This window comes from Vicia villosa, linkage group LG5 (genome assembly GCF_029867415.1).
Source record: "Vicia villosa cultivar HV-30 ecotype Madison, WI linkage group LG5, Vvil1.0, whole genome shotgun sequence".
NCBI classification, from domain to species: domain Eukaryota; kingdom Viridiplantae; phylum Streptophyta; class Magnoliopsida; order Fabales; family Fabaceae; genus Vicia; species Vicia villosa.
The window spans coordinates 51,858,209-51,930,297 of NC_081184.1; the positions used below are offsets into that span (position 1 = coordinate 51,858,209).

Here is a 72,089-nt window from a genome sequence, read left to right on the forward strand (position 1 = left end):
ATTTGAGCTGTGTTGAAGATACAATGATGCTTGAATTGATAAGTTTGGTTTTATGAATTTTATGGATGAAGCTGGATCGAAGAAATATACGGGTAGAGTAGATCAGAATAGTGATTAAGCTTTGGAGGAGAATCTCTGAATTTATTTTGACAGCATAACATTGTAATTTTTCTCCTCCTCCTTTTCTGTGTGGTCATGAGCTGTATTAACAGAAAGAAATTGGTGAAATTTGAGAGGGAGTTTTCTGAGTTTTGGAAGCAATGAGGTGGCAATCCGTGTAACATTGTGAGGTGAATTTCGCCATTGATAATTTTGAATGAAGGGTGAGATCTGATTGTAATGGAAATGTAATTTGAGTTTGAAATTTTGATGGAATGTTTTGGCTGGAAACGTGAGTAGCTGAGATACTGATGTATGAAGAACAGTATGAGAAGCATTGGCTTTGTTGTGAGTTCAAGCGTGAACCGTGTGAAATTTTTGAGTGGGTCCCCTAAGAATTTCATCTTCTATCTATTAAATAGACCTAGAACAAAAATACTAATTATACTAACAACAATAATGGTCAATAATAACCATTAAAACAAGCCAAATGTCGGCGAACCCTCTCTTAGGGTTTGTGGAAACTCATGCAGAACCAGGAAAAAGTATAGCGGAGAGAGATCTTCAGGAGAGGAGTACGAAAAAAGTTAAAGTGATGGAGATAGGGCAAGGAGCTGGTGATATCGGAGGGGTGGAGGGACGAGTTTTGTCGTTCAAAGAAGTCATAACTGGTAGAGGAGAGGTTAGCATGGAAGATGATAGTAGCTCTGATGAGGTGGATGAAGAGATCTTGGAGGATGCTGGTGGTGGAATAACAGTTGCAGAGGAGATAGTTGAAGGCTATGAATGCCCTACCTTTATTTTCTCTGAAATAGAGGAGAAGCGAATTCAGAGGCCTTGGCGCAGAGGAGTGATTGTGAAACTGCTGGGTAGAAGGATTGGATACAAAGCGCTAGAGAATAGACTTAATCAGATGTGGGTTCGGAAAGGTGTTATCAGCATTATAGATTTAAGCAATGACTACTATCTTGTAGCCTTCTCTCATGAAGACGATAAGAAGGCGGCTATGGAGAATGGGCCATGGTTTATATATGATCATTACCTGACAGTGAAGGATTGGAGACCAAACTTTCAGCCGAATTGCGATACTATCGATGAAGTGGCAGTATGGGTGAGAATATCGGGGTTACCTATTGAGTATTATGATCAACGAGCTTTGTCAAACTTTGGTGATCGTATTGGGCGTACCATCAAAGTAGATAAAACTACTATAAAGCAAGAAAGAGGTAAATATGCTCGGTTGTGTGTGGAGGTGAATTTGTCTAAACCACTTTTGGCTCAATTCAGAATCAAGGGAAGAAGTTATAAGATTGAGTATGAAGGGTTGCATTTGTTGTGTCTAGTCTGTGGTAGGTATGGTCATGTTAAAGAAGGGTGTCCTCACAAGGGGCAAAGGAAAGAAGGATTAGTAGAAGGTGGAAATACTAGTGATAATGGTCCTTGTAAGATGGGAAGTATGCTGAATTTGCAGGATGAGAGTGATGGGCCGTGGAGAGTTGTCCAAAAACCAAGGAGGAACCGGAAAGTTACTGATGGCCGGAAAAACATGGGGCCGGTGAGAGTTAATGAGAGACACCAGATTGGTGGATCTAGATTTCTAATTTTGGAAAAAGAAGGTGTGGAGTTAAAGGATAATGATGGTGTTGAGACAAACACTATTAATGCAGAATCCTTAGTAGACCATAATAAGGATATGGAGGAAAATATTAAAGGAAAGTTCATGAATAATATGAAAGGAAATATTAATGGTACTGATTTGATGTGTCAGGTGGCAGACGTGGGAACAGAAAGAAATGATTGGAATTTATCCCAATCCTTGAATGTCCTGGAAATTAATGGAGACAACAGGAGGGGTAACAATACCGGTAAGAAGGTGTCATTTAATGCAAGCAGTGGTAGTAGAAGGCAGAATCAGGAAGTCAAAAATAAAAGCATTTCCTTGGCAACACGTGGAGGTATACAAGTGAATGAGAAAGGCAGTGGGATTAGTAAGAAGGGTATAGAAGGAATGTTTGGGAAAGTGGACCTTAGTAACCCTGAAGTGACAGACAAGTGGGAACTTTGTAACGTTAAGAGGAGAGAGAATGTAGTGGAAGTGGGAGACATAACATGGACTACTGTTGATAATATAGCTACAGATGGTGGTAGTGGAGTGGGGAGCTCCCATGCAAATATGAACACACTAATTGATTTAGATAAACCACCTGATAAATTTTCATTCGAAATGGAAACAACATTAAAGACACAAGAAGCTATAATCTTGGAGCCATTCACTGAAGGAGGAGGTGATGACTTACAAGATGAGAATGAGGTGGAAGAAACAGTAGAAGCAGTTAGTGAAACCCCACTATCTGTTTGAGTTCCGTATCTTATAGCTATTTTATGATGTGTACAAACCAAAAATTTATGGTGTGGAATTGTAGAGGTGCGGCTAGCCTTTCTTTCCATAAATATTGTAAACATTATGTAGATTCTTACAAGCCATCAGTTCTGGTTATTGTTGAAACGAGGTGTGAGCCAGGGAGACTTAAGAGCTCCTTCGAGAGGTTGGGGTTTGATGCTATGGAGAGTATTGAGAATAGGGGGTTTGCAGGCGGAATAGTTGTTGGGTGGAAGGAGTGTGAGATAAAGTTGCAAGCTTGGAGGAAGCATGATCAGTATATTCATTTTAAAGTCAAAATAGGAGACTCTATGGATTGGTGGTTTACTGCAGTTTATGCTAATCCGAATGAGATGTTAAGGAAGGTTATGTGGGAGGAGTTGCAGTCGCTACAATCTAGTATTAGTGGGCCATGGCTAATGGCTGGAGATTTTAATGAAATAGCTCATATTGATGAAAAGAAAGGGGGTGTCCCTGCCTCCTTGACTAGGTGTGGCAGATTTCGAGATAGGATGAGGATGTGTCGAATGAATGATATTGAAGCGCGTGGCCCTAATTTTACTTGGAGGGGTCCGATATACCATGGAGGCCAGCGTATATACGAGAAGCTGGATAGAGCCATGAGTAACGATGAATGGAAGGTTCAATTCCCAGACGCCTACGTTAAAGTTCTGATGCGTGTGGAGTTTTCAGATCATCACCCAATCCTTATTAATCTGAGCGAGAATTTTTGTGTAAGGCAACAACGTCCCTTCAGATTTGAAAATGCTTGGCATTTAAATCACTCTTACCAGGAGATGCTGCTAGATTCATGGACAGAAGACCAATCTATAACTATTAATCTGAAGAAAGTCGTAGAAGGGATTGAGAAATGGAAGTTTGAGTCTTTTGACAGGGTTAAGAGAATGAAGCAGAAGATTCTTAGAAGACTGGAAGGTACTCAAAAGAGGCTTCAGATTCAAGATAACTATGGTGGTATGAGGAGACTTGAGGCTAAGTTGCAGAAGGAATTGAGTGGTATTTTGAACCAAGAAGAATTAATGTGGCACCAGAGATCTCGTTCCTTATGGCTTTCGGATGGCGATCGTAATACTAGATATTATCATATGAAGACGATTGCGAGAAGAAAGCGTAATAAGATTTTGATGTTAAAGGACACGAATGGCGCTTGGCTTGAAGATCCAGATATCTTGCAAGAGCATGTTACGTCCTTTTATAAGAAGCTTTTTGCGTGTCCTGAGAGGTGGTGTACGTGGATTCAAACTGATGTGACGTTCCCAAAGTTGTCTGCCGAAGCCTTGGTTGGGATGAAGAACGATATTAATACGGAAGAAGTGAAGGCTGCTCTTTTTTCCATGAAGCCTTGGAAGGCACCTGGGCCAGACGGATTCCCTGCAGGGTTTTACCAGAAAGATTGGAATATTGTTGGGGGGAGTGTTTGTAAGTTTGCTAAAGATGCTTGGAGTAAGCCTGGTATGGTTGCGGATATTAATAATACGGACATCTGTCTTATTCCTAAAATTAACCAGCCCCAATTGGTTACTCAATTCAGACCCATATCGCTTTGCAATACGATTTATAAAATCATAAGTAAAGTTATAGTGGGGAGATTAAAGCCGTATATGTCGTTTCTGGTCTCTCCTTACCAAACTGGCTTTGTTCCAGGGAGGTCCATACAGGAAAATATTATCATTGCCAAGGAGGTGCTGCATAGTATGAATAACAAAAAAGGGAAGCGGGGTTACTTTGCCATCAAGATAGATCTATCGAAAGCATACGATAAATTGAATTGGGAGTTTATCTGGAGGATTTTACAGGAGATTGGGCTGCCAGAGAAAATGATAAATCTTATAATGCACGGAGTGTCGAGTGTTCAAACAAATGTTAATTGGAATGGAAATAGAGGAGAATTTTTTAGACCTTATAGAGGCATACGCCAGGGTGACCCTATTTCTCCGTATCTCTTCGTTTTATGCATAGATAAGCTTTCACATTTAATTGAGCATGCAGTTCAGACGAAGAAGTGGAAGCCAGTTCAAGTTGGAAGGAATGGTGCTAGTATCTCGCATTTGATGTTCGCAGATGATCTGCTCTTGTTTGGAGAAGCAACTGAGAAGCAAATTCTGTGCGTGAAAAGTACTCTTGAAACCTTCTGCAGTATGTCTGGGCAAGAAGTGAGTTGTGAAAAGTCTAGCATTTTGTTCTCCTCAAATGTTTCGCGAAGTGTTAGAACCAAGCTAGCTATTATGTCAGGATTTCGAGAGACTAACAGTTTTGGTAAATATTTGGGTGTCCCGCTATCTGGAAAGAATTTGAAGAAGGCTGATTTTAGCTATATCACAGACCAGATTGCGCAGAAGCTGACGAGCTGGAAAGCTAGGCAGCTCTCGTTTGCTGGGCGCGTAACGCTAACGAAGAGCGTTTTAGAGGCTATTCCGGTATATCCTATGATGACTAACCTCCTTCCTAAGGCGTGTATTAATGAGATTCAGAAGCTTCAACGGAATTTTATATGGGGTGACTCTGAAAATAAAAAGAACTATCATGCAGTGAGTTGGGAAACTATTATAAAGGATAAGAGTGAAGGCGGTTTAGGCTTACGGGATTTGCATGTTATGAACCAAGCATGCATAATGAAGCTGGGATGCAAGATTATGAATAGGGAAGAGGATTTCTGGTGTAATGTGTTGAATCGTAAGTATAATTGCAACACGACAGATGGAATTCTTACAGCTAGACAACAGGATTCTAGCATGTGGAAGGCAATTGTTAAAACACATCAGGACTTATTGGATATAGGTGTTTGGCGTATCGGTGATGGCAAAAGCACGTCTGCTTGGGATGATAGATGGGTGGAGAAGGAGAAAAGTATTAGGGACCTTAATATCCAAGTGCCTCATGATTTAGACAACATTAAAGTGTATGAATTATTGAGGGATGACGCTGATTGGAACTGGAGCAAAATAGATTGGCTCCCGACGCAGGTCAAATGGAAAATTGCTGCTATTTTACCGCCTGATGCGAGTAACGGAAATGATATGTTTATGGTTGCGAACAATGACGATGGCTCTTTTTCGATTAGCAGAATGTACAAGTATTTGACCCAGGATGATGAGAAGAGTTCGTGTAGCTCTTGGGGGCAAATCTGGTCGCTGCAAGTTCCTGAGAGAGTTAAGTGCTTCATTTGGATGTTAAAGCATGACAGACTTCTTACTAATTATAGGAAGAATTCCTTTGGTTGGGGGGATGCTGGTTGTAATATATGTGGCGGTGCGAATGAAACTACGCTGCATGCTTTACGAGATTGCAAAATGGTTAAAGAAGTCTGGGAGAAGAGGGTGCCGGTTAACATTATGCAGCAGTTCTTTCAAGTTGATCTAACTGCATGGATAGAGTTAAATATTGCTGGAAACACTTGGGTTACTGCTGACTGGAGGAACTTTTGGGCTATTGGTTGTCACACTTTTTGGGCTTGGAGAAACCGTGAAATGCATGATCAAAGCTTTCGAAGACCGACTCAGGAAAGGGAGATCATGGAGAGTAAGGTGAAAGAGTACGGGGAGGCCATTAAAGTGAGGAAAGTTGTTGCAGATAGGAGAGAGGAGGTTATAGATATCTGCTGGAGACGTCCAAAAGCGGGCTTTATTAAATTAAATGTGGACGGTTCGCATGAAGCAAATGGTAAGTCTGGCTGTGGAGGGATCTTTAGAGACGCAAATGGAGGTTGGCTGGGAGGTTTCTCGAAGTTTGTTGGCAATTGTAGCGTGGTTGTTGCGGAGTTGTGGGGTATTCTGGAAGGTTTGAAGATGGCGATTGATAAAGGCTTCAAGAAGGTAGAGGTTAATTCAGACTCGATGCTTGCAGTGGATATCATCCTGAACAGGGTGAAGGAGCAGGTTGTTTTTGTTAATCTGGTGGATAAAATTCGCTTGCTTATTACTAACTTGGAGGAGGTGAAGTTGGTGCATTCCTTTAGAGAAATCAATGGGTGTGCTCACTTACTAGCTGCTGCTGGTAAAGATTTACAAGGTGGTTTGGTGAAGTATCAAGAAATGCCCTTGTTCTTGGCTTCTGTCTTTGCAAAGGACCTTAATGGTTCTTGCTCCTCTAGATATATCTCTTTGTAGTTCTCTCTTTTTGGGCTTAGGCCCTCCTTTTTACCAAAAAAAAAAAATAATGGTCAATAATATTGGTTAGTAACTTCAAAAAATTTAAAATTTGAACTAAGAATTAAAATTGGAAAATACAACTAATATTGAATTAAAACTAAAGGGTGCTCGGATAGAATGGTATCATAACAATAAGGGTACCTCACATAAGTTTAAAGAAAAGACTGCTCGTGCCACTATTAATAATAGAGAAAAAGGATGAATCGAGATCTTAAGGAAGTTAGTTAAGTGTGATCATAAGGAGATGCTACTAAGGAAAGGATTAACAACAAATGTGAACGGCATAAACCTTCGAGGTGATCAAATGAGGAATATGAGCTTCCAAAAACCCAGAGGTGTTGTCGTCAACAAGGGTAAATAAGCTCTTATAAAGAAGATCTTTAACACCCTTTTAAACCCCGCGGCAATTAAATAAATAAATCAGAGTAACATGCACAAGGGCGTCACAATTCATAATTAAATAAACATTATCCGTCACTGTCATGCATTCACCAAGAAACATCTTAACATATCTCATAATTCAAAATCTCATGTTTACACAGCGGAATAAATCATAAACTAGCATCACATCATCAATGCTTTAATCCTCAAAATAAATTAACAAAACAGAATTATTATCATAAACTTAAAACATTGTGTTCCCCAGTGTTACATCTATCAGAGCATGACACCCGACGCTAACTAACATATTGACTCATGAGCTAATCCTCACCAAGTCGAAGCCGCTATCCTCAATCTGAAAAATATAGTATAAGGGTGAGTCTCATTCGCAATTAACAAATATTATTGCATTATAAATAACAATACTTCAATAGTTATATTATTCACCTGATTCATATATACTCAGATAATCCATCATCACATAAAATACTTATCACATAAAACATAATAATGAAATACATTCAGTCATGTTATCAAATTAATGCATATGAATGCAACTGACTCTATGCATGTGGTACCAAACATCATCAATGAGAATAACCCACCGACCGATCCAACATCGTCCAGATACAGCCCTGCCAGCACAAATTCCACACAATGGGAATTAAGCCCTTCACTTAATTCTCTCATCATTAGGATTCAGCCCTCATCAAATGACTATGAAATGAATGCAACATACACAACATACTTATATCATCATCATCATCATCATCATCATCAACATCATCATCATCATCATTATCATTAAGCATGATCATAGCTATATTAGCAATCATTCAATATAATTCAAATCATCATTAAAAACACAAGATCATATCACAAGGTTCATCATCCTCAAAACGGCACTCAAAACAGGCCTACAGATCAAAAGTTACGCATCATTGAACTTTCGAAGGAAATCACAAAACAGAATTTAACACACAGTAGCCATACGCGTATGCCCTAGTCCATACGTGTATCGCCTTTCCTCATACGCGTATCATACGCATTTCATCAGGACCAAAATGGCCCAGAAGGATCTTCCATACGCGTATCAGCCTCTTCATACGCGTATCAGCAGAACCAAAATCCTTCTTAAAATTTCCCATACGCTTATGACCACTCCATACGCTCCTCATACGCAATCTACCAGAACATGGTTTTTGGGACAGAGCAGCTGCATATCATACACGTATTGCCCTTGGGGATTGTCCCTCATACGCGTATAGCCTCATCCCATACGCATATGACACTGTTTCATACGCGAAACACTAGTAAATTTTTCTAGAACCTGCAATTTCGTACCAGTCCAATTCTCACTCGTTTCTACTCCTATCAGTCCACGATTTTGAGTCTAAAACAGTCCATTTTCACACTTTCGTTCATAGAATTCATTCATACTTATTAGACTATCATTCTATATCAAATTATACACCAAAACACCAATTTCTAACCAATTCTTTGAACTCCAAAAACCTAACTCTGACATATAATCAAATCGACCCAAACAACACAACCAATCATGCACTATCATTCATAATTACAATAAGAGATGATAATTGGAAAAGTCCCCCCTTACCTTAGCCAAATTCTTGATTTTGGTCTCTTCCTCTTTGTTCCTCTTTACGTTCCTCGGCTTTTCTCTTCAACTTCTCTTTTTTCACGTTCTCCACTCTTTTTTCTTATTCCCTTTATTTTATGAAAACATAAAATAATTAGTAATGGGTTTACTTACTTAGCACCCCCACATTACTAATCTCACCATCCGGCCCAATGGCCCTTAAACCATACTTCTCCAATAATCCCAATTTAAAATACTGATGTTAATTAATTAATCTAAAAATTCAATTAAGTTAATAAATCAGAATTTATGGGGTGTTATAGATCTCACTTGAGGAAGACATTAGGGGTTTGCAAAATCTCAAGATTGATAAAAATAATATGTATGAAGAGGAAAACCAAACAATATGTCATAACATATGGTCTAAAATCTATCTTAGGATTCTGAATCATCTCTTAAGAATGATTTTAGACTTAAGCAAGAAGGTGTCATTGTAGGGAAGGTTGATGGTTAGGATGGAGGTCATCTCAACTTTGAACAACCTAATTTGGTATAGTTGATGGTGTTAAGGATGTAGCAGACATCCTATACGACATGTTGATATAGCTGATGGTGTTACAGATATGGAAACTCTAGGTGAAGGTGTGAATGAAATATATTTTACTACAAATGGCAAGGAGTATAGATTGTTTTTAGAGAACATACAATATATAAATGTATGAATGAAAGGGTTGATTTCATTAGGTTGATGGATGAGAAAAGTGCATGTCTCAATAGGTACTTGAATATGGAAACTAAAGACCTTCTTAGTGCCAACATAATGAAGAGAACTCATGAAAAGGATCATGTAGTGAAGGTGAGTGACCTCATTGATAATCATGTATATTCTCGTGAGTAATCTATCTCTGTGAACAATAGAGTTCATGTTGGGTTTGTACAAGCTATTGAAGATGTTATCGAAGATGTTGATCACCGCAAAAAATTGCTGAGGAGAATGGATTTAAAGTGGATAGTTACTGAAAGGAAGACTCCAAGAGAAGTTTTGTCAATTAAAGAAAGTAATCAAGGGCTGGAAGATAACATTTGTGTCAGTATGGATGTCAACAACTTGAAGAGTGGTCATATGGAAGACAATGAAAATGTGATAATTCTAATTCTTGGAGAAGACATTATGCAATGTAGAGTGTTAGTCGAGATGCTAAAGCATGTTGTCCATCAAATGTAGTTTCAGTCTAAAGTGAGCACGTTGTCCATTAAATAAAAAATAATATAAAGATACAATAACAAAGAAATTAAAATACATAAATATATTATATTGATGTTTAAGAAAACTACAAATTTCACTCGAAACACAATAATGAAAAAAAATTGAAGTACCACAAATACGGTGTGTGTGTGTGTGTGTGTGTGTGTATCCTATACGAGTGTGTATCCATAATTGGTACTTCATTATTTTAGAAGTACCCATACTTCCGAGTTAATTGAGGGTGCGTGAGTAATTGAGAGAATTAAATGTAAAAATGAAATTTATAAGATGAAATGGAGAGATCCAGAATAAAGGAGATGTTGGGAAGAGACTGAAAATGAAATTTGTAAGATAAAATTAGGGTGAAATGATAAAGATAAACAGTGCATTGACTAATATTGAAATAAATTTTTCTAAATTGTATTTCGGGATTCCTGAAATATATTTTTAGAATTTTTTTTATAAAATGAATGTGTGATTCATTTACGCATGTATTTGATGTATTTTGAGTGCGTCTGAAAATGCATTTCTAAAATTTGAAAGAAATTTTTGAATTTTCACAGTGATTTTCCACCACTTAGAGTGAGATTAATTATCCCCCTTTAAAATCCAAGGCTCTAACGAAGGAAAAGCAACAATTCTATAGATATAGAATAGATTTTGGAGGGATTTTAAGGTGTTTGATTTTTCTAAACTAAAATTGATTTTGCCTCAAAAATTGATTCTACTTGAAATTAAAATTTATATCTTTTAAGTTTAAACGTGATTTTTACATTAAAATTTAATTGCTCAACTCAGTTTTACATAAATATATTTAAACATATATCAGTTCTATCAAATTCAACTCTATTAAAATCAATTATATCAACTCAATTCTGTCAAAATTAATTTATCCACCGCCAATCCAAACCAACATTAACTCACCCAGTTCGAAAAAAGAAAACTAGTTCACAAGCTGAATAACTAAACTCAGTCACATATGGATAATAACTAGACAGGCAAACACAGACTTTTGATCAGATAAAGTACATTCCTTCTCTTAAGCTTGCCTGAACTGAATAAAAGAGTTCAACATATAAATATCAAGACATCTTTGTTGGAGTGATTTTGTATTAATCCAATACCTATAGACACAACCAACTAAATATTCAAAATATCATTAAAATAGCTCGTGCAATTATTACGTCTTTTCAAATATTATTTTAATATATCTTGAACTTTAGATTGGTCTATCTATAGACCGTGCTCATTGATAACACGTAAATGTATCGTATATTTGATTCGATTTACATAAATTATATCTTTATTTTCATTTAATTTCGTTGCTTTATATTAGTATTATGCCGGTATTCTATTGTATTTTCAGGATTTAATGTTTACAAGCTCATGTGAGAAAAGGAAGAAAAAGAGGTAGAAATGGAGTAAAAATATAACAAAATATAAAAGAAAAGGGAGGAGGTGAAGGAATGAAGAGGAAAAGGAACAAGGCCCAAAGCGTGACCAAGGCCCAAAGCGCATGAATGATCAGTTGTAGGGTCTGCCGGTCGGTACTCTCCAGCCCCTGCCGGTCGGCACACACCATGCCACGCCGGTCGGCGCCCTCCCCTCCTGCCGGTCGGCATGTTCCTTTATTTAGTGTGCGACATGAGTCACACACTCACGCCCAGAAAGAAACGTTCGTCAAGCCCTAGTTTCTCTCCACCTATTTCTCCTCCGAAAAGTCTGCTACTGAGACGGAAGCAGCTAAATCTCCTCCTATATTTTCTCAACCCAGCTGAACCCGAGCAATATAAATACTCAACATTAATCAGAAAAGGAAGGAGGCTCCTCTTCTCTTTTCGGTAGAGCTTTTTCTTTTAGTTCTTAGGCAGTTTTTCTACCATGTAAAAGTGGTAGTTTCTCACATCGAGGAACTACCACACCATTAGATTTAGGTTCTGTTTCCTTTCATTACGCGAAGATTATTTCAAAAGTTAATTCTAGTACCTTTTATTTCATCATTTACAGGTTTTATTTTATGTTTTCTTATTTATTCTTATTTACCGTCGTTAATTTAATTGTCATGTTCTTCTTAATTTCCATCCTCCTGTTTAATTTGTTTACGCTTAATTCCATGTCCGGCTAAATTGTTTTGAGTCCGGTATGTGAGGACGGTCGTTTCCGACGGGACTCGGTAATTATTGTGTTGGTTTAAATTATTATTATTAAATTCTGTTTTGCCTTTAGTTTTTATTCTTAATTTAGGTAACCTTGTCACGAGAGTGAGAGGTTACTTACCACGATTTCGTCACGAGAGTGAGAAATCTATTAAGGTTCGAACCGGTACTGCGAGAGCGTGGGGGTCGAACCAGATAGTAAAAACTAGGCATTAATCTTAAACACAGCGAGAGCACTTTAGGATTAATTAGGACTTGTTTAGTTTTCAAAACGCGTTCTTTGATTTAAGTGGGCGAGCGAGAGCAGAATCCTACGGTTAAGGAGCGTGACTTTATTCAAAACCACGAGAGTGTGAGGTTTAGTCTTTAAGCTAATATTTTCCACTAAATATGTTTTTAACATTTTTAATAAGCCAATGAATTACAGAGTTCCCGAAGTACGCGGAATCACATTCCGGTCTCTCTTCTCTTATATTTATCTTAATCTTAGTTTTATTTCAGTTTTAGTTCTTAGGTTCCCTTTAATCAAACATTCATTAGCCTTAGCTTTACAAAGCAACAATAGATTACAGTAGGTTGACATTGGTCTCTGTGGTTCGACAATCTTTTATATTACTTCGATATATCCGTGCACTTGCGGACGCATCAAGTTTTGCAACAAATTATTGTGAAAATCAGTTTCTCAATTAAAGAACAAGAAATGCAAAACAGGAAATGCAGAATGAAGGAGAAAGAAGTTTTCAGGGAAAAGAAAATAATAGCTTGTTATTGACTTACACATGTGATAACCATGTCCATATATAGTATATGGTTATCTCTTAACTACCAATAAAAAAACTCTTATCCACATAACTCTATTAAGACTATAAACTATATTATATTCTCAACAGCCCCTCTCAAGCTAAGCATGGTGAATATTGATCATGCAAAGTTTTGAAATGAATTTATTGAAGGTTGAAGTGGATAAAGCTTTGGTTAGGAAATCGGCTAGTTGTTCATGAGTTGAAATTGGTAGAAGCCGTAGTAAGCCTTGCTGCAATTTTTCACGAACTAAATGGCAGTCAATTTCAAGGTGTTTTGTTCGCTCGTGGAAAACTGGATTGAGTGCAATGTGCATTGCACTTTGGCTGTCACAGTACAAGACAGGGAGTTTGGTACATGTAATGTGCAATTCCTTCATGAGAGCTATCAACCAAAGAAATTCACATGTAGCAAACGATAATGCCCGATACTCTGCTTCTGAAGATGACCTGGAAATGGTATTTTGCTTCTTCGCACGCCATGATATAAGAGAAGTCCTAAGAAAGAAACAATAGCCTGAAATGGATTTTCTTGAATCAATACATCCTGCCCAATCAGAGTCAGAGAAGCCAAGCAGTTGCAATTCAACATCTCTTCGAAACAAAATTCCTCTACCAGGACTGTTTTTCAGATATCGTATGACTCTGCAAGCAGCATGGTAATGTGCCATTGTTGGATTGTGAAGAAATTGACTGAGTTGTTAAGTGGCATACGTAATGTCAGGACATGTTGTGTTGAGGTATAGTAATCAACTTATCAAGCGCCTATAAGTTCCAATGTCATCAAAAGCTTTGCCATTATCAACGTGTAGTTTGACAGATGGATCGAGAGGTGTGGGAGCTGGTTTAGATCCAAGCATACCAGATTCTTGCAAGAGGTCAAGGATATATTTTCGTTGAGATAAAGAGATACCTGTCTTCGAGTGAGCAACTTCGAGGCCAAGAAAGTACTTCAATGTTCCCAAGTCTTTGATACTGAATGTTTCATCAAGGATGTGCTTGATGCGATCAAATTCAGACATAGAATTGCCGGCTAAGATTATGTCATCGACATAAACTAAAATGGTTGTGAAATGTATGTCAGTTTTCAAAGTAAACAGGGAATAATCAGAAGCAGATTGAGTGTACCCTTGATGCAACAGAAGAGCAGTCAGTTTTTCATACCATTTGCGACTTGCTTGCTTCAGACCATATAAGCTCTTTTGAAGTTTACATACTTGATTAGGTTTGTGGCATGTAACACCTTCAGGTATTGTCATGTACCCATCTTCTTTCAATTCCCCGTGTAAGAATGCGTTGTTGACATCAAGTTGGTGTAAGAACCAATTATTGATAGCTGCAGTCGCAAGGAGGGTTCTAACAGTTGTAAGCTTCGCTACTAGTGAAAACGTGTCAAAAAATCCAGTCCCTCGATTTGATTGTAACCTTTGGCCACAAGCCGCGCTTTATACCTCTCTATCGTGCCATCTGCTCTATGTTTCACTTTGAACACCCACCTGTTACCAATTGGCTTGACATGTGGTGGCAAATTAACTATGTTCCAAGTCTTATTCTTGTCTAATGCATCTAATTCAGACTTCATCGCTTTAATCCAATGTTCAGATAAGCATGCTTCTTTGTAATTCTTTGGTTCATGAATGAGAGAGATATTTGATGCAAAGACACGATGGGATGCAGATAAAAAATTCAATGAATCATTATTTGAAATTGGATAAATAACTTTGGATGTACCTGATGATGACTTGACTGCTGAAGCTTCAGATATATTGCACACATAATCTGAGAGATAATGAGGTGTCTGTTTGGTTCTAACAGGTCTTGAATGAGTGTTGCAATTCTCAGGGTCGTGTGTATCAAGTATATGTTGGGTGTCATGGTTCTCATCAGTGTTTTCTACAGTTTCAGGGTCAAAATTAGAATGGTGTAATGTGTCATTAGCTATGGTATTTTGGTTATCATGTTCATCATCAGTTGGTTCAATGTTCTGTGATGGAACATGTATGACAGGGTCATGTTGAAAATGTTCAGTAGAATCTTTGTGAAGGTGGTAATCCCAATTAATGGAATTAGAATTAAAATAAGGAAATATATGTTCATGGTGTATGACATTTCTAGAGACAAGAATGGAGTGACTGTGAATATCATAGAGTACCACACCCTTCATACCATTCTTGTATCCCAAGAAAACACATTTTCGAGCTCTTGACTCAAGTTTAGTTCGATGCACATTTAATGTGGATGAAAAAGCTAAAGATCCAAACACTTTAAGACTATGCATATCAGGATGTTCATTATGCAATATGAAATGAGGAGAAAGGTTATTTAAAACTTGAGTAGGGAGTTTATTAATGATGAATGTGGCATGTAAAACAGCATATGACCAAAATGGGGAGTTTTGACTGAAAGAGGAGAGCTCTTCCAACATTTAACAAATGTTGGTGTTTTCTCTCCACTCTACCATTTTGTTGTGGTGATTCTACACAGTTGGTTTGATGAATGATTCCCTTAGATGAATAAAATTCAGGGATGTTAAACTCAACACCATTATCAGTTCTAATGGTTTTGACAGAAAGTTTATGTTGATTTTCTATGAGATTGACAAAGTTTATGACATGCTGTCTAGCTTCAGATTTAGTTTTCTTTAAAGCGATCCATGTGAATCTGCTACAATCATCGACATCAGTCAAAAAATATGAGTGACCATGCAAGGATTGGACAGCTAGAGGTCCCCAAAAATCAAAATGAATCAAATCATAAGGATGATCAGCACGATTATTGCTAACATTATAGGAAAGTTTTCTTTGTCTAGCATAGCTACAAACATCACAAACATCTTTATGGTTAACTGTGATAAAGGGAAATTGAGAATGTAAGTACAGAAGTCTATTATTGGATAAGTGTCCTAATCTAAAGTGCCATAAAGCTTTTTCTGGTAAGGTTACTGTGGTTGCTATAGCAGATGTGAGTAGGGATGTCAACTTGCCTCCATTAGCAGGGATCCCCGTGGGGATTCCCCATTTGGGGCCCCAAAGACGGAGATTTTTTTCCCGCGGGGACGGGGATGGGGAACAAAGTCTCCCCGAAGGCACTTCGGGGACGGGGGTGGCGTAAATATCCCCCGCCCCGTGGAATCCCCGCCCCGCCTAAAGTAACATAATGTCCTTAAGTTTTATATAATTTTAAATTATTATGGAAGTCTATTTGTTATTTCATATAATTAATCTTATACACAAATTTAAAATATATATGTATTGTTAGTAAAAGAGTGAGATATAAATGATTATTTCAATTTTTTAGTTTGAAATTTTGGTGGTCATGACACTCAATATTATAGATTAAATATTGTTAAAACAATATATTTATCATAAAAGAATAATTTCTAAATTTCTTGTGGTTAGTTTTTTAAGCTTTTACTATTAATTTGATTTAAAATAATAAATAAAAATATCATGTTTATGGATCTCTGCATGAACCATGGGAATCCGTGGGGATCCGCGGGGATGGGGATGGGGGACAAAATCCCCCCGTGGCGGGGACCCGAAGTGGGATGGGGAATAGATTCGAGGGCGGGGATTGTGATGAGAATGTATCCCCCGCCCCCGCCCGACCCCATTGACATCCCTAGATGTGAGATCAGGTGATTGTGTAAGAAGTGAAGCATTATCTCTTAGTGTTAAGTAGTACAATCCATCCTTATGATCAGCATAACCAGTCATCTTCATAGTGACTTTGTCCTGTATAACACATTGTGAATTGATAAAGGTAACATTGCAATTAGAAGATTCACATAATTTGGAAACAAATAAAAGGTTTAATGAAAATTTAGGAATCAAAAGGACATTATGCACAATGAACTCTGGAGAAAAATGTATTGTACCACAATAGCTAGCAGTAAGACATTGTCCATTTGGCAGTCTAACATTGACTAGAATAATTTGCTTATAAGAATGAAACCATTTTATAGAACTACATATATGGTCAGAAGCTCCTGAATCAATGATCCAAGAACTATGGCTACTACTATGCATGCAATGAGATGTGTTACCTGTTGATAGATGACCAACAACAACTTGATTAGAAGAAGCATGCCCTGAAGATTGACCAATGCCAGACTTCTGAATTAGCTCCATTAGAATATTGAATTGGCCTTGAGTCATAGGTGAATTGTCACTTTTAGTGTCAGCACCATTAGAAAGAGATCCATCATCATTGCCATCTGATGCAACATTGTTAGCTGAATTTTGAAATTGCTTCTGCATATGTGGTGGAACACCATGTTTCTTAAAGCAATTTTCAACAGTATGAATGGTTTTGCCACAGAAAGTACAAACACGAGCTCCATGCTTGAATGAATTGTTTCTTGCAACAAACTTCTTGGAATCAACAGCATTAATCAGAGTATGGGACTCATCATTGGGAATGGTAAGCTGAAGTTGTCTTTCATGCTGAATGACCATGGAAAATATCTTATTCATGTTAGGCAAAGGATCCATTAACAAGATTTGGGATTTAACAACAGAAAATTGATCATTCAAACCGGTTAAGAATCTAATAACTTGCATCAGTTGATGGTTGGATCTTGCACTACGCATAGCTTCACAAGAACATTTGATGCGACATGTGCAAGTGGGTAAAGGCAAATACAAATCTAACTCCTCCCAAAGAATTTTAAGTTTAGAAAAGAAATCAGTTACCGATTTGGTTTCTTGCTTTAGATTGTATATTTCTTGCTGTAACTCAGATATGCGTATGAGATCACCCTGAGAGAATCTTTCCTTCAAATCGTTCCATACATCAAGCGCATTCTCCATGAAGACGATGGACTGAGAAATGGAATCTGAAACTGAATTCATGATCCAAGAATGGACTAACATGTTGCAGCGATTCCAAGCACGCAAGGATGGATCGAAGGAATCAACTGGAGCAGGAAGAGAGCCATCAATGAACTCAATCTTCATCTTTCCACCGAGAGCTCTGTTCATGCTTCGAGCCCATGAATGATAGTTAGAACCAATAAGCTTGGGAAGAACTGTAACTGAACCAGGACCATCGCTGGGATGAACAAAGTATGGGGAAGTTTGATCCAAAGCTGGATCAAGAGGTGAATTTCGTGGAGGAGCCATGGAAGCAAAGAAAAGAATGAACAAGCTAAAAATTCAATTGGAAGAGCAGCGGAAGAAGGATCGAAATGGCGAATGATACCATATTGTGAAAATCAGTTTCTCCATTAAAGAACAAGAAATGCAAAACAGGAAATGCAGAATGAAGGAGAAAGAAATTTTCAGGGAAAAGAAAATAATAGCTTGTTATTGACTTACACATGTGATAACCATGTCCATATATAGTATATGGTCATCTCTTAACTACCAATCAAAAAACTCTTATCCACACAACTCTATTAAGACTATAAACTATATTATATTCTCAACACAAATACTCATTTTAAGGGACTGTAGATTTCAGGGAGGTGGATATGAAACAGCACAAAGATACTCAGATTTACATTCAGCAATTGTGAAATCATCTGCCAAACCCATGAGATTAGGATTCTAAGACTGCTGACCAAGAAGAGATGGCCGGTAAAACACATGGCTCTGTGCAATCTTAATACGGTCCCGAGGATCGTTCATGGTCTCATCTCGCAATGCTTGAAGAATTGCCTGTACTGGAGATTCCCTGAAGATTAGAAGTAAGCAAAACCACAGAAAAAGTTAGTTTCATAACTGGATTCAGTTGTTTTTTGTTTTGCAGTGGAAAACTCTATACAGGACCTCTATTAATAATAACCCTGAATATGTAACATGATTACAATTTTGCAATGTAATTTTGTTACATGATGCTGGAAGAATTAACAATTGACTTAAAAATATTTCCGTTGAAGGGCCATATGCATTAATTTTGTTCCGACCTCAAGTCATAAGCACCGTTTTATCAGAGGGATTGTCCGCTTTGGGTCTTCCATAAGTTCTCATGGTTTTGTCCGTAGTTAAAGCATACTATATGAACAGCAGTTCAGTGGATTTAAGGTTGAAACAAAGTTTAAGAAAGGATTCCTCGAAGGTGTAAATTAATCACTTGAGCTACTAAAGCTCAGGGTCCATCTACTTTTTCATTCAAAGAGAGGAACGCACGACAGAACTGTAGAGAAGCGAAATTTATTACCTTTTTATCAGTATTTTATGTAACATCTTCAAGATAGGGCAAAGCTCCACAGGGGCGACGTGCTTGTTTTCATCAGGATCTAGAACATTTAAGCTGGACTGACTCAGTAGCTCATAGAATGCTTTAACAGCAGAGACTCCCTAAAACAAATAGGGCAAAATATACATTACTAATAAGCAGCAAAGAAGAAACATGAATGAAATCTACCATCTGAATTGACCAAAATCTTTACCTGAATCATTCCCTTGCCTTTGATGCTATCACCCATTTCAAGGCTCAATTCTCCTTTGGCCAACTTTTGTCCGTACCATGCATTACGACCTTTCAACAAGGTTACATAAGTATCAGCCAAGAGAGGGCCTGCAAGTTTCTCTGGTTCTTCTGCCAATAGATGAGTGATAAAAATCATCTCAGATGTGCAGTGAGCAAAGTACACTGATTTGCTGGTGGCACTTTCGTTTGTCAAAGCAGCTACCATCCCTGTTAAATTGTTCAACATGAATAAAAAAGTTACAAGATTTGAAAATATTAAGAGTACATTTTACTGTACTATAACATCGAGAAGCACAATTTAAAGGAAAGATATTAAACCCATTCTATCTCGTCATGATGCAAAGATATTATTGAAAAGTAAAAGTATTCAAAAAAGTTTGGTATCAGAATCAGGCAAAGTCAACTCAGTACGAGTCAATCGTTGAAGCTATGAAAGTAGAACCAATATAACTGAGTGTTGCTAAGAAAAACTTGCCAGAAATAATCCTAATTTTTTATAATACAGTTTTTAAATGACGAAATTTGGAACCATTTGAACCATGGGTTGTAGAGATCCATTCAAACAATTAGTATTGAGATTAAGTTGTAACAAATGAAAAAACGATTTTATTGTAAAGCTAGAGTTCAATATTTTCTTTTAAAAAAAGTCTGCAAAAAAGAAGGTAGTGTGAGTGACAGGGAATTTCTTACTGAGGGCTAATAAATCATTCTTGATCTCTAAGAGATCTCAGTTATGTTTGCCAGAAGAAAATAAAATGAACAAGCTTCTTCAGTGGGAATCAACAAACTAGTTAAAACACAAACCAAAAACAACAATAATTCTTATCCTGGTAGGTGGAGTTGACTACTTGGACCAAACGACACCATAATGCTCTGTCATAAATCATATTTTTATCCAAATAATTGACCTTTAAGTCTTTCCTATATAGTTCTCCTATAGCTTTTCTTAGTGTTCCTCTATTTCTAGCAAATGACTACAATCCATTTGATTAACTGTTCTTAATACGTCATCTACAAGTGTACTCCACAGTCCACACATACCCAAACTACCTAAATAGAGAGACTCAACCATCTTTTCTATAACAAGTGTTTCCCCAACTATCTCTCTAATGCTATAATTTCAAGTCATACTCCTATGTCGTCTAGTTCTTCAACACATTTGTTAACTCCAAAAAAGCAAATTGACTAAAAAATAGGGATTCACTCAACCAATAAGTGCCTACACCATACGTTGTAGATTATTGTTGTAGATAAGTCATCGCTAATCTCTAACAGCCCAGAATTATAAGTCTTAAAAGGGAAAAACATGAGATTACAATAGAATGGAGCTAGGCAAGTGGAAATTCTCTAATTAGTTCATCCCTCTAATCTTTTAGGCTTCAAAAATATTATTTAGCAAAAAAAAAAGTAGAATAAGCTAGATTTGTAAATTTATTTAAAAATAAAACAAACAGCGGTATACTTGTATGTTTATAATCAAGGCCGGAATAGAGGTATCCCCTTAAGTGATAATTCCACAAAGATAACTAATAAGAAGGATGTCTTAGAGTTAATTATTTATCAAGAACAATGCAAAAATACATTCTTTTTCATTCTTTCCTAAAACAGTGTGTTCTTATGGGTTTCTAAGATGTTATCTACAATGTAACAACGTAAACTATATTTTACCTGCCCCAATAGCGTATACATTCTTTAATCCACCCATAACTTCATGTGTAACAAGGTCACCATTATCCCACACTATAAAATGGGGTTGTCTCAAAAACTTTGCCAATGGTTTCCTCCATTTTTCTGCTCCACATATTCTAGCGTTTGCATATTCTTTGTTGTAAATCTCAGAGGCAATGTTTGGACCTCCAAGGTAGAGGATATTTTCAATGGAGACTCCAGCTGCAAAGCATATTAACAAAAAACAATGAGAATCAGAAACTAAAATCATATTTAATTAGCAAAAAGATTCCGAGAAATTAACATCAAGTACTGAAATGAATATAAATGTATCTTACTTGCTCGACTGATCATTAAAGTAGGTGTTATGATCCGCGGCTCAGGATCCAATTCAGCCTCAACACCCTTTGCCAAGGAAATAATGACAGGAACTGTGATTCTCTCTTTCCAGTAGTTTCTAATTTGTTCAAACACCTCACGGGTTTCCGTTGACGGCAAGCCATTAATCACAATGTCAGCATCCCATACAGCCTCCTGCAAGTTGGTGACAACCTTGAGAGGGCAAAGTGGCGTATCAACCATATTCAAACAAAACCCATCTTTCAAAATCTCATCTGCATGAAGCACCCTATCACCCAATCTTCCCTCAACATATTTTAAATAAGCACAGCGCCTAATCAGCCTCCTCAACACATCCTCCCTCGAATTGATCACCTCAAAGAGATGAGTAGCCGTGGCCCTATCAACGGTTCTTCCCGGTCTTCTCCATATCCTAATCAGAGCTTTATCTCTAAAACTACCATAAGCATCCTGTAACATAGCTGTAAAGACACTGCCCCAAGCACCAGCTCCGACGCCAACTATTCTCAATGGATCACCATCCTGTTTCCCTATTAGGTTACGAAGCTCATCAAGCTTCTCTTCAAAATTACTGTTTACACTATGAACAACAGAGCCATTTGAGTATCCATTTTCACTAGTTCCATTCATCTTTGATCCCAACGACACCATTCAACTAAAGATCTTTAATACTCAGAAATAGTTTTAAAATAAAACCTTCTATAAGAACAATTCCACACCACAAAAAGCGCAATCCTCTAAAACAAATCAAATTCTAACAGAAAACAACCAACCTCGGAACCAATTCAAACTAGCAAGGAAAGGGAAATCAAGAAGTTTACGATTACCAATTGGTTTTGTAATTGGAACCATTCAACAATCAATAAAGGAAGAAAAAAAAAGTCATAAATCTAGTGTACTAGAAGTTGAGCAACCTAATAAAATGTCAACAAACCGTTAACCGACAGAGGAAAGAGGAACAAGAAACATGCGTAAGCGTGTTTTCCAATGCGTGAAGTTGAACTTGTTGGTAGCTGTAATCGGTTTCTTCTATAAATGTTATGGTGTCAAAAACAATGTGAAGCCGGTAGGAAGGAGTGTGGCGTCGTTTGTTGTACAAGCGCACATTTACTGATGTTGAAGTCGCGATTTGATGACGCTGCTGCTTACTGGGCCGGCAATCCCATATTATCATGTTTAATATTAGACTAAATACATTTTTTTCCAATTAAACTAGATGTTCATAATAAAAAATTACTCATACCTATCAAATTTACTAATTAATTTAAACTCAAATATATAATATAAGAAAGTTAATGGTTGTGGAAAAGTCTACAATATCCTTATTTGATTTTTTGTCATTACAAAGTTAATGGTTGTGAAAAAGTCTACAATACCCTTATTTAATTTTTTGCCACCACATTAAAATTGTCTTTATTTGGTATTTTCACAATAAAGTTCTTAATATATTATCAATCTATTAAAAGTGAAGTACTTGAAAAGTTCCAAACCTAACATTTTAATTAAATGTTATAACTTTTGTTATTCCAAGGGTATAATAGACTAATAACGCTATCCTATTACCATATTCATTTGACATTTAATTTTGCTGACGTGTTAATCCATCACAATTTTATACATTATTTTTATTTATTTGATTTATTTGATTTATATTTGATTTATTTGATTTGGTTATAAAATCATTCACGGGTTGATGCATGAAAAAGGAATTGGAATAGACACTTTCATGGTCAAACTAATTTGGTATATTATTGAATGCATAATTTGAAAATACCCACACTTATTGCCCCCACTACACTACAAGATTAAATGCATATCATTGGAATTGGAATAGACTATTTTGATATTCACAATATCACCACTTTTCATATTCATTCTCCACAATATATAAAACCATTCTAAACCCTTCCTCTTTCATTCCTCAATCTTCATTCTTCAATTTTTTGAAAAGGTTGCGTATTTAGCTTCAAGTCTTCTTCATCCCCACATTTTGATTCTCCGTGTCCATTTTAATAAAGATTTGGTAACAGGTCTAAATAGTAACATCAATGGCGCGACCGAGTCTGTTATGCTTTTGCGTGAGGATCATTGTTGGATGTTAGATGTACGAGGATCGTTGTGTACATTGTTGAGGAATCGACCGTGATGGAGATGATTCGGTTTTGGCGATAAAAGCTTGAGGCTGAGTTATTGCTTGGCTGAAGGTGGAGATCACAAGTCGTTGTGGGACCAGTGATGTGCGATTTATAGGTTTGTGAATTGATGAGGTCAGAACTGTTGCAGATGATTGTGCGAACGATGCTGATGAAGATGTGATGTTGTGCTGATGAAGATTGTTGTTGCAGAATTGTTACGCGTCTGTTAAGTTCAATTGCAGAATTTGAAAATTTATTACGGTGTGTTGTTACCGATTGCACAGTTTGCGATGCAGTGTGTTCAAATGTATTATGTGTTGGTTTATGTTTACAGGGATTGGAGATGATGATTGTATGAAGTGCCGAAGGATTTGCTGTGATATTATGATTGGGTGAAGGGACATTGGATGAAGGTTTTTATATTAATTGGAGGAAACTTTAAAATTAATATGGCAGCATAACTCTGCAATTTGTCCTCCCCTTTCTTAGCACTGATGTAGTTACTTATATTGGGATATTCATTTAGATGCTGCACCAAAATTTGTTGAAGTTTTCTGAGTTTTCAAAAGTTATCCCCATGAAGTTTTTGATAACATTTGTGACCATTGATCAAATTTTTTGAATTATTGGGATTGAATTGTGTATGATGCTTATGTAATGTGAAATTGCATTTTGAATTGGTTTAGTGTTAATTTTGGTTTAGGGTTCTTTTAGGAAGATTAAAATTTTTATAACAATGACATTAATACCTCAACCTCTCCGACGATACTCTCTCCTCCGTTCGTCCCTTCTCTCGTGCCACCGTGAACCTCCTCTCTTTTCTTAATCGTCTCGATCTCATCTCTCACATTCCGGCGGTTCTGCGAGTATGACGAAGGTGATAAGAGAATCAGAGAGGATATTCTTCAAGAACCGGTGAGGTCTCTTGCTTTTTCCTCTCAATCTTCTCTTCTAAGTTGTGATGTTATGTGATCCGTGATGTTGTTGTGATCGGGACGTGATGATGATTGATTTGTGTTGTTGTTGTTGGTGTTTTTGCAGAGTTCAGATTGATGAAGAAGATTAGAGGATGAACGTGATGGCTGAGGAGATTGAAGGATTGCAGAGTTGATTATGAGTGAATTGAATTGATGCGTTGAAGCCGAGGCAGCAATGACGAAGGTGCGATGAAGTTCTTGGAGCTGCGATGATTTTTTTTTGTTGAAACTCTTCTTACTGTGTATGAATTTGATTCTGTTTGTGAACTTTTCTGCAGAGTTTGGTTGAATTACGGTATGGAGAAGGTTGAGGAAGAAGATGAAGTAGAGGAGGTTGAAGATGATGGTGAGATTGAAGTGGTTAAAGAAGATTCTGGTGATTTGAGGTGTGAAGAAGATCAAGAGGGATTGTTCTGAGAATTGAAGGATGGAGAGAGCATTGGTGTGTGAGTGGAAGTGTGAATCTGAAAATGAATGGTGAAGATGATGGAGTGCAGTGTGTGAAATGGTGTAAAAAGTGGAGAATGAATATGAGAGAGGCTTCCCAATTGAAGGGGATTCTGATTTATAGAGGTTGAAGGTTAGTTCCCTTTCTCTTTTTTCTGTTGAATTTGTTATAGGTTAGTAACTGAATCGGTTTGAGTTCTGTTAGGTTAGTTATAAGATGGTTGAGGTCAGTTAGGTGGTTAGAAATCTGTTATGTTAGTTGTAGGTGGTTAGAATGTTATAAACTGATTTTTCTGTTAGTGAAAATTGTTAGCTTAGTTGAATGAGAACTGAAGTTGGTTGAGGGTTAAGAAAAGTTGGTTATATGGTTTGTTGAATGCTACTGTTAGTTTGTTACACTCTGTTTTTTTTCTGTTACATGTAGTTATCCATTCTGTTAGTAGTTGTAACATTGTTATAGAATTGTGAATGGATGTTGGTTTGTTTTAGTAGAATTCTTTTATTGTGGTAGGTTTGAGTATGATATTTGTTGACTCTGACTTCGCAAACGTGAATCGAGCTCTTGAACTGGTGTAATGCCATTGAACTGGTTTAAGATGTGAAGATGTTTGACCGCCTTGTGACAGGTTTTGGTTTACATCTTTGTATGTGAATTATGTCGGTAACTGTTGCGACCGCTTGTCAATTTTGGTCTGAACCGAAGCACATATAGGACTGTCATGGATTGAATTCCTTTGTATTTTTAGTGTTTGTATGAAACTGATATGTGCCGGTTGATTTGCATGTTAGCTCGGAATTGGCTTATTCACTTGGCTTGTGTATGGCTTGTTTGGAATACTCTTTGATTAATCTGTTGTAAACTCAGACTCAGCAGCAACCACATTTGAGTCAACAATATAATCAATTTTGGGAGATTTATTCAATTTGTTTACAACAAGGTTTTGTTTGTAAAACAAGATTATGTTTGTAATAACTTCTTTTTTTTAGCGTGATGTAATAAATGGACCTTGTGGAGATTTGGAACTGTAATGATTCTTGGATCTTTGTAATGAAATTTGACTTTTAACAATGTAATTCGACCTTGAATATACCTTTGACTTTTATTTGACTTTTCATGTGACTTGTCTTTCAAGTAATCAACTCAAATCCTTTCCAATCCTTGTAATCTTGAATAAATGAATCCAAATGACAACCTTGATCAATATGTAGTAATTGGTCCAAAAAAAAGAGAATCCATAAGACTTAGTCAACATTTGACCAAAAGTTCACAGTGACCAAAATGACTTCCCAAAGCTTTTATCCATGATGTGTAACAAAGATCCTGACCAATTGACTTATAGTATGAAACTCACAGCTAAATCTTGAATTGTAAACAAATGAGCACTCCAATCTTCATGCATAGATGAGCTAAATCTAGAATTGCAAACAAATGAGAACTCCAATCTTCATGCATAGATGAAATCCTGACTTTTAAATCCAATTAATGCCATCAATCCATCACCAATGATTTAATGAACCAAGATTATTTTTAATGAATGAATGAATGATGTGTTAGATGACCTAATGGAGATATGCAGATGAAATACAAATCATAAGCCAATTAGGAATAAATAGGTGGGCAAATTTTGGGGTGCAACAATCACATGCAATGACTCGACCAAATATTGAAAACAAATAAAATCCTAAAAACATGCAATAAACTAGAAAATAAGTCAATCAAACTAAAAAGTGATAGATAAGTCAATCTTCTTGGACCTGAATGTACGAACGACACAAGTTCGAGACATTTGAGGTGTAAGTGGATTGAATACCCCGAAAGTAACATCAAAATTTGCATTCTATGGTACAGCAAAGAGTGTTGAGTATTAACAAAGGATACCAGCCGAAGGTGGATCCTAAACAGATTGCTAACCTTAGTTAGACTTTGAACAAAAGAGACGTAGCCGTGGGACGACTCTTAAAGGAAGAAACCAGCCGTAGGGGAATCTACCAAACTGCTAACCTTAGTTAGACTTCAAAGAGAGACACAACCGTAGGGTGACTCAACAAGGATGAAACAGTCGTAGGGGAATCCGATCCTGATTGCTAACCTTAGTTAGACTTGAAAAAAAATAAAAGACGTAGCCGTGGGACGACTCCAAAAGGAAGAAACCAGCCGTAGGGGAATCTACCACACTGCTAACCTTAGTTAGACTTCAAAAAGAGACACAGCCGTAGGGTGACTCAACAAGGATGAAACCAGCCATAGGGGAATCCGATCCTGATTGCTAACCTTAGTTAGACTTGAAAAAGAGACGTAGCCGTGGGACGACTCCAAAAGGAAGAAACCAGCCGTAGGGGAATCTACCAAACTACTAACCTTAGTTAGACTTCAAAGAGAGACACAGTCGTAGGGTGACTCAACAAGGATGAAACCAGCCGTAGGGGAATCTGATCCTGATTGCTAACCTTAATTAGACTTGAAAAAGAGACGTAGCCATGGGACGACCCCAAAAGGAAGAAACCAGCCGTAGGGGAATCTACCAAACTGCTAACCTTAGTTAGACTTCAAAAAGAGACACAGCCGTAGGGTGACTTGTAACACCCCTTTTTATACCCAAAATATTTAACATATAATTAGAGAATAACATGCATATAATTCAAAAGGGCGTCACATTGATGATTTTAGAAGAACTAAAAACCTTAAAAAAAACTGACAACATTTATCTACACAGCACAATACTCCTGGTCATTTTAATAACACTCAATATCAAATCACAATTTAACCTGGATATGCATTCACAGCGGAAATATATGATACTCATGTGATTTATAATGATTCATGTCCCATACCATGATCATACATCGACTAGTAGTCTCAATTCAACATAAAACATAATCAAAAGGTTTGGCTTGTAAGCCTCTCAAAAGACATGTAACCGATAAACAAGTTCACCAGTCGTAGCATAATACATACACAAACATAACATGAGTTCAATACACCTAGTCTACCCAGTGTTACATAACCAGAGCATCGACTCACTACCTAGTCTCCAATAACCAAGGAAGAACCTCCGGCTAAGTCACACGCGGCTACTAAACTCCAAAACTTGCATGTCGCCAAACGAGGGCAACATTAAAACAGAAGGGTGAGAATACGAACCATTATGAAGAAAGTATAACAGAATACAATGGTTAAATCAATACTTCAAGTAATTAGTCATAGTATGTAAAACGGAATATATAATAGTAATGAACACATAATTCACATGTTATCGAGTATACAACAAGCTTAAATAGTATAATATTTCAATTCTACTATTATATTCCCAAAATAAGTACACAATCATAATTCTCACATATTCGCACATCTAATCAAATATGTATTCAAACTTCACTCGTTTCAATTATCAAGCTCATACACATATCACAACTACATCAACTTCACATACTCAATTATCGTATAATTTTAATGTGACTCAATGCAAGATATGTGACGCTATGCATGTGGTACCGAATTGTGAACCCAAAGTTTCACCGCTTTCCGATTCAATATCTAGAATCCAAGTCACGCTTCCGATCCGGACAAGACCAAAGCCCACCAAACGTAAACATATAGTTTACCGCTTCCGATTCACTTTAGAATCTAAGCCTCGCTTATGTTTCAAAGCAAACCACCTTTGTTTCAAGGCATCCATGATATGAATGTATGTACAATGTTAATCAAACACATGCAATTAAGATCATCTCTACCATCTTAATATTTAGCATATCACAATAATTCACTCAAAGAATTATTCCACAATATTGTACACAACATTCTCATCACATAAGCATTATTCACATATAATAGTCAACACACAAAATCCAATCCACCATTTTTAATTAATACTAGTCATTAATATTATTATAAGCTAACTCACCATTTATCAATTTTATGTAATTTACTCACTTCCTATTAAACTAACATATCATTAGGATTTCTTTTGCCATTTAGTTATTCATGAGATTTATTTATTTTTTTTTACCAAAATATAAGCACATTCCTATATTATATCTATTATAAATATACTGTGTTAACAATGAACCAATTTCATCTAAATATTATGGTATCGCTACAGTGTACCTCACACACATTGTTTCTAAAAAAAATAAGGCGCTATAGCATGTAGCATCATGGACTTGTTTTCTAATAAGACCAAAATGTGACATTAAGGAAGGTACTAGCCAAGTAAGTAGTATTAGCATGTTCATCAAAGCAAGTGGTGTTATTTTTCGGTTTCTTCAATTAGGCCAAAAGCAATGAACAGTGGCCATTTCTATTTCCTAAGTAACTTTCCACGTTTATGGTTTGTCCACTAGCAGTGAATTCATGTTTTATGGATGCTCCATGGTACATCATAGCAGCCTAAACATCTAATAAATTGTTGGTTCAAGTTGGCATGTGAGTGAAGCTAGCAATAAATGATCTTTCCAATCACCAAGTGTACTACTACTAGTTGCTACTACCAATGAAGTATGAAAAAGTATTTTACATATGGTCTTTTAGTAGGCTAACATTTACTAGCTAAGTAGCAAAATAAAAGAAAACAATAAAAAGAATTAGGACACATTTCTATTGGCTAAGAAAATGGCTATTGTGCAGTTTCTACTATCTTATAGAAGTGAATTCACACCTCATGCTTCTAATTAATCACGGTAGCCACAGGTAATGTTTCCAGCATCCAAATTTAATAGGGAATCATGTCTTAGTACATACTAGCAACCAATTAACTAATGAAATAAAAGAAATAATTAAATGGATACTAGGGTGATATGAACCCCATTTCTAAATCCAATAAGCAACAGTAGCGGCAATTTCTAATGATGATGTCTCACAGTTACCTAACCATGTGCCACACGGTCCCTCACAATTTAATTGTGGTGATACTTCATGTTAAAGTCGACTACACAAACATCCAGCAACCAAGTAGTATCATTAATGAACAATTAAAACAAAATACGTAAAGTGAAACAATTACATTATGGATGGCACCCTTCTTGTTCAGCCAGCTCACATTTTATTTATCATTAGCAGTCACGTTTTTCATTGACCCAATGCTAACAAACAGTAGCAATAAGGAATGGAACGGACATGTTCCAGCTTAACATGATAACAATGTCGCTTTTCAAGCAACAGCATGCCATTGTCACCTTATTGTGTAATGACATCACTCGGCATTTTTTCCAATCAATAATTTCTTTCTAGTTTCATTTTCATACTTATATGGGTACAGAAATACATCGTTCCTACAATAATCTATGGTTTCAAAATTCCAATTCCTCAACAGTCTTTAATATAGGAAAACAGAAATCAAAACATATTTTATAAGATTTAACCATGAATAGATATAAATAGGTTAATCTAACCATTACCCCATTATACTAGCCCACAATGATTAGGGATTCTCCCCCTTACCTATTGTTTTCTCCTCCAAAACCCTAGTTCCTCTTCTTGTTCCTCTCCTCCACTTCTATTCTTCAAAAACCAGCAAATTGATAAAATGATTTCTCTACCCCTTGTTTCTCTCTTACTATCTTTATTTAATATCTTGGGCTTTAAAATAATAGCACCCCCCAATTGCTTATAGCTCAAATAAATAGGCCCAATTAATCTAACTCTCTATTGTAGCAACCTGCCTAAAAATTTATAGCTTAGAGAGTCGCCACCTATTCTAAAGGGCGAATAGGAAACCCTACGCAGTATAGAGATCAGGGTAAGATACTATATTCAGGTCGAGGGAAGGTGTTAGGCACCCTCAACCCTTTCCTATGGCTTTGAATCTAAGGTAACAGTTTATGGCTGAAAATTAAGGTTTTATAGCTAAAGAATTGAATAAGGGGAAAATTGAGATTTTAGGGAAGGGGGACTCGCCTTGTTGCCAAGTGCCTACGTATCTCCTTATGGAGAATCAGAGTCAACGTAGTTCGGACACAGGGTTGTACGCCTTAGAATTAGAATTGAATGGTTTGAAGTTGTTTTGAGGCTTTTTGAATGGCCTATCGTAGTTTTGAATTAGGATGAAAATCCATAGTTTGATTTGAAGTGTTTTGAATGTTTTAAGTTTTGGGCGTACAACCCTGATTTAGTTTTGCACTATTAACCGCAACGATCAATAGATTTGATCGCCATAGCTAACAGATTTGAAGTCGTATCGTTACCAATTCTAATCAATTGATTTGACTATCACTAATAACGAATTAAGGTATTTTTTAATAATTTTTAATAATTAGTTTGTATCGTTATCCCTCGTAATCGATTATTTCGATTAAAAATGATAATGAATTAGAATGAGGGAAATAGGCTAATCATCGCAACCAATAAAGATGGTTGAAACCTTTTAGCCAAATAAAATTATTTATAATTTATATTTAATTATTTAAAGGATTGATTATTACCCATCGCGACCAATAGATTTAGTCGAAACGAGTAACAAATTAAATTCTATTATTTTGGCTAGAAAACTACTGGGATCGAACAAACCCTAATGCCTTGATAACAATTTTCTAGAGTTTTGTGATTTACAATAATTAAAATTAATTAAATTAATTAAATCGAATAATCGAGTAATTAAAATAATCGGGAAGACATAATTCTAAACCCTAGTCCTAATTTATTATCCTAATTATATTTCTAATCTTGATTAAATAAATAGATCAAATTAAATGTAATTACTTGACTTTAATCTAAATAACTAAACAAATAAGAAAATATGTAGAAAAACCTGGGCGTGTTATCCTGTGTGTGCGACCCTTGAAGCTCCATGGTGGGCCTTACTATTCTGATACGTTAGATTGGATTGTAGGAGATCCAAAGGCTGAGCCCTGAAGGTGCATCGTGGGCGCGTGTAGGGCTGTATACATGATCCTGAATAACTTGCAGTTACTAAAAATATAAATGGCTTCTGGGAGGTTCGAACCCCCTCCCTCTGGGTAACGCATGCGCCCTTTTAACCACCAGGCCAACTCTTGTTTGCTGCTTATTACATAACCTACAAATTAGAAATATAAAATAAACGCTGCAGGTGGAAAGTCAAACCAACCAATCGTGTGGGCCCGCTACTGACTGGGAGGACGAATGAGGAGAGGAGAGATATTTGTTGAATGTTGACCCTCCAATCGCGCTAAGAGAGATGGTGTGGAGGTGTTGACGAACCAACCACAGCTGGGCACGCGTCTTGTCTTCTTCCTCTAACCTACAAGCCAAAAGCTGCAATTTATTTGCTACGAATTTCATGCAGATTAGCTGCGGAAACTGCATCACTTTTCGTAGCAAAATTTCCAGACTCATATATCTGCAAAAACGCGCAAAACAGAGCGTAACAAAGACCCATATGGACCAATTAGAACATTGCGAACTCGATGGCACAGTTTGTTTGGTCTGAAACGGTGCATAGGGAAGGATCCGAAGCTTTGTAGCTTTGATGCCCTAGTAATGGCATGTCATGGTCTGGACATTCTAAGCTTCATGCGATGGATCAAACCTGCCACTATGATGTCCATGGAGCTTATGTTGGACGTAATTTAGCGTGTGTTGGCCATGGATATGATCCACCCTTACCCTATTGGTCTCCAGTAACGAGAATGGATGGCTGAGACGGCTTGGGAATGCTTGAAATTCGGTTCTTAATGGTGTAAGTTTCCTTCACAGTTTTTACGTAAAACCCTAGCCACTCCCCCTCTTTTTTCCCCCCTCTCCCTTGTAAATATTTTAGAATATATATGCCTCCCTTTAGGGTTTCTTTTTGGGCTTGGTCTCTTATTTTAAACCCTTAAAATCTTAGAGAAAGTTATCACACCAAAGTTGCTATTTTTGAAGTATCTCCTCATGCCCTAGCCTTGCACATTTTTGTGGACCCTCATGGTGTTAATTGGGCTGCAAATATGATCCAATACCAAAGCATAGATTTTATCCATCTATTTTATATTTTTATTTAATTTATTTGCATTTTAATTTGACTAAAATTCAAACAAATATAAATAAAAATGATGAAAATATGGGGATGAATTTAGAGGTCTTTATTTGGATCATGAATAGGTTTGAAATGGAAATCTTAGGCCCATTAGTTCAAAAACCAAGTTTTGGGCAATTAGGGTCTCGTGCATATCTTGAAAATTGCCTAACTTCAACCATGTGTATCTCTTTCAATTTTAATCATATGAATGCATTCTAGGACTTTTTAGAAATCTAAAAGAGTCCTCTAAATGATGCCTTTGGTTTCATATTAATTGAGGCTTCCATGCTCACATTATGAGTCTTGACCTGAAAGGTGTTTTTCGTTGACTTTTTGGAGGACCTGTAATGTATTGGACCATATCTCTTAAATGAAGCATTTCTGGCCTTAGCATGTGAGAGACAAAGTTGTAGAGAATCAAATTTCCTTCAGAATAGGCTTTGAGTGAGGAATTTCTGATAAAGTATGAGGGAGTTATGCCCAGTCAAAGTTGGGTTGACTTTCTCCTAAGGAACCCTAATTTGAACCTTTTTGTATTTGTTCATCTCCGAGTTTCTATTAATGGATCATGATCAACCTTTGATCAAATGGTGGATATAACCTCACATACTCGATGTTGACCAAAAATCTTGAAGTTTGACTGTATTTATACTATAGTTGACTTTTAGGTCAACACAGTCGATTATTGGTCATCTGAACCATTGAGTGGGAAATCCTTGGGATTAAAGCTTAATAATTGTCATGGAGATACATTGAGACATATGATACATCTTGAGATCCATTTGAGGCCTTAGAAATTCAAAATCCTTTGATAAAGTGCAAACCCTAGCTTTGAGAGACCCTTGATTAGGAGAGTGTTGTTTTGAACAGTCCCTTGAACTTTGAGCCATTGAAGATGCATAGAGGGACCTTTGATTGAATATAGGAGGGCAAATTTTGGGGTATGACAACTGCCCCTGTTCAATCTTCTTAAACCTGAAGAGTCGGATGGGCACGTCTGCCTATCGTGATCTAAAGGTGGAAGATGATTGGACACTGAGAATGCCCCGAAATTTGCACTTGTTGGGAAGGATGTTCTGCGGGAGATGGGCTTAAAGATGTCATCCAGGGTAAATACCCCTTTCTTTTTCTTTGAATGTGAAGCAAACGCTTTTGAAAGGGACCATTGTGTGTTGGTTGTAACACGGCCTGAAAAGGCAACCTGAATTTTATGCAATGTTACGATGCATGTGATGTATGATGCAGTGAGCTTCTCAAAATAAATGAGAGCGATGTATGTATATGCATTATGTATGAATGAGATATGTTAGTCGAATGATGCATGATTATTAGCTATGTTAGTTGAAGTTAGTAACTTCGGAAAAGAAAAATAGAACCTTCCTTGTTATTGTTGAAATTTTGAAGAAGATCACTGCCGAGGGACTAATGTGATAAACCCAATTGAAGAACTGTTTGATAAACCTTGTGATCAGGGAAAATAAATCCCTACTTGCAAAGAGACGTAGCTTTGTATCACTGCCAGGGGACTAACGTGATAAGACATAATCTTACTGCTGCTCAAGGACTAACGCAATAAGTCATGGTTGGGGTTGCATTTGAAATTGAAATTGAAATGAGTCTTGGTTACTAACGTACCAAAGAACTCGGTGCCATATCACTGCCGTGATAAGACGTAACGCAAAGGTCACGATTTAGATTGAAATTGAAATTGGAGGTGCCATTATCACTGCCAAGGGACGAACGTGATAAGACGTAACGCGATAGGTTACGATTTAAAATTGAAATTGAAGGTGCAATTATCACTGCCAAGGGACTAACGTGATAAGACGTAACGCGATAGGTTATGATTTGGATTGAAATTGAAGGTGCCATTATCACTGCCAAGGGACTAACGTGATAAGACGTAACGCGAGGGCTATGATTTGGATTGAAACTGCCGTGATAAGACGTAACGCGAGGGTTACGATTTGGTTGGAAATTGCCGTTATCACTGCCGTGATAAGACGTAACGCGAGGGTCACGATTTTGGTTTGAAATTGCCGTTACCACTGCCGTGGTAAGACGTAACGCGGGGGTCACGATTTTGGTTTGAAATTGCCGTTATCACTGCCGTGATAAGACGTAACGCGAGGGTTACGATTTGGTTGGAAATTGCCGTTATCACTGCCGTGATAAGACGTAACGCGAGGGTCACGATTTTGGTTTGAAATTGCCGTTACCACTGCCGTGATAAGACGTAACGCGAGGGTTACGATTTGGTTTGAAATTGCCGTTATCACTGCCGTGATAAGACGTAACGCGAGGGTTACGATTTGGTTTGAAATTGCCGTTATCACTGCCGTGATAAGACGTAACGCGAGGGTTACGATTTGGTTTGAAATTACCGTTATCACTGCCGTGATAAGACGTAACGCGAGGGTTACGATTTGGTTTGAAATTGCCGTTATCACTGCCGTGATAAGACGTAACGCGAGGGTTACGATTTGGTTTGAAATTGCCGTTATCACTGCCGTGATAAGACGTAATGCGAGGGTTACAATTTGGTTTGAAATTGCCGTTATCACTGCCGTGATAAGACGTAACGCGAGGGTTACGATTTGGTTTGAAATTGTCGTTATCACTGCCGTGATAAGACGTAACGCGAGGGTTACGATTTGGTTTGAAATTGCCGTTATCACTGCCGTGATAAGACGTAACGCGAGGGTTACGATTTGGTTTGAAATTGTCATTGAAATTGGAATAGGATTTGAAATTGGAATTGAAATGGGATTTGAAATCTGGGGTTTGGAATTGGAAATTGGGAATAGGAATTGAAATAGGATTTAGAAATAGGATTTGAAATAGGATTCGAAAGATGGGAGTTGGGAATAGGATGGGGAATCAGTTTGGAATAGGAATTGGAATAGGAATTGAAATAGGATTGGAGGTAGGAATTGGACTAGGAACTTGAATAGGATTTGAAATAGGATTTGGATTTGTACATGAAAATTGGACCTCTGTGATATGCAGTATGTGAATATGTTAGATGATATGTATATGCTAATGCGTATGTATATGTTTTATGAAATGTTCAGCAGGGTTGCTATCATCGGTAAGGTTACCGGGAAGCAGGTGGACAATGTGGCTTAGCACCAGAGTTTTGAATTGGATGTTTCGATGCATGGGATAATGCTTATGCTTATGCATATGTTGATTGATGTAACGAGTGGAACGAAATAATGTCTTCTATAAGACTACCTGAAAAGGTTGGAAGAAATGTCTTAAAAGACTACCTAAAAAGGTTCTTGGAAAGGATAATGGATGTCTTTAGAAAAGACTACTTAGGAAGGTTCGTAGAATGTCTTAAAGAAGACTACCTGTAGAAAGAGAATGTCTTAAAGAAGACTGCCTAAAAAGGGTTCTTGGAATGTCTTAAAGAAGACTACCTGAAGAGGTTCTTAGGAAAGAATGTCTTAAAGAAGACTACCTAAAAAGGTTATCGGAAATGATCATAGGATTTGTCTTAAAGAAGACTACCTAAAAAGGTGTGGTGTAATGCAACATCCATTGTATGTAATGCATGAGTTATATGTACTTGCATGGTACTCGAATGATATGTTGTTGATAACCAAAGCGTATGCGAAATGTTGTGAGGTTGTTGGATAAGGTAGGGTGTGATGCTAGCACGATTTCCCAATACCTGTTTTGTTCGAATTTTGAAGATTGTAGTTAGGAGGAAGATTTGTTCGAAGCTGCAGAATATGAAAGTGTCTTTTGTTGTGCGCTTTATGGATTTAGTATCCATTGCCCCATTATTTTAGTGGAAGAAGATGCTTATGAGGGAAATGCCCCAGGAAATAACCTTGTCATATGCTTCGACGTTTAGATTGAAGGGTATGCCCTTGACTTCCCAGAGATGGAGGGTTACCCATAGTGTTATATCCTTTTGAATTTGAATTCTTCCCATGTTTGACATGCCCCTGATTGAGATTGCTTTGAGATGTAACCCAAGTCAATTGAACCTTAGGAAGAATGCCCCTAGTTAATAGGATGTTTGGTTGTATGCCTCTGTTTAGGAAAACCCTCTGGACGTGGTTTCCCCATTCAAGAGTCTTTATCAGAAATGATCACCTTTATGCTAAGTGTATATTCGTAGACGGTGTTGTACCTTTTGAGAAGTAACTTCAATGTAATGCAAATGCAAGTTTTGAAATCGAGGTTCGTTATGAATTAAGGTTGAATGATTAGAAATGAATGCTTGAAGAAGCGTAGTGATTAGAAATAGTGTTAACAAACATAGGAGTCAGTATAACAAATCCTGCTTAATATGCTTTTGTAGTTAACCTTGCCTCAATTAGGACTTTTGAATGTTGTATCTTGGCTTGGTTCGTGGTTTAAGAAACAATGGATATAAGGCTCAAAATTTATTTAGCCCACCCTTTTCTCCTTGATGTTCTCCAAGTCCTAAAATTCGCCCAATCCAATGGATGTGATTTGTTTGCAAGAGGATCGTTTTTTGTTTCGTTGTTGAGCAGAAGCCTTAGTAGAGATCCAAGCGTTGATGAAAATGTTGTAAAGATCCAAGCATTTATGAGAAGCTTCGATGATTTAGCAGTCACAAGATTATCCTTGATATTTTGCTTTTGTTGTTTTTTTTTTGTATCCCTTATTTTTGCATGAACCAATTCCTTTGAATTTGATCCATCGGGATACCCTCAATTTTGCCTAAGTCATTTGGTTTGTCTTTATGGAAGTTTCCATTTTGACTTAGCGAGCGCTTTTCTTTTGAAATATTGATTCTTGGATATTGAATGTTGTGACTGCCATGTTGACTTTGATTTGCAAGCTTCGACTTTGATACTTCCTCGATCTTGAATGATGTATTGAGGAAGGAGATGTTGAATGTTATCTCCATTGCTCCCTCAATCTTGGATGAACGTGAGGAAGAAAATATGCTTGGACCTTTGCTTTGCTTGATCCTTATGCTTGAACCTTTGCTTGAATTGATTGATTCTCTTGACAACCAAAATACACCATTGAATTAATCGAAATCTACCCTGCCCCTGGTTAAAATCAAGGTTTATTTGAAAAGTAGAAACAAGCTCCAATCTTGGCTCGAGGGGGTAACGAGGGATTAACATCCTTATGTCTCCACTGTTTGGGAATTGAAACAATGCTTGTACATCGTCGGTTCGGTCTTACCTTGAAAGCATATATTTAGCTGGACTTTGTTATTTGTATTCGTCATTCTCCCTCAAGTTTGTTAATAATTGAAATTCGAAATTGAAATAGAATAGAAGGGTGCGAGTGGAAAGTCGTAGTAGTGAGCGAATGAAGCGAATGAATTGATTTCAAAACATGCATGATTGTTTTATTGAATTACTATTCGAAAGATACAACGTTTTACATTAGATAACACTTTGCTATCGTAGGGGTTACAACTTGAAATGATAAAACTATTGATCCTAGGGGCAATCTTCTTTGTGAGTTTGTTGACCTTTTTCACTCCTTAGTTCGTGGACTTGTAGAAATGAAGGGTGATCTCGAATTCTCCTTGGGCACGTCGAACCTGTTGGGAATGAATTGTTAGCGGTGGGTTTTCGTCGTATCAGAACTTCATGAGTTTCCTTTGACTGAACCTCTTTTGCTTTTCCTAAGGATGGTGTCACACCGTTCGTAAACTTCAGAGTTTGTAGATTGATAGAGAAAACCTATGACTCTTTTGCCCCTTGGTGGGGAGTTAACATATGTCTCCTTTACTCCATCGTAGTGATGCATTTTTGTTCAGGGTATTGCCCCAGTTGGACTGACCCTTGCCCCCAGGTTATCGTAGAGCATCCTTGTAAGTTTGATATGTTCTAAGATGGACCCCTTTATCACTAGATACATCTTGAGTGTATCTATGAGGGAACTCTTTAATGAACTAATCCTTGCTCGATGACAACCTTTATTGTATTTATAATCCTGTTATGACAAGGCATGGACATGCGGCTGGCATGGCGAAAGGCATCCCTTTTTTGTTTCTTAGTAAGACTAAGATCCTTCTTAATAATTTATCCTCCTTTCTCCATAGTCTACGATCCTTTGATTTTCTTCGGGAATTTTGGGAAACCGGCTAGCATGATAAGTGTGGGTGCGGGCGAAGATGCAAATGTAAATGCATGAATGCATGAAAATGCAAATGTACGTGTATGCGAGAGACTCCTTGTATTATAAATCCTTGTACGCAATGCAGACGTGTGACGTGTAATCCTAGAGATAGCCTTAGAGGCGACATTAGACCCTCTTGGAATCTTTGCAGGATAAATGTTATGACACGCTAAGGGAAATCCCTTGGATTCGAGAGTATGCAGAAGATAGCGGCTAGTGACCGTTCAAGACAGTCACTAAATCTCATGACCATCGGGAGGTCAATCAACGTGTACCAATGAATTTGTTCCTCGTGGGAAGGTTCTCTATGCGGAACACAACCTATCTAAGGACGATATTTAACGCAGTGAAATCCCTATAGGCTAGGGACGAAATATGCACATATGGAAATCCAAAACCCTACCAGTTAGAGGGCACGCGGGAATAAATACGGGGTGACCGTTCAAGACAGTCATTAGATCTCATGGCCATCGAGAGGCCAATTGACATGCGTAAATGGAAATGTCCTTTGTGGGAAGGACACGTAGTTGTAAGATATAAGAAGGAACATCCCTACAGGCTAGGGATTACTTAGATGTAATCACGGGGTAACCGTTCAAGACAGTCACTCGGTCTCATGGTCATCGAGAGGCCGTTCGACGTGCGTTAATAGAAATGTCCTTCGTGGGAAGGACACGTAGTTACAGAAATTCAAGAATATAAAAGTAAAATCCCTACAAGCTAGGGAATGCATAGGCGGTGATATCCTTCGTGGGAAGGACGTGGTCTTTAGAAATTAGAGTCCCTACAGGCTAGGGAGTGCATAGATGATGACGTCCTTCGTGGGAAAGACGTTGTCTTAGAAGTTAGAATCCCTACAGGCTAGGGAACACGTAGGGATACCTGCAAAATTGAAACGTATAGACATTCAAAGTATATAAATTGCAAACAAATAAGAAGCACATAAGCACAAAAGTCCTAGGTTCATAGGTCCGACGTAGCGGCTCTTGGGAGCCAACCTTTTAATAGAGGGTGTTCTAGAAGGTCTCATGGGGTCGTTCATAGCCGCCGAGACTTTTTTGTCTCTTTGAATTTTAGAACAACTCATTTATCCATGAGGTTCGAGTTTTAGGGGTAGGTTCCCAGAGAGATCAGCCAAGTATTCAGTCCAGCCCTCAACAAAGTCAAGCCTCGTTTTGGACCTTTCCGAATACTCAACCCACTCCGAGTGGAGTTATCAATGAGATTCGTAGGAGATTCGTACTCCCCTATTGATCTCAAAAATAACTCCCACACTTAGGGTTTAACAACAATGTATAATAATCCAGCAGATATAATAGAAAAATAGCAAAAAATATTCATTTAAATAAATATTTAATTAAACTGCAGTAATGAAATTGCAAAGGAAGATAAATAAATAAATAAAATTTAAATATTTAAAACTAACCTCGAACTCCAGCCGCTTGCAATTTAAAATGCGATACACAGCAAATATTTAAATAAATAGATATTATTTAAATGAACATGTATTTATTAAATTGACGTAAAAGGATGAAATTATAAATAAATAAATAAAATAAAAATTTTAAATATCTAGAATCCAAGTCACGCTTCCGATCCGGACAAGACCAAAGCCCACCAAACGTAAACATATAGTTTACCGCTTCCGATTCACTTTAGAATCTAAGCCTCGCTTATGTTTCAAAGCAAACCACCTTTGTTTCAAGGCATCCATGATATGAATGTATGTACAATGTTAATCAAACACATGCAATTAAGATCATCTCTACCATCTTAATATTTAGCATATCACAATAATTCACTCAAAGAATTATTCCACAATATTGTACACAACATTCTCATCACATAAGCATTATTCACATATAATAGTCAACACACAAAACCCAATCCACCATTTTTAATTAATACTAGTCATTAATATTATTATAAGCTAACTCACCATTTATCAATTTTATGTAATTTACTCACTTCCTATTAAACTAACATATCATTAGGATTTCTTTTGCCATTTAGTTATTCATGAGATTTATTTATTTTTTTTTTACCAAAATATAAGCACATTCCTATATTATATCTATTATAAATATACTGTGTTAACAATGAACCAATTTCATCTAACTATTATGGTATCGCTACAGTGTACCTCACACACATTGTTTCTAAAAAAAATAAGGCGCTATAGTGTCGCTACCGCGAAAATTAACAGAGTCGCCACTAACATATTTATCCTGAAAAGGAAGGGAATGCCAACAAACCACAAAGCAAAACAACGGTCTCACGACCAGAGAAAAAGGGTAAGGGAGTCGGTTACGCGAGGGGAAGGTGTTAGCACCCCTCGCGCCCATCGTACTCGATGGTATCCACGCATGTGTCTAAATCTATGGGTGTGTAACAAATCTATGCTAATCTGGACTAAAATGAATGCAGAATGTAGGGAAAAGAAAGGATTGCTCGCACGGGCCCTACCCCGCTGCCTACGTATCTGTTTTGCAGAATCAGAGCTATCGTAGCTCGGCTAACTAATTTTTGTTTGTTTTGTGTTTTTTAGGTGAACAAGTTACATCACACTCCGCTGCTCGACCTTTGGAGACTTATGCTGGGAATGGAGCGGAAATAACAAGCTCTTAAGAAAAGAAAATCAAAGAGTGTGGTTTGTGTTTTAAAAGAATGCATGAGGAAGACCTAAGCTAAGGGGGAAAGCTTGCTACCTAATGTTATCATACAAAGGGTACCAGTCTAAACTAAACTAACAACCTAAGCGAAAAGGGGGAAGCAAACAAATATACACACAAACGAGAATCCACTCGTGAAGCAAACAAACCAAAGGCACTGGCCAAGTGGTAGAAAGACGGTCCCGCCATAGCCAAGGGGAGCAGCTCAACCCAAGTCAACCAAGCATCAGACCTCGCGAAAATGATCGGGCCATAGACAAGAAGGCGGACCCTTCTCAGCAACCAAGCCGTCACGGATCGTAAAGGAAAATGGTGCGTGCGTACACCGAGCGTCAACGTCGAGCGACATGAGCTATAGGAAAGGCGGGGGTCCGGCTACATAAACCCTTTACCAGACATACTCGATAACAAGATCTTTTGCAAGTTCGGAAGCGAGCAACGCGTAGCGTGCGCATACCAAACGGACTCGATGAGACTAGGCGGGGGTTGATTACGAACCCTTGACCGCATGCCTTCCATGAGGACTTAACGGAGTGCCATATAGGACTTATTACACCGTGACTCCCTGCCGCAAAGCACAAATATAAACACACCAACAAAAACAGAGCCTCTTTCGAGGGCTTGGCCAGATGCATGTCTAAGTCCTACTTCTCATGTTAAAGGATGATGCGAGAAAGCGATAAAGTGCGAGAGAAATAAAATGAAACGGGATCAATACCAAACGGATGATGATCCGTAAACTAAGTGAAGCAAAGCGAAGAAAGTAGAATCCCGCAAGCGAGCTAGCAAAGCAAAAGCAAATGGTCAGCACACCGATTAGCCATAAAGCACACAAAGGTTGACTTGCGCGTCGAGCATAATCACGATACACCTGCAAGAGTAACAAGCAAACCAAACAAGCAGATATAAAGCAATAAGATCGTGTCCCCAAGTCGAGAGCACGATACGAGTCAATGAGATATAATCGTATTCCGTAAGTGAAGCGGAACACTCAAGCAATGAGTATCAATCGATGACCGTCCAAAAGCCTTGCACACTAACACACAAGTTAGAGATAACAAACATCGCAATCGGAATTGCGTTCTTATTATAAACCAAAAGCAACGGGTAAGTAATGTAGACATGAAATGGACAATGAAACATCAAAGAGAAATCAAACATGAATGATCTACAAATTAATGAAAACAAAGTATCTAGCTAGATAGTACATCTCATAAGCTTTCCGACGATATAAAGAACGTGCGAATCGGAGTTACGAGCGAAAAGTTATGCAAGATTGAAGTTAGCAAAGAAAAACACAAAAATTGCACTCAGGAACCGGTTCCCACCTAGGGACAACCCGGTTCCTGGTACAAAAACACAGAGAATGGCCAAATTAGCAAGCTGAGAACCGGTTCCCACCTAGGGACAACCCGGTTCCCCATACAAAAACCAGAGAGGCAACATTTTTGAAAGCTGGGAACCGGTTCCCACCTAGGGACAACCCGGTTCCTGGTACAAAAACACAGAGAGACAACATTTTGGATTGAGTGGGAACCGGTTCCCGCCTGGGACAACCCGGTTCCTGGCGTAGAAAAACAGAATTTTATGCATTTTTAAGGCTCCGGAGCCATTCGCACTCAATCCAAAACGAACCAATTAAGCACAAACAAACATCAACATCATAATATACATGCATCCACACATCAAATGATCCTCATGTCAACAATTATGCTAAGTGCGACGCGTCAAATAAGGCGAATATCGAGCAAAAGTGCATCACATGCATTTATACAAACACGTTGAGTACATCGCAAGCAACACACATTATCAACAACAATTATACACACAAATTCACCAACAAATCACGAATCCGAACACGAACAACACAATTCAACATCCACGGATATCAATTACACACCAATGAACATCAAATCCAACCACAATTCACATGAACACGATCAATACGAGCAAAAATACGCAAATTCACCGATCAATCATTATCAATCATCCATTAATCAAGAACAAAGAGTATTGAATTCACATGATAAACAACAATTAAGCACTTAATTCAAGGTTCAAGGCTTACCGGATGAAGATCTAACCGAAGCACGAACGCGAACACACGAACACGACACGAGCGCGATACGAACTCGAAAGCGAATCCGGTGGGAGAAGGAGAGGGGGGCGCGCAAGATCAAGGAGAGGAAGGAGGAGAATTCGAACTTCGGATCTTGATTTCTTCAATCCATGTTCTTGATCTTGATCGAAATTGATGAATCTTGATGAAAGTTTTATGTAATTTGTGGTTTTGATCTATGAGAATTGAGAGAGAATTGAGAGAAGATGTTTGTGAAGAATTGGTGAATTGAAATTATGAGAGTCCCCCCTTATTTGTGAAGAGCAAAATGTTTATATATTGTCAACGCGAAATGTCCAAATTGCCCTCGGTGCGTCTCATTTTGGCTCGTTTTCAAGGAAACTCGGTTCGGCTCGGAATTCCGGAACAAAACCAATGCCACTGTGAAGATGACCAAATTTGTGACCCGTCGCCGCGAGAATCACTTCAATCCGATAAGCGATGAAGAAAATACGCCTGTTTGAATGACGAGAAACGTCAATTCATCTGGCGCGACTATACGAAATTTTGTGCGTACCGCTAAAAGAATTCGATAAAACACCAACTTCGGCTCAGAATCTGAACAGGCATGTGTGACGAAGAATCGAAGCTAACGAAATTTCTGAGAGAATGCCGCCGGAATGGACTTCATACGATAAAAATCGAAGAAGTTATGAATTTTCGAACTTGGCGCGACATACCCGAAAACACACTTTTTACCGAAACAATGCGACGATCCTTAAAATTCTGAGAATTTCCTATGCATATTCGGACTTCGGTCCGAACATATGAAATCTTGGTAATGATGCCACGGAGCTTCAGTTAAATTTTCAAGCGAATCCGGCGAGCGGATTAGGAGATATGAATTTTCCGAGGCACAAAACCCTACATTCAGCACTATTTTTCACTATGAAACCTCAAGTAATTTGCAAATTTGACGACCTTCCTCAAAGAATTGGCTCCCGAGCCGAACACGAAAGTTGTAGATATCGTCGAAACAGTGGGGACAGCGCGGGAACTTAGCTCATATCACCTTCCAAATAGTATTTGTGAATTTTCTCGTACTTCCACTGTTTTAAACCATTTTTCGCACCTTACCCTCCTAAACTCATGAAAACTCTTTATTATTTTTCTTCCATTTTTGGATGACGAAATAAACGTCATTATTAACTTATAGCTCAAATAAAGAGGGCAAATTTTGGGGTGCAACAGCTGCCCCTATTCAAACTTCTTGAACCTGACGAGCGAGAAACGAAAGTTTCGAACCGTTGAGGTGGAAGGAGATTGAATACCAGAATGAACTCGAAAATTTGCGCTCTTGATCAATAGAAGATTCCATCTCGTAATAAGAAGGAATGTACCACCTCGCGAGCGGGGGAAAAAACTTCAACTGATCTAGATAATAAATATGCTCCAACTTGTGAAAAAGGAGGAACGGGCACCCACAGGCAGGGGAAAACACTTCAAATGATCTGGGCATCAAGAGAAGGAACATCTCGACTGATCTGAGTATCAGGCGTAGCAAATGTCTCCGAACTTGCATCGGGATAGATGTCTTAGGTCGATCTGGGAATCGAAGGAGATACGCTGGTTGATCTGGACATCAACGGGTAAAAGTATCTCTGATCTGGGAATCTGGGCAGACATCTCTTCTGATGCAATTAAATCATCAGGTAGATATTCCTACTAATCTGGGAATTAGTGGCTAGCTCCTTCGTAAGACCACGCGGATCCGAAGGCGGTTCCTTCAACTGAACTGGAAATCAGGATAGGAACAATATCTCTTCCGAACTGTGTACGCCGGGGAAAGAATGCCTTTAAACTGATCTGGACATGATGCCAGAAAATAAGTAGGACAATCTTCATCTGAAAGACAAAGTCGATCAGGCAAACATCTCCATCTGATCTGATGATATCAGTGGCTTGCTCCTTAGTAAGATCACGGGAGATCCGGAGGCGGTTCCTTCAACTAATCTGAAACTGGATATTAGGATAGGAACGGATGTTTCTTCCGAACTGTGTACGCCGGGTAAAGAAAACGTCCTCAACTGATAGTAAGGTATCAGGACTGGGCAAACGAGTTTCTTCTTCTGAACGAACTAAATCGTCAGGGAGTAGATATTTCCAACTGATCTGATATATTAGAGGGCTTGCTCCTTCGGAAGATCTTGGGAGATCCGGAGGCGGTTCCTTCAACTGAAAGTGTGATTTATCAGGAATGGGAACAAATATCTTCCACCGATCTGGGGGCATCGGAAATAGGAATGTCTTTGAACTGATCTGAGCTGTGCCAGAAAATAAGTAGAACAATCCTCTTCTGATTCGAAATATCAGGATAAGCGCCTGTAATGACTAGGTGAATATTGCTCTCTATGGAGCATTTGAATCTGGGTAACTTTCCTGCAGAAAGAGACAACATATATGATATGGTTTATGCGTGATGTATGTATGAATGTGTATGGAATAACGTTTCCGAGAAGGAAGACACTATACGCTTTTGAGAATGCAATGCAAATGATGCATGATTCGAACGTTGCTTGGGGAGACAACGGAGGAGCACTGAATTGCTGAAGAAAGTCCTGGAGAGGTTGTGGAACTCTGCGGAGAGGACAAGAAGAGTGACCACAAGTCACAACTACGAGCTGGCAAAGATGGATCAGAAATCTGCTGGAGACAATCAAATTTGGATGCGAGCTCTGGTTGGTGAATAAATCTTGCTTGAAGATATGAACATCCCACTTAACTGCTTGGGGAAAACCCATGCAACTTCATATGGGGAAGCAAATTCTCGACACCCGGGGGATGTGAAGATAAAGACAAGTTATGGAGACAACTCTGATGAAGAGTAACCAACTTGCTTGTATAGGACGCATTCCGCTGGGGATGTCCTAGATGAGAACAGATCCTGCTGAGGATGCATGTGAATCTCTGCTGAGGGAAGAAATTCAATGGGGAAGATAAATACTTCTGCAAAGCGAGCTGTTGAGGATATGAGAGATCCGCTGGGGATAGGGGACTTTGCATAAGAACCTTCTGTTAAGGCAACTCCACTGGGGAATAAGATGACTCTCTTGGGGAAAACAGGTCAATCTGTTGGGAAGAGAAACACTCTACTGGGGAAAGTGAGGAACTCGGGCAAGGATCCTCATTAAGAGCTAGTTGGGGAATCAAACACCATTCCATCATGATTCAACTGGGGAGAAAGCATTCTGCCGGGGAATAAGACTTCCGGAGCATGGAGAATGCATCGAGGATGTTCTTTACTGGGGATGTGAGAATCCTGGAGCAAAGAAAGTCTCATCTGAAAGTACTCAGCTGGGGAGTGAGAATCTTTCATTAGGATGCACTCGGCTGGGGATTGAGAATCTCTCATGATTAAGTCCGCCGATATGCTGATACGAAGCGCTTGCAAGCGTGTACCTGCGAGACAAACAAATGAAAGTGCCCCAGGGTATAGCATGGTATCTTAGCCTGCCATCCTGGTTACACAAAAAAAACTTCGAAGTAGATTCAAAGGTTTCATCATTTCTAATCATGTATTGTAAAAGCAATGCAGTTTTCAAATGCAAAGTTTAACACAAACTCAGGACGTTTTATGCAAACAAAACAGTGAAAGAAAACAGCTTTTGAGATGAAAAGAAACTTATTTAAAAACATGCCCGAAAGAGGGCGAATATATTTCAGAAGTAGTTCCTAGTAAGAGGTAACCACACATCTATTGAGTACAAGATAAATGGCAATGTGAAACGGATATCCATTGGTTTCGATCCCGCTATCACTTTTATAACCTCGACGTTCTCATCTCCTTGCTTTGGAAGACCGTACTCATTAGGATTGATCACTGCCCGATTTACAACTGATTGGTGACATCACCGAACTTGTGGACCCGACAGGGTTTGTGAGTGCCTTTAGGGATTTGAGTTGCCAGGCGCAAACTCAAGAACACGGAGTCTTGCTTATCCCTCGGTCGGGAGCCCTAAACAAAGTGATTGGATGTTGTGCATGCTTTAGGGATTTGAGCTGCCAGGTGCAAACTCAAGAACACGGAGTCTTGCTTATCCCTCGGTCGGGAGCCCTAAGCATGTATGAAGAGTGATTGCCAAGGTGGCATGCAAAATGTAATCCTTCGCTTTTGTCCCTTTTTTGCCTAAGCCGCCCTTTCGGGTTTTCAACTTAGCGGGTATATTTGTTTCTTTTTCATTCTTTTGCCTGATTCATTTTCTTTTTTTTTCTTTCTTCTTTTTTTTCCTTTTCTCTTTTTTTTCTTTTTTTTCTTTTTTTTTATCAGGTCTATGCGAAGTATTTTTTGACTACATCTGCGTTCACAGGGTGCGGAAAGTTCTCGCCATCCATCGTTGCAAGCATCATGGCACCGCCAGAGAACACTTTTTGCACAACAAAGGGGCCTTCATACGTCGGAGTCCACTTGCCTCGAGGATCGCCTTGAGGGAGAATGATTCTTTTGAGTACCAGGTCGCCTGGTTTGTAGCTTTGGGGTCGCACCCGCTTGTCAAAAGCTTTTCTCATCTTCTTTTGGTACACTTGACCATGACCAATAGCCGCTAAACGCTTTTCATCAATGAGATTCAACTGATCCAATCGATTTTGTACCCATTCTGACTCGTCAAGCTCGACGTCTTTCATGATCCTCAGGGAAGGAATCTCAACTTCAACAGGCAATACCGCTTCCATACCATAAACAAGTGAGAAAGGAGTTGCCCCAGTCGAGGTACGCACAGAGGTGCGATAACCATGCAAGGCGAAAGGGAGCATCTCATGCCAATCTCGGTAGGACACTACCATCTTTTGCACAATCTTCTTAATGTTTTTGTTGGCCGCTTCAACAGCGCCATTCATCTTTGGACGATACGGAGAAGAGTTGTGATGCTTGATCTTGAAGGACTCACAAAGCTCCTTCATCAACTTGTTATTAAGATTCGATCCATTATCAGTAATGATCTTCTCAGGAATCCCATAACGACAGATTATGTTGTGCTTGATAAAGCGAGTAATCACTTGTTTGGTGACATTCGCATAAGACGCGGCTTCAACCCACTTGGCGAAGTAATCGATGGCAACCAAAATGAAGCGATGTCCATTAGAAGCAGTAGGCTTAATCTCTCCAATCATATCAATGCCCCACATTGCAAAAGGCCACGGAGAAGTCAAGACATTCAGAGGCACAGGCGGCACGTGCACTTTGTCAGCATAAATCTGGCACTTGTGACAAATTCTGACATGGTTATGACAATCAGTTTCCATAGTGGACCAATAGTAACCAGCCCTCAAGATTTTCTTAGCCATCGTATGCCCACTAGAGTGGGTATCAAACTCGCCTTCGTGCATTTCCTCTATGATTTTCGAAGCTTCTTCCTTCACAACACATCGAAGCAACACACTGTCATGATGCCTCTTGTACAACACCCCACCGTTGAGGTAAAACTTAGCTGCAAACCTTCTCAGAAACTTCTTATCAGTCACCGACGCTTCGGGAGGATACTCTTGAGTTTCGAGGAACTTTTTGACATCATGATACCATGGATTACCATCCAATTCAACATCAGCTTCAAAACAAAACGCCGGCTCATCCAACCGGTTGATGGTGATGTTAGGCGCTTCATTGGCCCACTTCACTTTGAACATGGAAGCCAAAGTAGCGAGAGCATCAGCAAGATTGTTCTCTTCTCTAGAAATATGCTCGAATGTGATCTCATCAAAGTACGGAATGAGTCTCATAACATGCTCCCTGTAGGGAATCAGATTCTGATGGCGAGTTTCCCAATCTCCATTGATCTGGCTAATGACAAGATTGGAATCCCCATAAACTTTCAAGTACTTGATTCGCAAATCAATCGCAGCTTCGATGCCGTAGATACAAGCTTCATACTCAGCCATATTATTGGTGCAATCAAAACAGATTCGGGCTGTAAACGGAATATGAAAACCTGATGGAGAAGTAATTACAGCTCCAACACCATTCCCGAGTGCATTAGAGGCACCATCGAACACGAGCGTCCATCGCGATCCTGGTTCGGGTCCTTCCTCTGGGCCAGGAATGTTACAATCTCTGATGTACAGAACATCCTCATCGGGGAATTCAAACTTCATCGGTTCATAATCTTCAACAGGCTGATGCGCAAGATAATCTGCCAACACACTACCTTTGATGGCTTTCTGGGTAGTATACTGGATATCATATTCAGTCAAGATCATTTGCCACCTGGCTACTCTTCCGGAAAGAACAGGCTTCTCAAAAACATACTTGATAGGATCCATCTTGGAAATCAATAAGGTGGTGTGAACCAACATATACTGCCTCAGCCGGCGAGCAGCCCATACCAAAGCACAGCAAGTTTTCTCGAGCAGTGAGTATCGGGATTCACAGTCGGTAAACTTTTTGCTAAGATAGTATATTGCATGCTCTTTTCGGCCAGACTCGTCATGTTGACCCAACACACATCCCATTGAATTTTCAAGAACTGTGAGGTACATAATCAAAAGCCTTCCTGGAACTGGAGGCATTAGTATCGGAGGTTCCTGCAGATACTCTTTCACTTTTTCAAATGCTTTTTGACAATCATTATTCCACCTGGCCGTCTGATCTTTTCTTAGCAACTTGAATATTGGTTCACAAGTGGCCGTAAGATGAGAGATGAATCTAGCAATGTAGTTCAACCTCCCTAAGAAACCACGAACCTCTTTTTCTGTTCTCGGCTCAGGCATCTCTTGTATAGCTTTTATTTTTGCTGGATCGACCTCAATACCTTTTCCACTAACAACAAAGCCCAACAACCTTCCGGATCGCACTCCGAAAGTGCATTTGTTTGGATTCAACCTCAGTCTGAATTCCCGAAGCCTTTCAAACAACTTCTGCAAATGAACCAAGTGCTCTTCTTCAGTATGAGATTTTGCAATCATGTCGTCGACATACACTTCAATCTCTTTGTGAATCATGTCGTGAAAAAGAGTCACCATGGCACGCTGATACGTTGCCCCTGCGTTTTTCAACCCAAAAGGCATGACTTTGTAGTAGAAAGTTCCCCACGGTGTGATAAACGTTGTTTTCTCCATGTCTTCTGGTGCCATCTTGATCTGATTGTACCCAGAGAAGTCATCCATGAAGGAAAACACTTTGAAAGGAGCAGTATTATCGACCGACACATCAATGTGAGGAAGAGGAAAATCATCTTTCGGACTCGCCCTATTCAGATCTCTGTAATCAACACACATCCTGACCTTTCCGTCCTTCTTAGGTACAGGAACAATATTCGCAACCCACGGAGGGTAATTCACAACTTGCAGAAAGCCAGCATCAAACTGTTTCTCAACCTCTTTCTTAATCTTCTCAGACATATCTGGGCGAGTCCTTCGAAGCTTCTGCTTGACAGGAGGACTGTCTTTCTTGAGAGGTAGATGGTGTACCACAATATCTGTATCAAGACCAGGCATATCCTCGTAAGACCAAGCAAAGATGTCCGCATACTCTTTCAACATAGCAATAAGCCTCTGCTTCACACTATTCTCAAGCGCAGCCCCTATCTTGACTTCTCGACCTTGCTCTTTAGTGCCAACATTTACCACCTCAATTACCTCCTGATGCGGCTGAATCGCTTTCTTTTCTTGTTTCAATAATCTGGCCAACTCATCGGGGAGATCACAATCTTCATAAGCTTCCTCCTCGGCTTGGTAGATCGGATTGTCAAAATCATAATAAGCAATAGCGGAACTGTTACCAATGGAATCCGTGGTAGTGGAACATCTGCATGATTGATGTTTTTATTTTAGTTTTATTTTTTATTAAGCTATGTGCAAGTGTGTGCGAAAACATTGCCATTTAAAGGAAAAAGTTAAAAAGAAAGACAAAGAGCAAAACATTTGAATGCAAAAACGTCCTTATTTTATGACTAATCTTTGAAAATGCGAACTGCATGGCCCTACAAATGATTCACTACGCCTTGGGCAGAGCGCAAGAATTATGTCATGATAAGAAAAGTAAAAACAAGGAATTTACTCCTGAGCTTGTGTAACTTGGATGACATCTTCAATTGTCCAGTGGCGAGGTATCTCCCCAGGAATACTTGGGCGGATCCAGCTATCAAAGTCACAATCACTATCCACCTCTTCACCATTACCAATGGCGTTAACCTGGCCGTCTTGAATGACACCCCCACTCACAAACTTGATCGGGCTGAGTACACCAGACTTGGGCGGTGCATTCTGCTTTCCAGGATTGAAACCGAGACCATTCTTGTCAAATTTGGGACGCACGTCAATTACTTGCCCCCAGCCTTCCACTCTTCCAGTCTCAACAACAACCTGAGCATCTTTCAAAGAGGACATAATCGTTTCTGGCTTCGTTATCTCATAAGGAGGAGTTCTCACAGCATTCACAGCCTCAAACGCTTGAAATAGCGTCTCATGTATTTCACCTTCGATCTCTACATATCGGAAAGAGGACAAGTGACTCACGATATAATCTTCCTCACCACAAACCGTCACCACTTTACCGTCAACAGGGTATTTCAACTTCTAATGAAGAGTGGATGTCACAGCACCAGCCTTGTGAATCCACGGTCGTCCCAACAAACAACAGTAAGCGGGTTGAATATCCATCACATAAAAGGTTGCAGTGAAGATCTGAGGGCCCACTTGGATGGGTAGGTCTACCTCCCCGAACACAGACCTCCTTGAACCGTCAAAGGCGCGCACTACCAACTCACTAGGCCTTAACTCAACACCAGCATAGTCAATTCGCATGAGAGCTGATTTGGGCAGCACATTTAAAGAAGACCCAGTATCAACCAGAACGCGGGACAAGGTCGTCCCCTTACACTCAATCGAAATATGCAGAGCCTTGTTATGGTTTCTCCCTTCTGGCGGAAGATCACAATCTGTAAATCCCAAACCGTTCCTAGCAGAGATGTTATTGGCTACCGCCTCTAACTGATTCACAGATATTTCATGTGGGACGTAAGCACCATTCAGAATTCTCAAGAGAGCATCTCTATGACCTTCTGAACACAATAACAGTTGCAAGATGGAGATCTTTGACTGGGTCTGACCCAACTGCTCAACAACCTTGTAATCAGACTTCCTGATAATCCTCAACAGTTCTTCCACATCCTTGGTAGGCACAGCACCATCAGGTGCCCCATTCTGAATCGGAGAATTATGGACATCAGTCACTACTTGTTTTCCTTTGGCCTTAGCGAAAGCATCAGCATTACTTTGAACAAGCTGAGGAGAGAACACCCTACCACTGCGAGTAATTCTACCAGTACCGGCAAAATTATCAGTGTTTGCAACTGAGGCTTCCACAAAACTCTCTTTAGATGGCTCTCTTTCTTCCTTCGTGCCATAGTAATATACATCTGAACCATAATGCCAAGGGATGGCCTTCTCACTCTCATATGGAATAGGCCCTGGTACAGTAATCATCAAAGCTGCTGGTTGTTCCTCATACGGGATACTGACAGGCATCTGAATAGGCACTTGGATACATATTGGAGCAACCGGCTCATAAGGAATTGAGATCACAGACACTTCACCATCATTTCTCTTCGCATTTCTCAATCTTCGATAGAACTGAAGAGGACCCTCATCAATCAGCTTTTGTACCATACCTTTCAAGTCATCACAACCTTCAGGTTGACTTTTGCACTTCCCACAATCAACACCACAGCCCGGGAAAATACCGCTATTAATCAGATGTTGCTTCACAGACACAAGAGGGAAAGTCAAACAGCCCACGTCGGATACAACACTTATCTCTTCACTCTCAATGGCATTCACACCCGAACCTGCGTGAGGCGGCATCGGATTATTGACAATATTGGGTGTAGGAGTAAACTGAATTATCTTTTGATCCAACAAGTCCTGGACTTTGTTCTTCAGTGCAATGCACCTCTCTGTATCATGGCCAGCAGCACCGGAATGAAAGGCACACCGCGCATTTGCATTGTAATTAGGAGATTGTGTGTCCGGAGCATTCGGAGCATCTCTCAAAGTAATCTTCTCAATATTGAGCAAATGTTGCAACACTTGAGCATAAGTCATAGGAATCGGATCAATCTTTCTGTGAGGTCTAGTCCTGGGAGGATAACGATCATTACCGGAACGTTGTCCCTGGTGTTGTTGTTGTTGTGGTATCGGGATCATGACAGCATTGACCTGTGAATTGCTTCTCCCTGAACCCCTCCTTCCATATATGGCATCCGCATTTCCTTCCTTCCTTCGGGCATAACCCTCAGCTTGTTTCTTACCACTAGGAGTATTAGAAGAAGCTCCCAACTCAATTTTCCCCATCTTTAGACCCATCTCAACACGCTCGCCATACCTCACCATTTCAGAAAAGTTGGCTGAAGCACTACAGGCCAAGTAATAGTGTCCAGACAAAGTACTGGTGAACATGTCAATCATCTCACCCTCAGTCATAGGTGGTTGAACTCTTGCAGCTAACTCACGCCATTTTTGAGCGTACTCCTTGAAAGATTCTTTAGATCCTTGAACCAAACTCTGCAACTGAGTTCTATTGGGCGCCATGTCAACATTGTACTGATAGTGCTTAATGAAAGCCTCCACAAGATCTCTCCAAGAATGAATATGAGTGCGTTCGAGTTGAACATACCACTCCAAAGAAGCCCCAGCCAAGCTATCCTGGAAGAAGTGCATTAGAAAACCCTCATCCTCTGAATAAACTGACATCTTGCGATAGTATGCTTTGACATGAGTCATGGGACCAGTCGCCCCATTATATTTGTCAAAAGATGGAACTTTGAATTTCGGTGGAATCCTCACACCAGGAACCAGCCCCAAGTCATTGATATCCATGCCTAACACCCCTTTGCCTTCGACAGCTCTGAGACGTTCTTCAATCAGACGATACCTCTCAGCTTCCTCAGGTACACCATCCGCACTATGCCTCGATACCTGATCAAAGTTTTCAACATTGAAATCCAAATTATCACGGTTCTGATTATCTCTCCTTCCCAACAGACGAGACGGAGGTGGAGGTGGAAACCCATGATTCTGATTGAAAGGATTATAGTGCCCTCCCAAACGATCAAACTCATTCGGATCATGATGATCATCAATCCTTCCAGACACATCGTCAAACAGCGTCGAATGTCCTCCATTCTCAACCCTTCTGGAATTCTCGACGAGAACTCGCAAGTCATCCTGCCCCTTGGTCACATTAGTCAATGCTTCCATAAACTACGCCATCTGCGCGTTCATCTGCTCTGTCAATTGAGCTCTCATCTCAGCCATTTGCTCCTGAATCTGTTCCATCTGTCTTCTCTGATTGTTCCTAGTCGGATACGAGTGATTAGCCGTCTTAGGACTCCTTCTGATAACAAAACAGTGAGACATAAGATATAAGCCCTGCAAAAACCTGCAAATATATGACATGTATGAAATATGAATGATATGCATGAGATGTTTGTCAATTTTCAGGTATCCAAGAGTTCATCCCACTTTCAGATAGGACATAGCAACCCTGACATCGAATATATTTGAACAGCAATCCACACGCACGAGAATAACTCAGCAAACTGAGCATACTTCATTCAAACATAACAGAGAATTTGAGTTCATACAATCAGGTTCCTAACCGCGTCACAAAGTGCTCATAAGGTATACAAAAGAAATTCAAAACATCAAAATGCGACCCCATCCAACAATCCTGGACATGGGTGCCAAATATCAAGAATACACATCAAATTCACCCCACAGTGATACTAGGATCGCCTGGCAACAGAATGAGCTTCCCCATCTCCTCTCCGTTGGGCTCGGAGGCTTGCAAGCTCTTCTTCAAGTCGAGCTGACTTGGCTTTCTCTTCCATCAACTGCTGTTCTGAATCCTGCATCCTTCTCTTGCTATTGCTTTCGGACCTTCGCAACTTCGCACATTCCTGCTGTTTTCGGTACAGGCTTTCTTCCATCAAGTCATGAGATCGCCTTTGAACATGTGTCATGCTTGAACCTTCACCTTGCGCTTGTCTGAGCCTACGAGCCAACTCCGCCTTTTCGCGATCTTGAAAATACCTCTCCAAGCCAACCTCTCGGTCCTTTGATTTCAACTTGATGTTGTCTGCTTCAGTTTGAATATAGAGTTCAGCCGCAACGGTATCAGATAGAACCACGGGAGGTTGTTCATACAATGGACATGACCTCGCAAATGGCAGCAATAGATTTGCCACTCTTGCTTCAACCCACTTTCGGTAAGGACCCATGGCAATAGGAACTTTCTTGCTCAAAGTATTTTGATCTCTCTTATGAACTTTAGTCCAAGCATACGCTATCTTTTCTAACTCCAGGGGGTCTTCACCATCAGCAAAGTACACTGATTCAAACGCTTCTACATCATCCTGAGCCCTTTCCATTGCATATCCCAATTGACGATAAGCGAGTGTGGGATTGTAACTAATGCAACCTCTAGTTCCCATGAGAGGAACGTTGGGATATTGACCGCAACTAGTGATAATGTTCCAAACCTTCCCCACACAATAGTTCCACCTGATATCATAAGATGTGAGGTTAACAATCCTATCTGACCACTTAAGAGAACTCTTCTTGAGCACAAAAGGTCCTCTCACCGGCAAATGCAACATGAACCACCGATACAACAACGGAAGACAAGAACTAACAACATATCCTCCTTTCTTACTTCTCGCATGGATCGAAAAAAGAGCATCCGCAAGCAACGTTGGCACGGGGTTTTTGTTCATAAAGACACAAATCGCCGCCAAACTCACAAAGTTTTCTCTTGATGGGAATAAGACAATACCATAGATCATGATAGCAAGCAAACGACTAAAATCAACCCACTGCTCCTTTTTAGCCGCATCCTCAGCCTTGCTAATTAGAAAGCAAAGATAGAAACCAGAAACACCGCCAGATGACTTCCAATTTATTTTCACCTCCTTTATACCCATGTGAAGAGCTTCAGCTATTTTTTCAAATCTCACGACTTCGGGAACTCGAATGAAAGGTACATCATCAGTGATTCGAATGTTGAGTATGTAAGAAACCTCCTCGAGTGTTGGCACCAATTGATAGTCTTGAAATGTAAAACACCTCAACTGTGGATCATAGAACTGAAACAGGGTGATCAAAGCCATTGGGTCGAAAGATGTATTGAGGATGGAGAGCAAATTTCCATAATCATGATTGAAGTCACGGAGAACCTCCCCTTCCAACCGAGAACTCAAACCAATCAACCCCGAAACATCAATACCCGGAATCTTATAAGCTCTGGTGTGCCTTGTACACTCTTTGACAGTATCAACGGGAATGTCCATCTTCAACTTGGGTGAACTCCTGAATATCCCTGAAAAATATGACATGCAAATGCTTATTATTATATACATTTTTTTTTGCGTTTCTTTTGAAAATAAATATGCTATGATGCAAAGTGGTGGGACTTGTTGCCGCCCACCAGGCATTCTGGACTGCCGGTAACACACATAATACAGAGCCAAAGGTTCGGCCCCCAAATGGTATACCATACGGTACATAGAATATCGGTCCACAGAACCAAAGCCCGTAGTCAACAACACACTGGAACAGAACACAGACTACCGCTCGAACAAGAACCATAGTATCCCACGAACAGGAACCAACAGTACACTCGAACAAGAACAGCGGTAACCCACGAACAAGAACCGAAGTCACCATCAATGTACCTGTTAAGCAATGATTGATTCCCGCCCCACTCACGGGTAAAATCTAGGCCAAGGTAGGTCAAAAAGCCAACAGAGGATCGAATGTAGGCGCTATCATACGATATTGCCTCATTCCACCAAGCTCTGCCCGTGGATACGTGATCAGATCAATCAGGCATACGCCTTCTGTCCGTCACGGCCACTCTAGTCCTAGTTCCTATGGTATCACTCATAGCCTGGGTATTGGGCCTTTTACCTCTTGAAACACCCACCCAACAAACAGAGATCCAGACAGTCCAGAATATGATGCAGAAAAGTAAAAGCGCACATAGAATGCAATGCAAACAGGTAAAATATGCAAAGCAATAAAAGCACCCAATGATAAACACACAAGCGCTAGGATCGACTCGCTGAGTCCGGACCAGCAACAGGTCGAGACGTCCCCAGCAGAGTCGCCAGCTGTCGCTACCGCGAAAATTAACAGAGTCGCCACTAACATATTTATCCTGAAAAGGAAGGGAATGCCAACAAACCACAAAGCAAAACAACGGTCTCACGACCAGAGAAAAAGGGTAAGGGAGTCGGTTACGCGAGGGGAAGGTGTTAGCACCCCTCGCGCCCATCGTACTCGATGGTATCCACGCATGTGTCTAAATCTATGGGTGTGTAACAAATCTATGCTAATCTGGACTAAAATGAATGCAGAATGTAGGGAAAAGAAAGGATTGCTCGCACGGGCCCTACCCCGCTGCCTACGTATGTGTTTTGCAGAATCAGAGCTATCGTAGCTCGGCTAACTAATTTTTGTTTGTTTTGTGTTTTTTAGGTGAACAAGTTACATCACACTCCGCTGCTCGACCTTTGGAGACTTATGCTGGGAATGGAGCGGAAATAACAAGCTCTTAAGAAAAGAAAATCAAAGAGTGTGGTTTGTGTTTTAAAAGAATGCATGAGGAAGACCTAAGCTAAGGGGGAAAGCTTGCTACCTAATGTTATCATACAAAGGGTACCAGTCTAAACTAAACTAACAACCTAAGCGAAAAGGGGGAAGCAAACAAATATACACACAAACGAGAATCCACTCGTGAAGCAAACAAACCAAAGGCACTGGCCAAGTGGTAGAAAGACGGTCCCGCCATAGCCAAGGGGAGCAGCTCAACCCAAGTCAACCAAGCATCAGACCTCGCGAAAATGATAGGGCCATAGACAAGAAGGCGGACCCTTCTCAGCAACCAAGCCGTCACGGATCGTAAAGGAAAATGGTGCGTGCGTACACCGAGCGTCAACGTCGAGCGACATGAGCTATAGGAAAGGCGGGGGTCCGGCTACATGAACCCTTTACCAGACATACTCGATAACAAGATCTTTTGCAAGTTCGGAAGCGAGCAACGCGTAGCGTGCGCATACCAAACGGACTCGATGAGACTAGGCGGGGATTGATTACGAACCCTTGACCGCATGCCTTCCATGAGGACTTAACGGAGTGCCATATAGGACTTATTACACCGTGACTCCCTGCCGCAAAGCACAAATATAAACACACCAACAAAAACAGAGCCTCTTTCGAGGGCTTGGCCAGATGCATGTCTAAGTCCTACTTCTCATGTTAAAGGATGATGCGAGAAAGCGATAAAGTGCGAGAGAAATAAAATGAAACGGGATCAATACCAAACGGATGATGATCCGTAAACTAAGTGAAGCAAAGCGAAGAAAGTAGAATCCCGCAAGCGAGCTAGCAAAGCAAAAGCAAATGGTCAGCACACCGATTAGCCATAAAGCACACAAAGGTTGACTCGCGCGTCGAGCATAATCACGATACACCTGCAAGAGTAACAAGCAAACCAAACAAGCAGATATAAAGCAATAAGATCGTGTCTCCAAGTCGAGAGCACGATACGAGTCAATGAGATATAATCGTATTCCGCAAGTGAAGCGGAACACTCAAGCAATGAGTATCAATCGGTGACCGTCCAAAAGCCTTGCACACTAACACACAAGTTAGAGATAACAAACATCGCAATCGGAATTGCGTTCTTATTATAAACCAAAAGCAACGGGTAAGTAATGTAGACATGAAATGGACAATGAAACATCAAAGAGAAATCAAACATGAATGATCTACAAATTAATGAAAACAAAGTATCTAGCTAGATAGTACATCTCATAAGCTTTCCGACGATATAAAGAACGTGCGAATCGGAGTTACGAGCGAAAAGTTATGCAAGATTGAAGTTAGCAAAGAAAAACACAAAAATTGCACTCAGGAACCGGTTCCCACCTAGGGACAACCCGGTTCCTGGTACAAAAACACAGAGAATGGCCAAATTAGCAAGCTGGGAACCGGTTCCCACCTAGGGACAACCCGGTTCCCCATACAAAAACCAGAGAGGCAACATTTTTGAAAGCTGGGAACCGGTTCCCACCTAGGGACAACCCGGTTCCTGGTACAAAAACACAGAGAGACAACATTTTGGATTGAGTGGGAACCGGTTCCCGCCTAGGACAACCCGGTTCCTGGCGTAGAAAAACAGAATTTTATGCATTTTTAAGGCTCCGGAGCCATTCGCACTCAATCCAAAACGTACCAATTAAGCACAAACAAACATCAACATCATAATATACATGCATCCACACATCAAATGATCCTCATGTCAACAATTATGCTAAGTGCGACGCGTCAAATAAGGCGAATATCGAGCAAAAGTGCATCACATGCATTTATACAAACACGTTGAGTACATCGCAAGCAACACACATTATCAACAACAATTATAAACACAAATTCACCAACAAATCACGAATCCGAACACGAACAACACAATTCAACATCCACGGATATCAATTACACAACAATGAACATCAAATCCAACCACAATTCACATGAACACGATCAATACGAGCAAAAATACGCAAATTCACCGATCAATCATTATCAATCATCCATTAATCAAGAACAAAGAGTATTGAATTCACATGATAAACAACAATTAAGCACTTAATTCAAGGTTCAAGGCTTACCGGATGAAGATCTAACCGAAGCACGAACGCGAACACACGAACACGACACGAGCGCGATACGAACTCGAAAGCGAATCCGGCGGGAGAAGGAGAGGGGGGCGCGCAAGATCAAGGAGAGGAAGGAGGAGAATTTGAACTTCGGATCTTGATTTCTTCAATCCATGTTCTTGATCTTGATCGAAATTGATGAATCTTGATGAAAGTTTTATGTAATTTGTGGTTTTGATCTATGAGAATTGAGAGAGAATTGAGAGAAGATGTTTGTGAAGAATTGGTGAATTGAAATTATGAGAGTCCCCCCTTATTTGTGAATAGCAAAATGTTTATATATTGTCAACGCGAAATGTCCAAATTGCCCTCGGTGCGTCTCATTTTGGCTCGTTTTCAAGGAAACTCGGTTCGACTCGGAATTCCGGAACAAAACCAATGCCACTGTGAAGATGACCAAATTTGTGACCCGTCGCCGCGAGAATCACTTCAATCCGATAAGCGATGAAGAAAATACGCCTGTTTGAATGACGAGAAACGTCGATTCATCTGGCGCGACTATACGAAATTTTGTGCGTACCGCTCAAAGAATTCGATAAAACACCAACTTCGGCTCAGAATATGAACAGGCATGTGTGACGAAGAATCGAAGCTAACGAAATTTCTGAGAGAATGCCGCCGGAATGGACTTCATACGATAAAAATCGAAGAAGTTATGAATTTTCGAACTTGGCGCGACATACCCGAAAACACACTTTTTACCGAAACAACGCGACGATCCTTAAAATTCTGAGAATTTTCTATGCATATTCGGCCTTCGGTCCGAACATATGAAATCTTGGTAATGATGCCACGGAGCTTCAGTTAAATTTTCAAGCGAATCCGACGAGCGGATTAGGAGATATGAATTTTCCGAGGCACAAAACCCTACATTCAGCACTATTTTTCACTATGAAACCTCAAGTAATTTGCAAATTTGACGACCTTCCTCAAAGAATTGGCTCCCGAGCCGAACACGAAAGTTGTAGATATCGTCGAAACAGTGGGGACAGAGCGGGAACTTAGCTCATATCACCTTCCAAATAGTATTTGTGAATTTTCTCGTACTTCCACTGTTTTAAACCATTTTTCGCACCTTACCCTCCTAAACTCATGAAAACTCTTTATTATTTTTCTTCCATTTTTGGATGACAAAATAAACGTCATTATTAACTTATAGCTCAAATAAAGAGGGCAAATTTTGGGGTGCAACATATAGCATGTAGCATCATGGACTTGTTTTCTAATAAGACCAAAATGTGACATTAAGGAAGGTACTAGCCAAGTAAGTAGTATTAGCATGTTCATCAAAGCAAGTGGTGTTATTTTTCGGTTTCTTCAATTAGGCCAAAAGCAATGAACAGTGGCCATTTCTATTTCCTAAGTAACTTTCCACGTTTATGGTTTGTCCACTAGCAGTGAATTCATGTTTTATGGATGCTCCATGGTACATCATAGCAGCCTAAACATCTAATAAATTGTTGGTTCAAGTTGGCATGTGAGTGAAGCTAGCAATAAATGATCTTTCCAATCACCAATTGTACTACTACTAGTTGCTACTACCAATGAAGTATGAAAAAGTAATTTACATATGGTCTTTTAGTAGGCTAACATTTACTAGCTAAGTAGCAAAATAAAAGAAAACAATAAAAAGAATTAGGACACATTTCTATTGGCTAAGAAAATGGCTATTGTGCAGTTTCTACTATCTTATAGAAGTGAATTCACACCTCATGCTTCTAATAAATCACGGTAGCCACAGGTAATGTTTCCAGCATCCAAATTTAATAGGGAATCATGTCTTAGTACATACTAGCAGCCAATTAACTAATGAAATAAAAGAAATAATTAAATGGATACTAGGGTGATATGAACCCCATTTCTAAATCCAATAAGCAACAGTAGCGGCAATTTCTAATGATGATGTCTCACAGTTACCTAACCATGTGCCACACGGTCCCTCACAATTTAATTGTGGTGATACTTCATGTTAAAGTCGACTACACAAACATCCAGCAACCAAGTAGTATCATTAATGAACAATTAAAACAAAATAAGTAAAGTGAAACAATTACATTATGGATGGCACCCTTCTTGTTCAGCCAGCTCACGTTTTATTTATCATTAGCAGTCACGTTTTTCACTGACCCAATGCTAACAAACAGTAGCATTAAGGAATGGAACGGACATGTTCCAGCTTAACATGATAACAATGTCGCTTTTCAAGCAACAGCATGCCATTGTCATCTTATTGTGTAATGACATCACTCGGCATTTTTTCCAATCAATAATTTCTTTCTAGTTTCATTTTCATACTTATATGGGTACAGAAATACATCGTTCCTACAATAATCTATGGTTTCAAAATTCCAATTCCTCAACAGTCTTTAATATAGGAAAACAGAAATCAAAACATATTTTATAAGATTTAACCATGAATAGATATAAATAGGTTAATCTAACCATTACCCCATTATACTAGCCCACAATGATTAGGGATTCTCCCCCTTACCTATTGTTTTCTCCTCCAAAACCCTAGTTCCTCTTCTTGTTCCTCTCCTCCACTTCTATTCTTCAAAAACCAGCAAATTGATAAAATGATTTCTCTACCCCTTGTTTCTCTCTTACTATCTTTATTTAATATCTTGGGCTTTAAAATAATAGCACCCCCCAATTGCTTATAGCTCAAATAAATAGGCCCAATTAATCTAACTCTCTATTGTAGCAACCTGCCTAAAAATTTATAGCTTAGAGAGTCGCCACCTATTCTGAAGGGCGAATAGGAAACCCTACGCAGTATAGAGATCAGGGTAAGATACTATATTCAGGTCGAGGGAAGGTGTTAGGCACCCTCAACCCTTTCCTATGGCTTTGAATCTAAGGTAACAGTTTATGGCTGAAAATTAAGGTTTTATAGCTAAAGAATTGAATAAGGGGAAAATTGAGATTTTAGGGAAGGGGGACTCGCCTTGTTGCCAAGTGCCTACGTATCTCCTTATGGAGAATCAGAGTCAACGTAGTTCGGACATAGGGTTGTACGCCTTAGAATTAGAATTGAATGGTTTGAAGTTGTTTTGAGGCTTTTTGAATGGCCTATCGTAGTTTTGAATTAGGATGAAAATCCATAGTTTGATTTGAAGTGTTTTGAATGTTTTAAGTTTTGGGCGTACAACCCTGATTTAGTTTTGCACTATTAACGGCAACGATCAATAGATTTGATCGCCATAGCTAACAGATTTGAAGTCGTATCGTTACCAATTCTAATCAATTGATTTGACTATCACTAATAACGAATTAAGGTATTTTTTAATAATTTTTAATAATTAGTTTGTATCGTTATCCCTCGTAATCGATTATTTCGATTAAAAATGATAATGAATTAGAATGAGGGAAATAGGCTAATCATCGCAACCAATAAAGATGGTTGAAACCTTTTAGCCAAATAAAATTATTTATAATTTATATTTAATTATTTAAAGGATTGATTATTACCCATCGCGACCAATAGATTTAGTCGAAACGAGTAACAAATTAAATTCTATTATTTTGGCTAGAAAACTACTGGGATCGAACAAACCCTAATGCCTTGATAACAATTTTCTAGAGTTTTGTGATTTACAATAATTAAAATTAATTAAATTAATTAACTCGAATAATCGAGTAATTAAAATAATCGGGAAGACATAATTCTAAACCCTAGTCCTAATTTATTATCCTAATTATATTTCTAATCTTGATTAAATAAATAGATCAAATTAAATGTAATTACTTGACTTTAATCTAAATAACTAAACAAATAAGAAAATATGTAGAAAAACCTGGGCGTGTTATCCTGTGTGTGCGACCCTTGAAGCTCCATGGTGGGCCTTACTATTCTGATACGTTAGATTGGATTGTAGGAGATCCAAAGGCTGAGCCCTGAAGGTGCATCGTGGGCGCGTGTAGGGCTGTATACATGATCCTGAATAACTTGCAGTTACTAAAAATATAAATGGCTTCTGGGAGGTTCGAACCCCCTCCATCTGGGTAACGCATGCGCCCTTTTAACCACCAGGCCAACTCTTGTTTGCTGCTTATTACATAACCTACAAATTAGAAATATAAAATAAACGCTGCAGGTGGAAAGTCAAACCAACCAATCGTGTGGGCCCGCTACTGACTGGGAGGACGAATGAGGAGAGGAGAGATATTTGTTGAATGTTGACCCTCCAATCGCGCTAAGAGAGATGGTGTGGAGGTGTTGACGAACCAACCACAGCTGGGCACGCGTCTTGTCTTCTTCCTCTAACCTACAAGCCAAAAGCTGCAATTTATTTGCTACGAATTTCATGCAGATTAGCTGCGGAAACTGCATCACTTTTCGTAGCAAAATTTCCAGACTCATATATCTGCAAAAACGCGCAAAACAGAGCGTAACAAAGACCCATATGGACCAATTAGAACATTGCGAACTCGATGGCACAGTTTGTTTGGTCTGAAACGGTGCATAGGGAAGGATCCGAAGCTTTGTAGCTTTGATGCCCTAGTAATGGCATGTCATGGTCTGGACATTCTAAGCTTCATGCGATGGATCAAACCTGCCACTATGATGTCCATGGAGCTTATGTTGGACGTAATTTAGCGTGTGTTGGCCATGGATATGATCCACCCTTACCCTATTGGTCTCCAGTAACGAGAATGGATGGCTGAGACGGCTTGGGAATGCTTGAAATTCGGTTCTTAATGGTGTAAGTTTCCTTCACAGTTTTTACGTAAAACCCTAGCCACTCCCCCTCTTTTTTCCCCCCTCTCCCTTGTAAATATTTTAGAATATATATGCCTCCCTTTAGGGTTTCTTTTTGGGCTTGGTCTCTTATTTTAAACCCTTAAAATCTTAGAGAAAGTTATCACACCAAAGTTGCTATTTTTGAAGTATCTCCTCATGCCCTAGCCTTGCACATTTTTGTGGACCCTCATGGTGTTAATTGGGCTGCAAATATGATCCAATACCAAAGCATAGATTTTATCCATCTATTTTATATTTTTATTTAATTTATTTGCATTTTAATTTGACTAAAATTCAAACAAATATAAATAAAAATGATGAAAATATGGGGATGAATTTAGAGGTCTTTATTTGGATCATGAATAGGTTTGAAATGGAAATCTTAGGCCCATTAGTTCAAAAACCAAGTTTTGGGCAATTAGGGTCTCGTGCATATCTTGAAAATTGCCTAACTTCAACCATGTGTATCTCTTTCAATTTTAATCATATGAATGCATTCTAGGACTTTTTAGAAAGCTAAAAGAGTCCTCTAAATGATGCCTTTGGTTTCATATTAATTGAGGCTTCCATGCTCACATTATGAGTCTTGACCTGAAAGGTGTTTTTCGTTGACTTTTTGGAGGACCTGTAATGTATTGGACCATATCTCTTAAATGAAGCATTTCTGGCCTTAGCATGTGAGAGACAAAGTTGTAGAGAATCAAATTTCCTTCAGAATAGGCTTTGAGTGAGGAATTTCTGATAAAGTATGAGGGAGTTATGCCCAGTCAAAGTTGGGTTGACTTTCTCCTAAGGAACCCTAATTTGAACCTTTTTGTATTTGTTCATCTCCGAGTTTCTATTAATGGATCATGATCAACCTTTGATCAAATGGTGGATATAACCTCACATACTCGATGTTGACCAAAAATCTTGAAGTTTGACTGTATTTTGACTATAGTTGACTTTTAGGTCAACACAGTCGATTATTGGTCATCTGAACCATTGAGTGGGAAATCCTTGGGATTAAAGCTTAATAATTGTCATGGGGATACATTGAGACATATGATACATCTTGAGATCCATTTGAGGCCTTAGAAATTCAAAATCCATTGATAAAGTGCAAACCCTAGCTTTGAGAGACCCTTGATTAGGAGAGTGTTGTTTTGAACAGTCCCTTGAACTTTGAGCCATTGAAGATGCATAGAGGGACCTTTGATTGAATATAGGAGGGCAAATTTTGGGGTATGACATCTATAATTTAATTAATTCTATTAAACACAAATGCACTCAAGTTTAATTTAATTAAATAAATAATAAAATCTCATAACTATTAAACAATTAATTTAACACACTAAAAGTATAAAATAATATAATAAAATAAATACTATAAAAAAACGGGTTGTTACAACTCTCCCCAACTTAAAAGATTTTCGGCCTCGAAAATTACCTCAAACAAACAACTCCGGATACGATTCCTTCATCTTATCCTCGAGTTCCCAAGTGATGTTGCCATCGGCGACTCCGCCCCATATCACTTTCACCAAAGCGATTTCCTTACCACGAAGCTTCTTCACTTCACGACCTTCAATTTGCATAGGTGTTGTATCAACCATCAAATTATCTCTTACTTGCACATCATCCAACTGAACAACATGCGATAGATCCGCAATATACCTCCTCAATTGAGACACATGGAACACATCATGGAGATTAGAAAGAGACGGTGGCAATGCAATCCGATAAGCTACATCACCCACCCTTTCCGAAATTTGGTAAGGACCAATAAAACGTGGCGTCAACTTACGCGACTTCAACGCTCTACCAACTCCCGTTATTGGCGTAACACGAAGAAACACATGATAGTCCTTCTCAAATTCAAGAGCCTTCCTTCTCTTATCATGGTAACTCTTTTGGCGGCTTTGAGAAGCCTTCATCTTCTCCTGAATCATCTTAATTTTATCCGTAGTCTCTTGAATCAATTCGGGTCCAACTACAACACTCTCTCCCGACTCATACCAACATAAAGGAGTTCTACACCTCCTTCCATAGAGAGCCTCAAAAGGTGTCATTCCAATACTCGAATGGAAACTGTTGTTATAAGTAAACTCGATCAAAGGCAAGAAGCTATCCCAATTTCCTCCTTGTTCCAACACACAAGACCTTAAGAGATCCTCAAGTGACTGAATAGTCCTCTCTGTTTGACTATCAGTTTGCGGATGATATGCGGAACTCAAACGCAACTTTGTACCCAATGCACTTTGCAAACCTTCCCAAAATCTCGAAGTGAACCTCGGATCTCTATCCGAAACAATACTCGATGGAATACCATGCAAGCACACAATCCTCTCGATGTATAACTTAGCAAGTCTCTCCATTGAATAATCCATCCTCATCGGAATAAAATGAGCACATTTAGTCAATCTATCCACAACGACCCAAATTGCCTCACAATTACCCGATGTCCTCGACAAACCAGAGACAAAATCCATGGATATACTATCCCATTTCACTCGGGAATAGATAACGGTTGCATCAAACCAGACGGTTTTTGATGTTCGATCTTTGACTTTTGACAAGTCAAACAAGAATACACAAACCCCGCTATATCATTCTTCATACCTTGCCACCAAAACATTTTCCTCAGATCTTGATACATTTTAGTAGCGCCCGGATGAATACTCAAACCACTTCTATGTCCTTCCTCAAGAATCCTCTTTCTCAAGTCCGCAACATCTGGAACACAAACTCGATCACGACACTTCATAATACCATTCTCATCAATTCGAAAGTCACCACCTCTTCCTTGATTAATCAATGTGAATCGATCAACCAAGCCTAAATCAGATTTCTGTCCTTCTCGAATCTCATCCAAAATACCACTAGTAAGCTTCAACATACCAAGCTTCACACCACTAGAAGTCTCTTCGCATAACAAACTCAAGTCTCTAAATTGTTCCAACAATTCAAACTCTCGAACCATCAACATAGACATGTGTAATGACTTCCAACTCAATGCATCGGCTATAACATTCGCTTTACCAGGATGGTAGTTTAGACCAAAATTGTAGTCTTTCAAGAATTCCAACCATCTTCTTTGTCTCATATTCAACTCCTTCTAATCGAACAAGTATTTCAAGCTCTTGTGATCACTAAACACATCAAACCTTGATCCAAACAAATAATGCCTCCAAAGTTTTAACACAAACACCACAGCTGCCAACTCCAAATAATGTGTAGGATAATTCCTCTCATGAACTTTAAGTTGCCTTGAAGCATAAGCTACAACTTGTCCCTTTTGCATTAGAACACCTCCCAATCCCAACAAAGAAGCATCACAATAAACCACGAAAGGTTCTAACGGGTCCGGTAGAATCAAAATGGGAGAAGAAGTCAATCTTCTCTTGAGTTCTTGGAAATTCTCTTCACATTGCAAAGTCCAAATAAAGGCTTGCCCTTTCCTAGTCAACTGCGTCAATGGCAACGACAACTTCGAAAACCCCTCAATGAATTTCCAGTAATAGCCAGCCAAAGCAAGAAAACTTCTAATCTCAGCAACAGACTTAGGAGCTTCCCATTGAGATACAACCTCAATCTTCGAAGGATCAGCAGAAATACCTCCACTTGAAATCACATGCCCAAGAAAGCTCACTTCACTTAACCAAAACTCACATTTAGATAGCTTAGAAAACAATTTCTTCTCTTTCAACACGGATAAAACATCTCTCAAGTGCTCAACATGCTCTTCCTCACTCTTAGAGTAAATCAGGATGTCATCAATGAATACCACAACAAACTTATCTAGGTAGTCATGAAAGATCCTATTCATATTTTCCATGAACACACCAGGGGCATTAGTCACACCAAACAGCATCACAGAATATTCGTAATGACCATACCTCGTCCGAAAAGCAGTTTTCTGAATATCCTCAGCTCTAACGCGAATCTGATGATAACCAGACCTCAAGTCAATCTTGCTAAACACACATGCTCCAACCAATTGATCCATCAAGTCATCAATTCTCGGAAGTGGATATCGATTCTTAATCGTCACTTTGTTCAATTGTCTATAATCAACACATAATCTCATCGAACCTTCTTTCTTTTTGACCAATAGAACAGGTGCACCCCACGGAGATACACTAGGACGAATAAATCTCTTCTCAAGCAACTCTTCAAGTTGACTCTTCAATTCTTTCAACTCTGAAGCGGACATCCTATATGGAGCCATCGATACAGGACTAGTTCCAGGAACTAAATCAATCGAAAACTCAACTTCTCGTTCTGGTGGTAAATCAATTATATCATCAGGAAATACCTCCGTAAATTCACAAACTATAGGCAATTCCTCAATGGTTCTCTTCTCGCGTACATCTAAGGTTGCTAACAACGTAAACAATTCAGCTCCACCATGAATCGATTCATTGACTTGCTTAGCGGATAAGAATGAATCTTCTTCAATACAACTCTCAGGAAAGATGACCGTCTTATCAAAATAGTTGATATGCACACGATTAAATTCCAACCAATTCATACCCAAAATCACATCAAGTTGTTCTAAAGGAATACAAACTAAATCGATCCCAAAACCTCTACCAAAGATACTCAATTGACAATTCAGACATACAAAAGAAGTAGAAACAGAACCCATAGCAGGTGTATCAATAACCATACTTCTACGCATATCAGATAATACAAGATTCAATCTTCTAGCACAATCCAAGGAAATGAAAGAATGTGTCGCACCGGTATCAATAATAGCAATCAAAGGTGTACCATTAATGAAGCACATACCTTGAATTAGCCTCTCATCAGTAGTGGCTCCCACACCAGACAATGCGAACACTTTTCCTTTTGCTTGCTCCTTCTTTGGCTTGTCACATTTTGTACTAACGTGGCCTTTCTCTCCACAGTTGAAACAAGTCACAATCGAACCACCTCTACAATTAGAAGCTATGTGACCATACTTGCCACACTTGAAACAAGTAGTAACCTCTTTCTTGCACTCAGCAGCTTTATGACCCTCAACTCCACATTTGAAACACTTAGGTGAAGTAGAAGATCCTCCCCAACTTGGCTTCTTGCCAAAACCAGCTTGTTTCCTCTTGTCATCATACGGTTTCCCACGATCCTGATTCTTTCCTTTCAAACTCTTATAGATAGAGGCACTCTCTCTACTATCCTCATCATAAATCCGACTCTTGTTAACCAATTCAGTAAAACGGGTAATCTGTTGGTAACCAATAGCCTTCTTGATGTCATATCTCAAGCCATTCACAAACTTCAAACATTTAGATCTCTCAACATTAGCAGTATTATAGTGAGGACAATACTTGATAAGCTCCTGAAACTTAGCAGCATAAACAGCAACAGTACCATTTCCTTGCTTCAACTCAAGGAAATCCACCTCTTTCTTCCCACGACAATCTTCTGGAAAATAGTTCTCCAAGAAGACATCACGGAAAAGATCCCAAGTAACCTCAATACCATCTTCTTCAAACCTCTGAAGAGTGTTGTTCCACCAATCTTCAGCTTCCTTTTCCAGCATATGAGTACTAAACTACACTCTCTGAGCATCAGTAGAGTTCATAACTCTGAAGATCTTCTCAATTGCCTTCAGCCAAGCTTGAGCTTTATCAGGTTCAAAAACAGGAGGATTGTTCCTCTAGAATCTCCCTAAAGCACGGTACTCATCATCATCCCCATTTCGGTTACCAGCATTCGCTTGAGGAATCTGACCAATGGAGCCAGCCAACATCCTCAACGCCTTAGCAATAGCATCATCATTCCTGCCAGCAACCATCGTCCTAAACAACCAAACAACCAGACAAACAGTATCGATCGTGTCAGATACACAAATCAAATACAACAAGATAAGAAAACATTAAAGGCTATTGATCAACTGGTCGACCATGCTCTGATACCACTAATGTAACACCCCTTTTTATACCCCAAAATACTTAACATATAATTAAAGAATAACATGCATATAATTCAAAAGGGCGTCACATTGATGATTTTAGAAGAACTAAAAACCTTAAAAAAAACTGACAGCATTTATCTACACAGCACAATACTCCTGGTCATTTTAATAACACTCAATATCAAATCACAATTTAACCTGGATATGCATTCACAGCGGAAATATATGATACTCATGTGATTTATAATGATTCATGTCCCATACCATGATCATACATCGACTAGTAGTCTCAATTCAACATAAAACACAATCAAAAGGTTTGGCTTGTAAGCCTCTCAAAAGACATGTAACCGATAAACAAGTTCACCAGTCGTAGCATAATACATACACAAACATAACATGAGTTCAATACACCTAGTATACCTAGTGTTACATGACCAGAGCATCGACTCACTACCTAGTCTCCAATAACCAAGGAAGAACCTCCGGCTAGGTCACACACGGCTATTAAACTCCAGAACCTGCATGTCGCCAAACGAGGGCAAGATTAAAACAAAAGGGTGAGAATACGAACCATTATGAAGAAAGTATAACAGAATATAATGGTTAAATCAATACTTCAAGTAATTAGTCATAGTATGTAAAACGGAATATATAATAGTAATCAACACATAATTCACATGTTATCGAGTATACAACAAGCTTAAATAGTATAATATTTCAATTCTACTATTATATTCCCAAAATAAGTACACAATCATAATTCTCACATATTCGCACATCTAATTTAATATGTATTCAAACTTCACTCGTTTCAATTATCAAGCTCATACACATATCACAACTACATCAACTTCACATACTCAATTATCGTATAATTTTAATGTGACTCAATGCAAGATATGTGACGCTATGCATGTGGTACCGAATTGTGAACCCAAAGTTTCACCGCTTTTCGATTCAATATCTAGAATCCAAGCCACGCTTC

At 39.0% G+C, this 72,089-nt stretch overlaps 2 protein-coding genes across 2 annotated transcripts; both read right to left on the minus strand.

Annotated features, from left to right (window-relative positions):
• Positions 1-18,109: 18,109 nt before the first annotated feature.
• Positions 18,110-22,457, minus strand: LOC131601659 (probable glycerol-3-phosphate dehydrogenase [NAD(+)] 1, cytosolic). Its single transcript, XM_058873525.1, has 5 exons — positions 21,273-22,457; positions 20,935-21,156; positions 19,226-19,473; positions 18,994-19,133; positions 18,110-18,507 (listed from the first exon to the last, which is right to left on the minus strand). The coding sequence occupies exons 1-5, from the start codon at positions 21,943-21,945 to the stop codon at positions 18,381-18,383; spliced, it is 1,410 nt and encodes a 469-aa protein (XP_058729508.1). The 5' UTR covers positions 21,946-22,457; the 3' UTR covers positions 18,110-18,380.
• A 9,631-nt stretch (positions 22,458-32,088) lies between these two features.
• Positions 32,089-54,459, minus strand: LOC131604655 (uncharacterized). The gene is made up of 3 exons (XM_058877085.1): positions 52,788-54,459; positions 52,393-52,487; positions 32,089-32,166 (listed from the first exon to the last, which is right to left on the minus strand). The coding sequence occupies exons 1-3, from the start codon at positions 54,457-54,459 to the stop codon at positions 32,089-32,091; spliced, it is 1,845 nt and encodes a 614-aa protein (XP_058733068.1).
• Between the last annotated feature and the right edge of the window lie 17,630 nt (positions 54,460-72,089).

Excerpts from the sequence above, each read along its gene's own strand:
- LOC131601659 (XM_058873525.1), bottom strand. The coding sequence starts at position 21,945 with ATGGTGTCGTTGGGATCAAAGATGAATGGAACTAGTGAAAATGGATAC. Across the intron at positions 21,157-21,272 it reads TTTAATGATCAGTCGAGCAA|CTGGAGTCTCCATTGAAAAT; the intron begins GTAAGATACATT and ends TATGCTTTGCAG. Across the intron at positions 19,134-19,225 it reads AAGGCAAGGGAATGATTCAG|GGAGTCTCTGCTGTTAAAGC; the intron begins GTAAAGATTTTG and ends TATTTGTTTTAG.
- LOC131604655 (XM_058877085.1), bottom strand. The coding sequence starts at position 54,459 with ATGACTCATGTCAAAGCATACTATCGCAAGATGTCAGTTTATTCAGAG. Across the intron at positions 52,488-52,787 it reads CAAGGTTGTTGAGCAGTTGG|CTCTCATGCGAATTGACTAT; the intron begins GTCAGACCCAGT and ends TGCCCAAATCAG. Across the intron at positions 32,167-52,392 it reads GGAGGTCTGTGTTCGGGGAG|ATATATGAGTCTGGAAATTT; the intron begins GTAGACCTACCC and ends GCGTTTTTGCAG.